Source organism: Macrobrachium nipponense, chromosome 36 (assembly GCF_015104395.2).
Source record: "Macrobrachium nipponense isolate FS-2020 chromosome 36, ASM1510439v2, whole genome shotgun sequence".
Lineage (NCBI taxonomy): Eukaryota > Metazoa > Arthropoda > Malacostraca > Decapoda > Palaemonidae > Macrobrachium > Macrobrachium nipponense.
Genome location: NC_087220.1, coordinates 57,069,230 through 57,141,318, shown reverse-complemented (window position 1 = coordinate 57,141,318; position 72,089 = coordinate 57,069,230). Strand labels below are relative to the sequence as shown.

Here is a 72,089-nt window from a genome sequence, read left to right as displayed (position 1 = left end):
CTCCTCCTCTCTCTCGCTCTCTATCTCTCTCTCTCTCTCTCTCTCTCTCTCTCTCTCTCTCGCACACACACTCATAAAATGATACCAACACTAGCATCCTTCACCTCTCTCTCTCTTTCTCTCTTACACACACACACACACAACCACAACACAAAACACAACTCAAAATGGATACCAACCAGCATCCTTCCCCTTCTCTCTCTCTCACCACACAACACCCACACACACACACACACAAAATGATACCAACACTAGCATCCTTCACCTCTCTCTCTCTCTCTCCTCTCTCTCTCTCTCACACACCACACACACACACACCACACACACACACAAAATGATACCACACTACATCATACACCAACTAGCACCATCCTTCAACTCTCTTCTCCTCTCTCCACACACACAACCCCACACACACACACACACAAAATGATACCAACACTAGCATCCTTCACGAACATGATTAACTTTATCATAAGTATTTTGCCAATTTACCAGGCTAGGTTAGATTAGGTTTATCTCATTTACCAGTCCCCTAGGTAGTTAAACGTAATTACCACGGCTTAAGCTTGATTACCAGGTAATCACCTTCATCGGTACATATACACAATATTAAACGAGCCACCTAAACTCTGATTAAACAGGAATACAGACGTTGGGGTTCAAAAACTTCGTAACTTCATCCCAGCATCAACTGACATTTATTTAAACATTTCTACACCCATATTGCTTTATATGTTTTCCCCTGACATTTGTTGGAGAGGTAAAAGCTCATTCATGGGTCACGGAGGAAAAAAAACTGTGCTTGCAACAAATAGGAAAAAAAAGGCAAATCCGAGAAAAGAAAGATTTCTTATAATGTCACGGTTGGTGAAAGTTCGGGAAAAAAGATATGTCTGGCAACACGATAGGTGATCATTGCCAGATATTCTTTTTCCACTCATTATATAACTTTCGCATTACAGAAAATTATCGGTTTGAATGCATTCAAAGACGAGGGCTATTTCCTTGTGAATATAGGAATTGTAATTTTGGTGTGCTCCATTTTATACGTCAAAATAGATGAATAAAAAAATACCTCTTTGGCAACTGCCCAGTGCTCGTTGCCAGATACTCCTTTTCCCAATGAATGTCATCGTTTGCCAGCAGAAAATCAAACTCATTTCATTAAATAACAGTTCATGAGTGGGATATCTGAGCAAAATGGCCAATGACTGCTCTGCAATAAGAAAACAAATCGTTCCGCCGAGGCTAACTAATCACAATGCGCATAACTTTGCATATGCAGCAAGATCGAATGCTCGTGTCTGTCTTCCTTCCAAGCCACCAGCCATCACAATGAGGCCTTTGGCAGAATATTCACTATCCTTTTAGTCCCATATAACAGCACCTAATGTTAAGGTCATAAGAGATTCAGTTGTAAACGGTTACAGAACGGAATTGCTAGACACGTCTAGTGCAAGTATCAAGGCTTGATGCTTAACTTCTTGAATGGTTAAGTTCTTTTCAGTTAATATCGAAGGAATCCCAGCAAATTGTTTGTTTCTTATGAATGCTTGAACAATAAGAATAAAAATAAGGTAGCCATTGCCTTAAAAAACATTCCATATGGAAATTATCAAAGACGAACCTTGTAAATCCCATCTCTAATCATCCGACTTTTAACCCAAATAACTGCAACCCAGAGATTTATTGGTTCTCAACTCACCTTTTAAACGCATGTGTCATCCCATAATTACCCTGATCAGGTACCTGCTACCTGCCCTGGACACTCATAATCATCTGGGTTTAGAACGGTTTTAATCGCACGGAACGCACCTGGCCGAAATGTCGAGGTCGGAAACGGGTTTCCGTAGCAGCGAACTCCACTGGTAAACAGGTGTCACGTGACCTTGAGTTGCCATTCACTCGTTTTTTGGAGTGTATATAAAAGGGGTTACATTCGCAAGAAGTGCATACATTCGTCCTCACAATCTCGCAAAATGAAGACTGTGAGTTGATGGAGAATATGAAAGACTTTCTTGTGGTTTTATAAGTCATGTTTTAAACATAGTTGAGTTGATAATATTGATAGAATTATCCCTAATATATTAATATATCATTTACGACTTCCTCAGGCTGTTCTTTTCGCCATCTTGGCTGTGGCCCTAGCTGCCCCTGCCCCTGAGAAACCAGCAGCAGAAGCAGGAGGGGCTGCCCCTCTGCCCATCGCCATCATGAGACAGGTCCAGGTCAACCCTGATGCCCTCGGCGCCCACAGCTCCGACTTTGAAGCCGAGAACGGAATCGTCTTCCAGTTCTCTGGATCCGAGGGAGTCCTCGGCGGAGCCAACATGATCGGATCCTGGAGGTAAACAATACCTCTGCGTTCTCTCTCTCTCTCTCTCTCTCTCTCTCTCTCTCTCTCTCTCTCTCTCTCTCTCTCTATCTTTCAGTAAACTGATGCTCTATAGAGGTAAAATCTTTATAGTTTCTTAAAGAAAACTAAGACATTAAAATAACCTCTTCCCGTTTTCTTCCAGCTACCCACAAGCCGACGGAACCTTGGCAGAGGTCACCTTCGTGGCCGACGAGAACGGATTCCAGCCCCAGTCCTCGTTGTTGCCAGTGGCTCCTGCCTTCCCCCACCCCATCCCACAGTTCGTTCTCGACCAGATCGAGTTCGCCCGTCTCGAGGACGAGAGGAGGGCCAAAGAAGGAGTTTCCAAGGCTGAAGAATAGCTTACGAAGCAGGAATTAAGTCTAAAAAAAGTCTTCGTGTGCGTTACATAATCGTCTCTCCGAATGTTTATTTAATTGTTTAATCGCTTTACGAATATTAATGTAATAAAGTTATTGATTCAAAGACTCTATTTTTAACCCTGGCAATGTTGAAATAGTAGGTAGTTATTGAACTATCAATACAAAACGCAAAGACTATTTGTCAATCTTCACCAGATTAAAATAGTCCAGTTTAACGTCTTTGAATAATTGTCCCTGAAAAAATACTATTTTGATTCCTGCCCATGTTAAGAAAGTAAATAGTAAACGAACTATCACAACAAAACGCAAAGACTATTTCATAATAACGTCAGAATTAAATAGTCTTGTTCAACCTCTGCCCTTTGAATAATTGTCTCTCAAAAAAAACTTTGTTTGATTCCTGCCCATATCACAATAGTAGTGATTAATGAACTATCAGATATAAGACCACAAAAACTACTGACGATTTACCCCACAGTTAAGTAGCCCAGTTTAACCCACGACCTTTGAGTGATTAATATCAGTTACAGCATCTCATTAATGAGTTAATTGGCTGTCAATGAACTGAATGAGTGACAACCACATTAGAAGATAACTTGATTCTGAGCAATGAGTTTATATATGATAATTGGGAAGAATTAGCTTCATTAAGAGAAAGGGAGAGAGAGAGAGATAGACTTTCTACCTATTAGAACTATGATAAGCTTTTCAGACAACTTTAATACCTTTAGTTGATTTGCTAAATTTGCAACTAATTTGTTCTGTCGACTCCAAGATTTACAATAGATTTACACCATTGCTCTTTGTTTTGCAACCAATCTGCAACACAGTATTTGGATGGATAGCCAATTTACATCACTGTGGCCGGATTTACATGCAATTTACACCACTTTAGCAGAAATCATGACTAATTTATAACAGCCTACTCGAATTTGCAACCAATTTACAAAATCTCCCTCGAATTCACAACCATCTATCACCAACTGCCATGGATTCACAACTAATTTACACAATCATCCTCGAATTTACAACCAATTTACACAGCCCTCCTTGAATTTACAATCAATTTACTCCAACCCTCTCAAATTCACAACCGATTTATACTAACGTCCTCGGATTCACAACCAATTGACACAATCCCGAATTTACGACCAATTTACACACTTTACTTCAAATTCACATCCAATTCATTGACAACTTTCTCTGATTTACAATATTACACTACTGGACCCGAATTTACAACCATTTTACTACACCGTCCTCGTATTTGCAACCAATTTACAAAATCGTCCTCGAATTAGCAACCATTTACACCAACTCCCACGGATCTACAACCAATTTACACCAACTTCAACGCATTCACAACCAATTTACATCCTCGTCCTCGAATTTACAGCCAATTTACAAAATCTCCTTCTAATTTGCCACCAATTTACAAAATCTCCCTCGAATTCACAACCATTTACACCGATTTCCGGATTCACAACCAATTTACATCATCCTCCTTGAATTTTCAGCCAATTTACACACGGCCCCTCGAATTCGTAAACCAGAGATTCCGGAATTTCTTCCAGGTTCACGAAACCTGGAATTCCAGATTCCACATTTACTTTACCGCAGCTCCGCCAGTAGATGGTCATTGGGAGAATTCGGGTGGGCCAACTTGAGCCCCTCCTGAGAAATAGCGCTCAGTTGACGGCGGGTGGCTGGATGAGTTCATAAGTGTTATTATATCTTTGTTGTTGTCATGTGCTTGCGACTGTTTTGATATGTTTATTTTTTGTGGTTTTATTAAGTTTTTATTGTGTTTAAGGTGTCTGTGGCTATTGTTTTGTTACGGTTTTCATGTATCTTTTGTTTTTAAGTTTTTGTGGGTTGCGTATGTTTGTTTTTTAAGAATGTGTATTTCATCTTTTGTGTACTCTGTATTTAAACTGTGGTTGGTTTGTTAGTCTTGCTGTGGGTCTGAGCAGTGAATTTAATTTTTTTTTTTTTTTTTTCTTAAAGATAGATTGTGGAATTCGTGTACTTGTCTGTACGAAGTGTCTGTGGTTGGTACTGTTTGTTTGTTTTACCTGTGGTTTAAATGTTATCGAAATCTGTTAAATTTACTATATGTGCAACAGTATTATATGTGCGTTTTAAGTGTTTGTGGTGAACTGTTTTTTGGTGGTTTGTCATTTACTTGTATGTAATTTGTGTTAGTTGTGCATCTGGTTGGTTTATAATTTTTCTATTGGTTTTATCGTGATCTGTTAAAGGTTTTGTCTTAAGTGTTAGATGTTTGTGTTTGATGAAGTTCAGGCTGTTTTTTGTGTGGTTTTATGAATATATTAATTTACCAATATGTACGAAGTGCTTAGTTATGTATGCGGTTGGTTTTATTCCTGCTATAGGTTTTAAATGTGGTTCAACTTTCATAGTATCCTATTAAAAGATTTTCATTGTTTGAGATCAAATTAGTTTTTAGTGTTTTAAGATAATGTGTTATTCATACTTGTTTGTACTTGTTTACATATGTAGCTTTTCTTCATGTTTGTATGTAGCAGTTTTTTTTCTTCAAGTTTTAGCTGTGGTTCAATTTAGTTTAGCATAACATTTATCAATGTGTTGGGGGACTCATTTTAGGTAATGAAGTGATTACGAGAAATTCTTATGGATTAAAGCTTATTTAGCTTTTGTTAAATATTGGTTGAAACTGTTTTGTGTAATTTTATCGGTTAAAAGTTATTTCAAGCAGATTTTGCAGTTATTCAAAGATTGTTGGGTTAGTTTAGTGGACTTGGGTTTTTCTATTTGTTTTTTATAAGCAGCAATGTATGTATGTTGCTTTTTAGTCTCATTTTTATGATTTAAATGGAAGATCTTTATATGCAGTGACAACTCGGAAATGGGTGTAATGCAAATTAGCCTTGAAAATTATTTTTTTTTTTTTTACACAGAACTTTGGTTTTACTTTGGTTTTACCTAACTTTTTTTCTTTACACGCCTAACTATTTTTTTTTTTTTAATTTTAAACTGAATTAAAGTGGAAGAAATCGGTTGGTTTGTATGAGCAAGCATAATGCTTGATAAAATTTTTTATATTCAACATTGGACTTTTGAGATTCTTAATTATTCAATGTCATGATGCATTAGTTTTACTATATTTAAATATTGTGGCATTCAACTCTAAAGCATAATTCTTTAAACTTCAGCATTATTCTTTAAATTTTAGCATAATTCTTTAAACTTCAGCATAATTCTTTAAAACTTCAGCATAATTCTTGAAAACTTTAGCACATTTTGAGCTTTTGTTTAAGATTAATTTCTATTACTACTTGGCATTGGATCTAACAGCATTTAATCTTTCCACGATGTTAAGGGAGACTACGAGTGTACATCTTTTGATATATGTTAATGGGGGGATTCCCCCCCATTATTCATAAGGTAAGCGTGAGACACGAGCGGAAGGCAAACCAACACACCGCATTACTCACAGCCTTTCTCTCTCTCTCTCTCTCTCTCTCTCTCTCTCTCGGCAATCCCTCTCTCTCTCTCTCTCTCTCTCTCTATCTCTCTCTCTTCCCTCTCTCTCCTCTCTCTCCACTCCGCCCTCTCTTTCTCTCCATTCTAACAGGTAATGAAAATGAGAGAGTTGCGTCATAACATTAACGTTTATTAACAACGAATAAATAAATCAATCAATCAAGTAATCCAGTCTTACAGACTAACCCAAAAAACCCCGAAACAGTACATTGTCTAGTCACCAAAAAAAGTCTACACCCCTCTGGGAATTCTTTGTCCCCCCCGCATTCCAGAATCGTCTGTTTCAAAGATAGAGAACACATCCCGGTAAGTACACACACAAGTTTAACAGACAGAGGTTAAATATTGGATGTCATCACAAAAATGTCAAACAGATAATAAGCCACTCTTTGGCTAAAGTAACTCAACACTCACCCAAACAGCCGGACACTTAAACACTATGTCACAAAAACTCCCCCGGCGAACGCCACGGCATCTTTGCCTGTGACTTGAAGACCCTCTGTCAAAATCTCCCATAGGCTTGGGTATGACACTCTTTTAACAGAAAGAGGCGCACACGCACATACGAACACACAGTTCGATAGCGCCTCGCGGTTCTAGCTGCATCCAGTTTCACAAAGACACTTTGAGAAGAGTTCATAAACTGTCGTGCATTGACTTGTCTAACTAATCATTTTTATCTCACGCCATCCCTAGAAACTCATTGTTCAGCTACTCTCGAGTTGTTACCTCTACACTGTTCTCCACATTCCACAGGTCAAAGGGAACACATGGACAATACATTATTAATCAAAAACCCTAGGCCTTACAGATGCTCGGCCACCCCATATGCTAGCCCCCGCCTAGCAAAATAGCTCATAACACAAAACACTGGCCGGCTTAAAATAGAATATACAAAATAACTGCACGTCTCTGGCATTATAAAATAAAGTCTGTTACTCTTATATCTCCAAATAACACTAGGCGCATTTTCTCTCATTTTTTCTGCATTTCTTGAATATCCCTCTTTGCTTTTCTGCAAGTAGCTGCTCCTGTAGCAGACTGTAGCAGCTGTAGGAAGACGGAATGTCTCCCTCATTGTAGAAGACTTCTCACGGCTTCTGCAGATCCCCAAAAAACACGCTGTAGAATTCTCTTGATCACCATCATGGAAATTCTTGTAATCACCAAAAACGGCAGCATCCTCACGGCTGGTGGACGTCTTGCTGGCGTCGGGAAATGACTTTTTGGTGTTAGTATGTCATTCAAGTCTTTGGTCAATCTAAGAAAATTAACCCAGACATACTACTTCTATCAAACAATGATCTCAAAAAGTCAGAAATACTAACCGAACGTCTCCCAATTAACTCCCTTTAACACGACTACTAAATCATAAGTCATCATCATAACTCTCTAAGAAAAAAAATCATCAAGTTCTCCAACTCAGTTCTCCAAACTCACACATCAGCACACACACAACTCAGAAATCACAGCAACTCCACGGACTTCTGTACTCACATTTCAAACTCGAATGTGCTCACAAGAAAAAAAAGAAAAAAAAAATCGTAATGAGCCCAAGGAAAAAAAAAGAATCACGTAACACACCCAGACCCAAAAAAATGTTCTCTCAAGCTCTGATATCTGAACAACCCACAAAATCAGTAAAAAAATCTCCAATGTTTAACAGCAAAAACCCCTTTACTGCTCAATAATTAATCACAATGAGACTTAATGTCAAACTCCCTTTTACGTAAGTAACAACCCGCGAAAAATTACATCTCCCGGTAAAATCAAATCTCCCGTCCAAAAAAGAAATGCTACTTAAGCTCAATCCCCCCAATTACATCTCTCATAGGAAAAAGAAGAAAAAAATAAAAGATAATCACAAGTAGATTTCCCCCAATCACAAAATACATAATACATGTATAATATGCATAACTCCCCACGTTTTTCCCCAAGAAATGCTCCATGTAAAGCCCTGGAATTTGCCAGAAAGCAAACTCTTACCCATTCGCTTTCGTGAAATGCTATTGTCAACATTTCCAGATATTGCGAAAAATTCTGATCTATCATCATCAGAGGAAAAAAGTCAGCACACGGCTCATCATATCGCTTGTCAGCAGAAAAATCACCTGCGGACGCATGCTCAAACAACAGCACAAAAATTGTTTAGTCAGACACATAAGTTTGGAAACTCATGATTCTCTAGAAAAACGTCTAACAGACACATTTCACAGAATTAACTCCAGGATATGACTAATGTGTCCAAACATTTGTCTCAAAGACTTATTCTCTCAACATGACTTTGCCCAAATTATATTTCTCCAAGAATAACACACTTGTGAACATAAAAAATGCACACATCTCCAAATGACTCGTAATGCAGTAATGCCACTCGCCTCTAAATAGTCACGAAACCAAAAAAGAGAACCACAGAAATCTTCTCTTGTCTCGAAAGAAAAACTCCCATAACCACAAAAAAAAGGGTCACCCGCCCAAGATTAATTCCAACTCCATATATTTCACCATATTAATAATAACACCACTCCGGTTATAAAAATATTTCCTCCATTTGGTTAATAACCAACCCCCTTATGTTTCTCTCTTATTTCTCCAATAGCCACATGTCAGTAAAAAAAACACCACTCCAAGAATAGAGAATAATCACCTCTATTTCGGCAAATACAAAATATTTACCTCTATTTCCCCAATACTCCATGTGGAACAAAACAAGGCTCCAAATAATATATCTCCAAAAAGGAATATCAAAAAATGAAATCCTAACTCCAAAAAAATGTGCTGAGCCCGTAAAATTATGGCCGCTCTGTCTCTAAGCCAAGTAAGCTTATCTAAGCACAGTTCACATGCAAAAAACACATCTCTATACACTCTTATGTGTTTAAAACAAAGACGAATACGTCTATTATAAACACGTGCAAATAAAGAAAACACATCACTATGGGGCAAAGACAAGAAAAATTGTTGACCTCTTGAGCCAATCCCATAACCCTGAAATATTTAAACAAAAACCCTCTCCCTTTGATAAACAATAGTTTTAACACTCACCACTCCATAATGGGAACAACAAGAACTCAAAATTCTCGCAAAACGCGGTACTAAACACAACACCCGCACTGCCATCTCGGAATACACTCGTCATCACACACAGAAGTCATACTGAGAGCGCCCACTGCTTCTAGGCTGACTGCCTGGGAAAAATGCTGAGTCCAACAAAATCCTTCCCTCCCTTTAGCACAGTTAACAGATAGATATTTTCTCATTTTTTTCTCACTAAGTAACTGAAAACTAACAGTTTAACGATTTTCCACAATCCCACAAAGGCTTTGTTGTTCGAAAACTATCGCTAAGTCATAACCCCTAACTGGTCACCCATCTCTACATTGGCATTCCTAGGCATAAAAAAGAAAAAAAAAAAACTTTTATACCCCCTCTTAACCGCCTGCCACCACTGTTAATGGGGGGATTCCCCCCCATTATTCATAAGGTAAGCGTGAGACACGAGTGTAAGGCAAACCAACACACCGCATTACTCACAGCCTTTCTCTCTCTCTCTCTCTCTCTCTCTCTCTCTCTCTCTCTCTCTCTCTCTCTCTCTCTCTCTCTCCACCTCTTTCTCTCCATTCTAACAGGTAATGAAAATGAGAGAGTTGCGTCATAACATTAACGTTTATTAACAACGCATAAATAAATCAATCAATCAAGTAATCCAGTCTTACAGACTAACCCAAAAAACCCCGAAACAGTACATTGTCTAGTCACCAAAAAAAGTCTACACCCCTCTGGGAATTCTTTGTCCCCCCCGCATTCCAGAATCGTCTGTTTCAAAGATAGAGAACACATCCCGGTAAGTACACACACAAGTTTAACAGACAGAGGTTAAATATTGGATGTCATCACAAAAATGTCAAACAGATAATAAGCCACTCTTTGGCTAAAGTAACTCAACACTCACCCAAACAGCCGGACACTTAAACACTATGTCACAAAAACTCCCCCGGCGAACGCCACGGCATCTTTGCCTGTGACTTGAAGACCCTCTGTCAAAATCTCCCATAGGCTTGGGTATGACACTCTTTTAACAGAAAGAGGCGCACACGCACATACGAACACACAGTTTGATAGCGCCTCACGGTTCTAGCTGCATCCAGTTTCACAAAGGCACTTTGAGAAGAGTTCATAAGCTGTCGTGCATTGAATTGTCTAACTAATCATTTTTATCTCACGCCATCCCTAGAAACTCATTGTTCAGCTACTCTCGAGTCGTTACCTCTACACTGTTCTCCACATTCCACAGGTCAAAGGGAACACATGGACAATACATTATTAATCAAAAACCCTAGGCCTTACATATACTTGGTTAATCTGTATCTTCTGATTAAGCACCAACGTAACTCAGAAGAATGCTTTGACTCTGGTCCTGAATTCATATCTGCCAATGTAAGTGATTGTTCAGTTTTTTTAGGCAAGTGGATGAAAGTGCATGCTTGAAAGTGGATTCTTGAGGTTAAAGGTGCTAATAAATGTGCTTCTTGTAAAGTGTTCAGTGCCTGGTGATTGTCAAGTGGCTAGAATTCAGGTTTGTATTTGTTGATGGTTAGTGCCTTGCAGTTTTAAGTTTTAACTTAAGTGGCTAAGATTTCTCTTGTTTAGTGCCTTAAGGTTTTGTTAAGTGGACAGGATTTTTAAGTGTTCGATGGCAGGTATTTTGGTTATATAAAGGGGCTAGAATTGTAATGGTTTGATGGCTAGTATATTGGTTAGCAAATTTTTTTATGATGGCTAAGATTGTGTGCGGTGGCTAGTGTTTTGGGTAGCAATTTTTGGTATTTACTACCTTGTAATGTTGCTAAATAGCTAGGATTTTAGTATTGGATGGCTAGTATTTTGGTTAGCAACAAGTTTAATGGTTAGTATTTCTTAGTCAATTATGCTGAGAGTTAGAACCTTAATCTTGTTAAGTTTCAGTCTAGAGTTTTTAAAACTTTTTCAGATTTTGCGATGAGGGAATTAGCCTTAAATTTGGTTCAAATTTATTAAAATTCCTTTTAAAAGGTAAGAATAGTTTTAGGTGTCAGTGTCTTGAAGTTAGTGTGAATGAGATTGTAATTTTGAAAAATATGTTTGGAGTGAATTTTTTCATCAAACGAAATAAAATTATAGTGAATTGATTGAAGTAACTAGTTACGAATTAATGTTACCCTAGTAATTTTACAAAGTTTATATTGTATAGTTGATTTTAAGACCTTATTGGGATATTAAGTTTTAAGTACAATTAAGTCCTCCCTTTGGTTTTAATTTAAATTTACTGTAACTTAATGTAATTGTCAGTTTTAACAGTAAATTTAACAGTAAATTTGTGCAGAGTTAACTTAAAATAGTCGCCATGAAATTCTATATTCTATTTAAAATTTTGTCCAAACAAACTTAAGCTTCCAAAAAGTCCACCTTTGCCGGGTGGCTTAAAAAAAAGAATTAATAAAATTACCTTTCAGATGTGTGATCAGTATTGTGTGATCAATACTGTGCGCTTGTGTGAGGTATAAAGTTTTGGTACGACTGAATCGATTGATTTGCTGGATTCATATGAGGTATCCTGCTGCTCATCATGTTTGTGGGACTTAAGATGGTTTGGAAGCCTAGCGTTGGGTTGTATTGAATCTGAAGTTCTTACCTGATGAAGATTACTCGGAATGGATTGGTGAATGACTTTCGTATTTGGGTGACCCCATACTCTTAAGTAAGGACAGTTTCTGGAGAACCTCTGCTCTGGAGAACCTCTGTAGAAGATAGTGCTCTGATTTGACTGGTACAAGGCATTCACACTTTAAAATACATTTGTACTGGTAAAGATTTGTGCTAAGAGCTGATTGGACTGGTACGAAGCATTGTCAAACTACAGTAAAACCCATTGGTACAGGTTAAGAAAGATCTGTGCTTAGGCCTCTTTTCTGAATTCATCGTTGACTGAAGTTTTATTAGCTGACTTTGTACTGTTCTGGTCTATTCTGCTCACGACGTATCTGCCCATTTTAGAATGTCTATATAGCTTTTACTACATTAATAACTAAACTTCAAGGAGAGAAAAAGAAAATGAAGTTTTTGTTCATTTGACCTTTAAAAATACTTCAAATAAAATTAATTAGGTTAAAATAAAATTATTTTACTGTAGTTTTGGTCTATAATTGAAGTGGATTTGAAACTGGTCATTATCAGTACTCTGCACAATTTTCCCAAAGATTCTAGTGTTGCAAGAGCAATGGTAGTACAAAAAATGGATGCACTTTTTATTAAAGGTAATTAAGTTTCATTAGTGCTGAAATACTTGAGCAATGGCATGTGCACTGAAGAGGTGCATTGGTATTGATAACTAATGGTCTCTCGAAACTACAGGGTCTTCTGCAGTATATGTATCTGATGTATTGGGTTAATTAATACATCAAAGCCATAGAGAAGCTGTGGATGCTTCACTTTTGAAAGACTTGTAAAGACCGAAGGCAATAAGTTACCTTCAACGACTTCTTACCATTTGGCATCAATGACTTCATACCCTTTGGCAGATGTTGTACAGTGGAAGGGTAAACAGCAAGTTCACTAGTACAAAAATACGGGTGCACTTTTGAAATTCAAAGGTAAATAGGTTACAAGAGTAAGTAACAAGTGCTGAAAATTTTCAACAAAAGTATGCTGTACACTTAAGAGGTGCTTTAGTATTGAGGTAACTATCTTTTGAATAAACTGCAGTGTATTATTTATATCATGCAGATGTTACCTTCGATGTCTTATTACCTTGCAGATGCATAGTCGAGGGGTAAACTGTATACACAATACCTCAATGTTCAGAGTAAGTTCTTGATCAAAATGAGAACTTTAAATCTTGTAAGCTCTTAAGAAGTTGCAGGAGAAAAAAATATTTGAACTACTTAACTATTAAGCCTTGAAGCATTAATACTGCCGACAAGATCCCAGAAACGTTTGGGTGATAGGCTTAGTTAGTGGTGGAACTATTTCTAGAGTTTTTTAAGGCAGTTTTCATGGTATGGGTAATACAGGCAAGACTGCTAACCAGTTCTTGACATGAAAGCATTCACAGCAGTTACTGTGGCTTATGGCAACACTGCTATAGAAGAGCACTTATTGCTGATGTATTTTTTGTTGACCTAAGCTCTGCAGACGTTAGGGTTACTTCAGTTGGTATATAATTCAAACATAGTCCTCTGAACGAGAGTAGTAAGACACTTCTTGTTTCTGATGTAAGAAAGCTATGAAGGCTTTGGCTTCATATTTCAAGCTCACGGTACGTTAAGGCCTGTCCACACAAGCGGGCCTGATTGGCATGCTCCGGGGTTGACTGGCAAATTGTGGCGGGCTTAAGGCTTGTCCACACGAGCAGGCTTGATCGGTGTGCTCCGGGGTTGACGGGCAAATTGTGGGGGGCTTAAGGCCTGTCCACACGAACGGGCCTGATCGGCATGCTCCGGGGTTTACAGGCAAATACTGGCGGGCTTTACCCATGAATGTTGTCCACATGGGTGAGGCGATGGAGAGGTGGGCATGCCCAACGATGCCAGTAGTGTGTCCAGTGCGGTACAACAAACATGGTGCCTACCTCAAAGAAGATATTGTGTGGCACGATAATTGCTTTGTGTGTGAAGAGAATATGGTGCAAAGAATGGCTCGGTAAAAGAAATATATTTGGTTAACTTAAGCCTGCCAGGGTCGAAGCTCAAGCCATCGGGCACTACCATGGTGATTTTGCTACAGGACCCATCGGGCAATTTGACAGTTTGCCCGTCAAGTGTGCCCGTTAGAGGGAAGGTCCGCCGATCAGGCCCGGTCGTGTGGACAAGCTTTTAAAGTGTAAAAATGGTAGCTTTTCCGTTACTGCCATCGTATGGAAGTTAACGAGGTTTAGTAAAGTAGTTCCTGAGACATGTTCTAACTCTTGAAGGAAGCTGGGTAGTCAACCCAAACCATCTGAACTATTTTGCACGGAAAGTTTATACGAATCTATGTATTATCTTAACAAAAGAAGGAAGGTTCTATAGGTATATGGAGCAGTACTATGGTCATTTTAACAGCTTTAATGAAATAATACAGGATTCATACACACCACTTCGTTTGATACGTCCAGCGAATCAGTCATTTACGTCGAAACAAAGCTACCAAAGACGAGGTAAACATGACAATAACAGATCCACAGCTTATGGAAGGTTATTCGGGGCTGAGTTGGGTACATAGACCCAATCCACTGTCAATTTAACGGCACTTGACAATCTTAGAAATCTTAAGCGCTGGTAGCACCTTCTTGAGCCGCCCTCTCGTCCTCAAGCCTGGCGAACTCGATCTGGTCGAGGACGAACTGTGGGATGGGGTGGGGGAAGGCGGGAGCCACTGGCAACAACGAGGACTGGGGCTGGAATCCGTTCTCGTCGGCCACGAAGGTGACCTCAGCCAAGGTTCCGTCGGCTTGTGGGTAGCTGGAAGAAAACGGGAAGAGGTTACTTTAATGTCTTCGTTTTCTCTAAGAAATAATGAAGATTATAGCTCTCTATGATGTCAGTTTAGAGAGAGAGAGCGAGCCATTGTTTACCTCCAAGATCCAATCATATTGGCTCCACCGAGGACTCCCTCAGATCCAGAGAACTGGAAGACGATGCCGTTCTCGGCTTCGAAGTCGGAGCTGTGGGCACCGAGGGCATCTGGGTTGACCTGGGTCTGTCTGATGATGGCAACTAGAGGAGGGGGAGCCCCACCTGCTACTGCTGCTGTTGATTCTGCTGCCCCTGCTTCTTCTGCTTCTGCTAATTTCTCAGGAGCAGGAGCTGCTGAGGCCAAGGCCAGTAGAACGAAGATGACTGCCTGTTGATTAGGGGAGTTCAATTAACTCATTGAGATGGTGGGATTGTTTAGGTCAAATCTGTTTGTTGTGCAGAGTCCAGGAGGTCTACATCAGGCGTCTAAAATAGTCTCAACCCTCTGAGCCCCCTGTAACGTCCGGGATTGTCTAAACTATTCCAGTACCTTACAATCTTCTGGATTGTCTAGACCATTCCGGTATTTTACAATACTCTGGATTGTCTCGACCATTCCAGTACCTTACAATACACTGGATTATCTAAGCTTTTCCATTACTTTACAACCTCTCTGGGATTTTTCCATATGAATAGGGTTCATACAATAAAAATCCACAAGTATAGAGCAAACTGTATTACTAAGTAAAACGTAATCAGTATAATACATTTTGCTATATAATTGTGGCTGTTTATTACAGAGACTGATTTCTTACAAGATGGTGAATTTCTAAGCAAAAGAGTCCATCTCCTGAATGATAATAATGATGACAATAATGCCAAACTTACGGTCTGCATCGTCGAAGATCGTCGCAAATTTCGTCTTTACTCGAAGACTGTCGGGGACTCGTTTGTGATGACCAGTTGGTCACCTGGTCATTTATATACCTGGGGAAGATCGGGTGACGGAAGGTCACTCCTACTCCTTCTTCTTCTTCTTCTTCTTCTTCTTCTTCTTGAAGTTCACCTGTCTAGGGACGTCGCAACCGTAACCGGTCTCCTGGTTGACCTCGGCTGACCTGCTTTTAATCTCCTGGTCGGTGTTCGTTTATACATATCGGTTTTATTGTGGTATTTTTTTTATTTTTTATTTAGACTTAATCTATGAGGTGATCATATTAAGGAGAAAGGGGAATTGTATCTTGTTCGTGATACAGTTTATAACAGTCAGAAATGTTAGTGGAAATATTATTATTATTATTATTATTATTATTTTTTTTTTTTTTTTTTTTTTTTTTGCTCTATCACAGTCCTCCAATTCGACTGGGTGGTATTTATAGTGTGGGGTTCCGGGTTGCATCCTGCCTCCTTAGGAGTCCATCACTTTTCTTACTATGTGTGCCGTTTCTAATAGGATCACACTCTTCTGCATGAGGCCCGGAGCTACTTCAGCCTCTAGTTTTTTCAGATTCCTTTTCAAGGATCTTGGGATCGTGCCTAGTGCTCCTATGATTATGGGTACGATTTCCACTGGCATATCCCATATCCTTCTTATTTCTATTTTCAGATCTTGATACTTATCCATTTTTTCCCTCTCTTTCTCTTCAACTCTGGTGTCTCATGGTATTGCGACATCAATAAGTGATACTTTCTTCTTGACTTTGTCAATCAACGTCACGTCTGGTCTGTTTGCACGTATCACCCTATCCGTTCTGATACATAGTCCCAGAGGGATCTTTGCCTGATCGTTTTCCCCTTATTTTAACTCATCACTCCTTCAGGTTGGTGCTCGTACCACTTATTACTGCAAGGTAGCTGATGTTTCTTGCACAGGCTCCAGTGGAGGGCTTTTGCCACTGAATCATGCCTCTTTTTGTACTGGTTATTATTATTATTATTATTATTATTATTATTATTATTATTATTTTATTATTATTATTATTATTATTGCTATTGCTATTGCTATTGCTATTGTTTTATTGTTATTGTTATTTTATTTTTATTATTTTTATTATTTTTATTATTTTATTATTATTATTATTGTCGTAGTCAGATTCTGATCCGGATCAGATTCTAACTACGACAGACTACACCAAAGCTACGAACCTTAGACTATTATTATTATTATTATTATTATTATTATTATTATTATTATTATTATTATTATTATTATTATTATTATTATTATTATTATTATTGGAAATAATGGCTATTCTTCTTACTACTGACTTTTCCTCTGTACTCAAGTTAGCTATTAAAACGCCAAATGGGGGATTCGTGTCAAAAACGTGGTATTTGGCAAATTGAATATACTATACAGGGTGTCCATAAAGTCCCAGTACTATTACAAGTATTTATTGCTCAGAAACCATGTAACAGAGTAATGCAGTATTTTGTAGAATGAAGTGCTCTGAATGTACACTTGAAGAAATGTAGGACATTCTACAAAAAAAACTACATTACTCTATGTTATATGGTTTCTGAGCAATAAATACTTGTAATGGTACTGGGACTTTAGGGACACAATGTATAACAGAGAAAATTCTATACAAAATAAACGCGGCAGATATAGCCATTATTTTTCAAAAAGACCTGTATTATTGAAGGTCTTCAACCTACATATATTATTATTATTATTATTATTATTATTATTATTTTTTTTTTTTTTTTTTTTTTTTTTTTTTTTTTTTTTTTTTTTTTTTTTTTTTTTTTTTTTTTGGTGGTGGTTTGGTTTATTACCGTCCTCCAATTCGACTGGGTGGTATTTATAGTGTGGGGTTCCAGGTTGCATCCTGCCTCTTAGGAGTCCATCTCTTTTTCTTACTATGGTCGTCGTTTCTAGGATCACACTCTTCCGCATGAGTCCTGGAGCTACTTCAGCCTCTAGTTTTTCCAGATTCCTTTTCAGGGATCTTGGGGTCGTGCCTAATGTTCCTATGATTATGGGTACAATTTTCACTGGCATATCCCCTATCCTTCTTATTTCTATTTTCAGATCTTGATACTTATCCATCCCTTTCTTTCTCTTCAACTCTGGTGTCTCATGGTATTGCGACATTAATGAGTGATACTTTCTTCTCGATTTTGTCAATCAACGTCACGTCTGGTCTATTTGCACGTATCACCCTATCTGTTCTGATACCATAGTCCCAGATGATCTTTGCCTGATCGTTTTCTATCACTCCCTCAGGTTGGTGCTCGTACCTCTTATTACTGCAAGGTAGCTGATGTTTCTTGCACAGGCTCCAGTGGAGGGCTTTTGCCACTGAATCATACCTCTTTTTGGACTGGTTCTGTGCAAGTGCCGGGCATTAGCTTGCTATGTGATGAATGGTTTATGGTTTCATTTATTTATATTATTATTATTATTATTATATTATTATATTATTATTATTATTTTATTATTATTCAGCTTCAGGTAAAAGATCTTTTTACGCTCGGCTGATCTCACCTCAGACAGGCGATTCTGTTTCAGCCATTTTTGTTTGAGGGGGAAATTTTTTTTTTTAATTGGCCTCTATTAATCCTCACCTGTTTCCGGTTTGGGATGGTTTAGAAGTGTTGGTGTAATGTGGGTGTTTCCAGGCTGTTTTGGTGCGCTCTCTCTCTCTCTCCTCTCTCTCTCTCTTCTCTCTCTTCCATCTCTCTCTCATTCTCTATTCTCTCTCCTCTCTCTCTCTCTCTATCTCATTCTTCTTTTCTTCTTTGACTTTTCTTCTCTAATTTTCAATGACCAATGGCCTCTCCAGGATCCAGTTAACCAAAACTGGTCATCAAACTCAATTTTCCACCCTCCCCCTCCTCTCTTCTTATTCCCTCCTCCCCCAACCCCAACCCCCTCCTACCCCTCCCTCTCCCCATCCTGACAACAACATACCCTGAGGACATCCAACAAACTAATGATAACAGAAATCAGTACCTATATTACTGATCCTTTTGATAATGTCTGATAATCATTGCTTGGTGATCTGTTCGCTGATCCTCTTCATAACTCCTGATAATCATTGCTTGGTGATCTGTTAACTAATCCTTTTTGTATCTCCTGATAATCATTTTCTGAAGGGCAAACTGGCAACTGGGTATTAATACCTTTACAAAATGCCCTTGGATACCTTGTTGATTATAAGGCGGGCACCGTCATTTTCAAATAGAATGAATGAGGGTATGAGCTGGGTACTATGCTTTGGGGTCCTCTTGTTGCCAAGGTAGACTACAGGTGAGTAGAAGGTATATTGATGACTTCTTACCTGGATGTGGTCAGTGGGTAGTATATCATTGTAAGGGAGATTAGTTCTGAGTTTGTGCATATAATAATAATAATAATAATAATAATAATAATAATAATAATAATAATAATAATAATAATAATCAAGAAGGAAACTGAAGGAATGATAACAGCGGCACAAGATCAGGCCCTAAGAACCAAATATGTTCAAAGAACGATAGACGGAAATAACATCTCTCCCATATGTAGGAAGTGCAATACGAAAAATGAAACCATAAACCACATAGCAAGCGAATGTCCGGCACTTGCACAGAACCAGTACAAAAAGAGGCATGATTCAGTAGCAAGTGCCCTCCCCTGGAGCCTGTGCAAGAAACACCAGCTACCTTGCAGTAATAAGTGGTACGAGCACCAACCTGAGGGAGTGATAGAAAACGATCAGGCAAAGATCCTCTGGGACTATGGTATCAGAACAGATAGGGTGATACGTGCAAATAGACCAGACGAGACGTTGATTGACAAAATCAAGAAGAAAGTATCACTCATTGATGTCGCAATATCATGGAACACCAGAGTTGAAGAGAAAGAAAGGGAAAAAATGGATAAGTATCAAGACCTGAAAATAGAAATAAAAAGGATATGGGATATGCCAATGGAAATCGTACCCATAATCATAGGAGCACTAGGCACGATCCCAAGATCCCTGAAAAGGAACCTGCAAAAACTAGAGGCTGAAGTAGCTCCAGGACTCATGCAGAAGAGTGTGATCCTCGAAACGGCGCACATAGTAAGAAAAGTGATGGACTCCTAAGGAGGCAGGATGCAACCCGGAACCCCCCAACACTATAAATACCACCCAGTCGAATTAAAGGACTGTGATAGAGCCAAAAAAAAAATAATAATAATGATAATAATAATAATAATAATAATCTTACTGAAATGGGCGTTATGTCTGTCCATCCGTCTGTCATTCAATCACTGCCAAACGGCTGGTCCGATGGGCATGAAACTTGGCAGGGATATAGTGGGGACCCCAAAGATGGTTTATAATGGGGTTTCATCCTACCTCTACCACCCCCCTCGGAAGGGGGTTGGGATAAGAAGGGAAACGAGGCTGGTTACGCCCGTAGACTTAGTTGCTATACGAATTTTCATACATAATTTCTGTATACATATGTTTGCTAGTAATAATAATAATAATGATAATAGCTTCATCAGTTGCATTTAGTTTTCATATGATTTTCTCTGTCTTCCTAATAGTTACAAATATCAGAAATATAGAACAAAATCTATATAGAATGAATGCAGGTATCACTTTCGCAAAACACTACCTGTTTAAAAGGTCTTCTTCACAAAAATGTAATTATTATCATTACCATAATAAGCACAATTTAGTTGACAATTTTCGGAAAATAAATAACACTGTTTTTGTTGAAATAGCACCTACAACTCTCTCTTGGATCTTATGACAGTTTGACAGTTTCCAAAGACCTTTCTTTATGATACAGTTCCTACATCATCTTCTTGAAGGGTTTGATAAGTATCTAGACTTCTCCCCATTTCCCAGTAGTCAATAAAAGATGAGACTGAAACTAAGAAATCTTTTCGTATAATTTATTCAAAACAGCATCACGCAACTAAGAGTCGTCCAGCGGATCTCGAAAGTCAAAACATTTTACAAAAGACATTCATTCTTCTTCTACTACATCTTCTCAGTTTCTCTAAGCCTGAGTGGCCTCTTCTTTGACCCTCCTCTCGTCCTCGAGACGGGCGAACTCGATCTGGTCGAGGACGAACTGGGGGATGGGGTGGGGGAAGGCGGGAGCCACTGGCAACAACGAGGACTGGGGCTGGAATCCGTTCTCGTCGGCCACGAAGGTGACCTCAGCTAAGGTTCCGTCGGCTTGTGGGTAGCTGGAAGAAAACGGGAAGAGGTTATTTTAATGTCTTCGTTTTCTCAAAGAAATGATAAAGATTATAACTCTATGATATCAGTTTACTGAGAGAGAGAGAGAGAGAGAGAGAGAGAGAGAGAGAGAGAGAGAGAGAGAGAGAGAGAGAGAGAGAGAGAGAGAGCTATTGTTTACCTCCAGGATCCGATCATGTTGGCTCCGCCGAGGGCTCCCTCGGATCCGGAAAACTGGAAGACGATGCCGTTCTCGGCTTCGAAGTCGGAGCTGTGGGCACCGAGGGCATCTGGGTTGACCTGGACCTGTCTTACGATGGCGATGGGTAGTGGGGCAGCCCCTCCTACTTCTGCTTCTGCTGCTAATTTCTCAGGGGCAGGGGCGGCTGAGGCCAAAGCCAACAGGGCGAAAATGATGGCCTGAAGATTTGGGAATTTTTATAAGATTAAAAGACCAATAAAGACCTCATTTATATCATTATTATGTCAAATATGCATATCATATTCTTATGATATGAATAATACTTGAGGATTATTATTTTCCAAAGATTATTTTCACTTTTGAGATCCTGGATGCAGGCGAAAATCTATCTTTTATATGTTAAAAAAAAATATTTGTTAATGAATAATAAATCCAACTTAATGAGAAAAATCCCTCTAGAGGAACCTCCTGCCCAGTAAATCCTTCTTTATTATCAGACTTTAAAATCTCCTCTGTACGTTAAATGTATTCACCAAAATACAATTAATCCATTGTAAATTGTATATAAAAATCTCCATTGAGAAATCCCATCCCACGTAAGTCCTTCTTTGTTACTAGACATTTTTAAATCTCCTCTACACGTTAAGATTATTCATTATCAGATTTTAAATTCCATTCCAAAATATTAAAGTCCCTCACGAGAATCATATTTCAAGTTAAATACGAAAATCACCAAGATTAATCCCATTGAAAATTAAATTAAAAAATCCAGCAAGAGAAAGTTTGTTGCAGATTAAGTATGAAAAATCGCCAAAATTAATCCCTTTGCAAATGAGATATAATAATCCCCCTATACTAAACCCAATTGCAAATTAAGTATAAAAATCCAACAGGAGAAATAAAAAAGAATAAATCCCACTGAAAATTGATAATAAAAAATCCCCAGTCGATATAAAACAAATAAATCCCACAGGAAATTAAACACGAAAAATCCTAAGGATAAATCCCAAATGCCATTAAATCCTTCCCATCAGAACTCACGGTCTTCATGATGTCGTTGTGTTTGTCGAGATTCGTCTGTGTGAAGCAACTGCCCCAGACTTCTTTATATATACGCCAAGAAGGGGTGGTAATGATAATGATGCCCTTTGACACAAGGTCACCTTTGAGAGAACGTGCCCACTTTACCCATCTCCCTTTTGCATAGGGCAGTCGTCTTGTGACCTCGTTTCTGGATGACGTTGGTTGGTCAAGTCTTAATTTTTGTCTTTTTTTATTTATGAGTTTTTTTTTTTTTGGGGGGTGGCTTTAAGTGAAAGGGATGTGGGCTTCTTAATGTAGGATGATAGGCAGATGGTCTGTCCATCGTTTCTCTCTCTCTCTCTCTCTCTCTCTCTCTCTCTCTCTCTCTCTCTCTCTCTCTGTCGTGTCTATTTTCTCATCATCCCAACCTGTGCTGAATTACTTGCTTGAGCAGACTTATACGCGTATCTGGAACTATACTATTATTATTATTATTATTGCTCCTTTTGTTGTTGTAATAAACGTTGTTTTTGCCTCTGCTGCTGCTCTTCTGATGCCCAAATAATCACGAACAAATTTCGTATTTTCCCAAAAAAACAGAGTGTCATTCAGCTCTGAGTAATGACATGACGTAACAAATACTAGTCACCAGTCGACTATAATCTTGTGGGACATCTTCAGTTACGCTTCAGTAAACATGAGCATCTCCTCCTCCTCCTCCTCCTACTCCTCCTCCTACTCCACCTCCTCTTCTTCTTCTTACTCGCCTCAGGAAGCAAGATCATAACATGAACCTCACTTCTCTAGGATGGCTCAGATGTCAAACATTTTGTGCTTTAGTTGGCCTTGTCTCCTCCTCCTCCTCCTCCTCCTCTCCTCCTCTTCTTCTTCTTCTTCTTCTTCTTCTTCTTCTTCTTCTTCTTCTTCTTCTTCTTCTTCTTCTCGCCTCAGGAAGCAAGATCACAACATGAACCTCACTTCTCTAGGATGGCTCAGATGTCAAACATTTTGTACTTTAGTTGGCCTTGTCTCCTCCTCCTCCTCCTCCTCCTCCTCCTCCTCCTATTTTTCTTCTTCTTCTTCTTCTTCTTCTTCTTCTTCTTCTTCTTCTTACTCGCCTCAGGAAGCAAGATCATAACATGAACCTCACTTCTTTAGGATGGCTCAAATGTCAAACATTTTGTGCTTCAGTTGGCCTTGTTTTTTGGGGGGAAAGGCGGTGATATTGAAATTCTGGGGTCTATCTGTCAATCTGTCTCTCCTTTACTGTTATTCTATCATACATTTTGGAGCATTAACCTACTCTCTGCCTTGCATGAGCCCAAGGGAAGCTAGGAAACTTAGACAGTTCTCACTGGATTCCAAGGAAACTTTAGATAATATTATGAACTCTTAGAACTTTGGTAACTTTCCTGTCAGTGTTGGGAATCATGATGTTTTCAAGGGAGTCCTGGGAATTGGATAAGCTTCCTGTGAGTCTTAGGAATTTTTAGCAATTCCCATGCGATTCTTAGGAATTGCATCAGTTCCTGTCAGTCTTAAGAATGCTGTTCATTCCCTGAGCTTCCTACGAGCCTTAGAAATTTTAGCAAATCCCAGGAGATTCTTAGGAATTCAATCAGTTCCTGTGAGTCTTAAAAATGCTTTCAATTCCCTTGTAATCTTAGGATTATTGTCAGCTTCCTATGATTGTTAGGAATTTTAGCAATTTCCAGGAAATTCTTAGGAATTTAATAAGTTCCTGTGAGTCTTAAGAATGCTGTCAATTCCCTGTGAGTCTTAGGAATCTTGTCAGCTTCCTAAGGAATTTTAGCAGTTCCCAGGAGATTCTTAGGAATTTTAGCAATTCCTGGTAGATTCTTAGGAATTTTAGCAATTACCAGGAGATTCTTAGTTATTGAATCAGTTCCTGTGAGTCTTTAGAATGCTGTCAATTCATTGTGAATCTTAGGAATATTGTCAGCTTTCTGTGTCTTAAGAATTTTGTCAATTTTCCAAGAGTCCTGGGACTTTTGTCATTTTCCTAGGAGCCTTAGGAATTTAATCAGTGCTTACCGGTCTTAGGAATTTTGTCAATTTCATGGAGAGTCTTAGATCGTTTGGCATTGCCCTTCGAGTCTTAGAACTTTGGCCAATTCCGAGGGAGTCGTGGGACTTCAGCTAGTCCCAATGGAGTTTTAGACATTCTTGCGTTCCTAAGGAGTCTTGGTACTTTAACCAGTTCCCAGCAAGTCTTGGTAATGTTTTCAGTTCTCAGAGACTCCTTAAATTCCAGTCAATTCCAGATAATCATGAAAAATTGACTATCTACCTCACACTAAGAAAGAATCATTGACCTCTTGAGTAAGAGGCACTACCATCCTCAGTACAAAGGTCATCAAAGATTTTGGGACCTATGTAATTAACCCGTGGAGTTACCTGAGCCACTGCAACCCATCAGGTAACCCGGGTTCGATCTCGATGTGAAGTGGGCGTTCATTTTAGATATTGTCTGTTGCTGTGTGTATTTCCATCGCAATCACTTACTTGGTCAATAAAACTAAATGCTTTACCCAGTCCCTGGTTGGTGGCACTCTGGACTTCTACCTGAGATGTGCTAGCTTCGATTCTATGAGAGGTTCAAACTGATTCCCAATTTCAGGAATTTTCAGCACCCAGTTAGTCGAAGGATTCATTCCAGTTCACAGGAAATTACCCAGTTTTTATAGTGGATTACCAAATCACTCAGTTCCAAAGGACACTTAAGAATTTTCTCATGTCCGTGATAAATTTAGGACCTGGGTCAGCTCCCTGGTTGTCCCAGGAGTTTGTTCTCATTCTTGGGAGGCTGAATCATCATTCTAATTCCCAAGAAGCTTATAAGAATGCTGTAGAATCCCTGAAGAGTCTCAGTCATCAGAGATATTGACAGTTTTTGTCAGTATCCAGGAAGGCTCAGAAATCTAGCCACTTACCAAGTAAGGCTTAAGAATCTTCACCAGTCCCCACTGTGTTCCCAGGAAGTCTTAGGTACTTGGGAACTTACGGATCTTGGTCACTTTCCAGGTTTTGGAATATCCTCACATCCCAGGGAAGAGTAGTCACTTAATCAGGTCTTAGAAAGCTTTAAATTCGCCACCCAGGTTCAGGAATTAAGTCAGGTCTCACAGAGACATAGTAATTTATAGAGATTCTGGAATGTAAGAAGTTCCGGGTATATTCGGGAATTTAGTGAATTCTCAATTAAGCAGGAATTCATGCTTACATGTTCTCGTCAGTTCCAGGAGAACTAGTGGAATTAATTCCTAGTCAGTCATTGTATATCACCTCTTTATCAACTTCACTGAATATTTGGCTATGTTCATCATGTACATTATAATCAACATATTTCTGAATATTTTAGCCTAATTTTTAAGTTGTATGTGTATCAGCATATATGAAGTAAGGTTCCTTAACACTTCTTTTTGGGTCACGGAACAGAAACGCATTACTACATTCCTCTTTATATCTCTCAACTGAATCATTTACTTTTTATTATTAATTATTATATTCCATTGTTCATTACTAAATTTATATGTTCATTTTATTGTTCATTACATTGTATAATATAATTTCATTATCACTCTACTCACTTTCTCTTAGTATACTCAAAAATCAGTTTGTTGTGATATGTCCAAACTCATCCTGGGTTAATTACTCAGATTTCCAGTTATCCTAACATTCTTATATATATATATTGGCAATTCGTATTGTAAGATTTAATTCAATCTTCCTTCTCTTTTATTTAACTTTCATATGTTGTTTTTGTTAATAGTTATTGCTGTTATTGTTTTTATAAGAAAATATTCTTGTTTTTTGAGCTACTGAATCGACTTTCTCGTTGATTTTTCATTACAAATTCTACACTTTCCTGTCTTTAGTTTGGTTGTCATTCTCAAGAACTGTAATAAGAGTCATTGATATAATTCTTCTTGAAAGTCAAATCCAAACACAGAAATCTTACTTTCATTTATTAAAGATAAAAAAAAAGAGAAGTGAATCACATCACTTACATCTGGAGTCCATCAGAAGCAACGAGGTGATGAAACTTAAACACGTCATTTTTACAATAACAAAAACACATCTTAAACTTAAAAGCACATTTTCGTAGACCTGAAGGTCTTAGGCTTTTTCTAGGCCTTATTTGCCTCTTCCCTCGCCAGCCTCTCGTCTTCGAGACGGGCGAACTCGATCTGGTCGAGAACGAACTGGGGGATGGGGTGGGGGAAGGCTGGAGCCACTGGCAACAACGAGGACTGGGGCTGGAATCCGTTCTCGTCGGCCACGAAGGTGACCTCAGCTAAGGTTCCGTCGGCTTGAGGGTAGCTGGAAGGAAACGAGATGAAGTTATTTTAATGTCTTCGTTTTCTCTAAGAAATGGTCAGGATTATAGCTCTTTGGAGCATCAGTTAACTGAGAGAGAGAGAGAGAGAGAGAGAGAGAGAGAGAGAGAGAGAGACAGAGAGAGAGAGGAGAGAGCTATTGTTTACCTCCAGGATCCGATCATGTTGGCTCCGCCGAGAGCTCCCTCAGATCCAGAAAACTGGAAGACGATGCCGTTCTCGGCTTCGAAGTCGGAGCTGTGGGCACCGAGGGCGTCTGGGTTGACCTGGACCTGTCTCATGATGGCGATGGGTAGTGGGGCAGCCCCTCCTGCTTCGGGTAGCTTTTCGGGGGCCGGGGCGGCTGCAGCCACGCCCAGGAGAACGAAGAACAGTGCCTGGAGAGAATAATATTTAGAGTTTGGCGTTATTAAGAGAAAAAGGTTGTTTAGTCTTACAGTCTAATGTTTCCAGGTTTAAAAATCTCTTGGGGCTTCTTATACTCATTTTAGTTCAAGTTAGCCTTATGCCAGCGAGGGCTCTCGCTCTAGGACAGCCGGAAAGAGGTAGCAACTAACGGTGTTCATGTCGGAGTCGGTTTTTCGAGTCGGAATGTGAGGACTGCATCTGGACGGTGGTCTTTTATACGAAAAAGAAAGGGGTGAGCGGCGGCCGGCGCCCCTCAAGGTCGCTATTATAGTCGACCCTACCACCAGGTTTAATACGATCTCCTCCAAAGCAAAACTGGCTTCAACCCTCGACCTTTTCCAACAAAACCGGTGAAACTTATATACACTACACTTCTTTTGCACCTCTCCTGACTTCAGGAAAGAAAAAAAAAAGAAGTAAGCTTCTTTAGCATGCGCGAAAGGTCAGTTGGACCCCGCCCGAGATAAGTGGCTCAGTAACTAAGTGATTGACTGATTACTCTGTTTTGTCATTTTACTCTCAAAATCTCCCTTTTTCGAAGACCTGGCTTCCTTCTCACGTGACCGGGAGGAAGAAGAGTTTGTTAACATTCACGCAGAGTCTGTTCGAAGTTGTCTAAGCTAAGATACGAACTATTACGATTGCCTTTTGAGTGTCCAGATGGTTCAAGACTTTTTTTTTTTTTTAAGAATGATAGAGATCGAGTCGGCGTTGCGTTGCACTAGTTTTAAACGAGGTGGACGTTACGTCTTTTGTCAGAGTTGGTCCAAAAAAAAATAGGACCATGAGTCTAGGGATTTGCTTTCGTTACCGGTTTCTGTCTCTATATCTTTCTTTTTGACTGTTTTTTATTGTGGTGTTTCGTTTTCTCACAGTTTATCTGTAATTTGCATATCTCTGTTGGGTTGTCGTTCATTTTATCTTGTTTTTCTTATAGAAAAACCTTCGTTTTGCTGTTGTTTCAACGACTATTTCTTAAAGTCATGATTAAAGAACGCCTGTTCGTACTTTTTTAAACTTCATGAACGCACACCTTAGCTCTTTACCTTCTCACACAATAACGCCCCCTTATTCTCTTTCTAAAGAACACGTCCTCTATACTCGTCCGCCCTCTTGAACACGCCCTCTTATTCATGAACCTTTCTGAACGCGTCCTGTCACGTACTACCATCATTCCGGAGAAACGCTAATATTCTCTTATCAATGAAATCTTTTCGTTGATTTGCCTTCTGGAACGTGACCCGTTAATGCTTTGCTGTCCAAAAGGCGCCTTTTCATCGCATGACCACTTGAACACGCCCGTTAGTTTTGCTATTTTTAAGAGGTTCGTTCTATACCCAGTTTGAACTAGTCCTATAGGTATATGGTTTTCGAGACGTTATGTTATTTTAAGACGCATCATGAGCCTTGCTACGTTGTTGAACGAGTCTGATAGATTCCCTGCAATTAGATATGTTTTTTGTTACTTACCGCCTTCATGAACGCTCCCTAATATCATTAATTGTAAGTAGAGCGTTGTCTTAACGCTCGTGAACGTGGCTGATCATTCTCCGTCCTCCTGAACGCGCCAGTCTTCTTCGTGAACGCACCATATTCTAGACCAATGTTCTAGAAGACGTTCAAAATAAAAACAGAAACAGTGGTATTATCTGGAAAAGTGACTCCCATGGCCAACTAAGTTCATTCATTCTCGTCGCAATTGTCTCAAAGACACAAAAACACACAAAAAGAGCAAAGAAAAACATCTAATGTTTTTTGCTCTCAGTTCAACTCCACCCCCTCCCGCGTCGCCTTGGGCTGAGAGAAGACTCGTCTCTTATTTATGCGTCTATTTCTTCATCCTCCTCCTCCTCTTCTTCTTCTTCTTCTTCTTCTTCTTCTTCTTCTTCTCATTTTTCTTTGTCACGCCTCAGTAATCCCTTGCTGTTCTTCTTCCTTCCGGTGTCTTCAGTATCTAGGCGAGAGAGAGAGAGAGAGAGAGAGAGAGAGAGAGAGAGAGAGAGAGAGAGAGAGAGAGAGAGAGAGAGACTTGTTAACCAAGATGGCTCCAACTTAATGTGGTCGTCATACAGAAAAGATTACTTCTCGTAAAGATCCTGAGGATTACCTCGTCGAGGGGGACCTTAGGATTCCTCGTAGAGGTCCTAAGGATTACCTCGTAGAGTCCCAAGAGTTCCTAATTTACTGCTGAGGTCAACAAAAGTATAGAACTGGCATAGGCCTAACCTTTCCTATATGGTTCGGTGATCGAACGTGGGTTTACTTGCTTGTGAGACGAAGATCAGATTGAATCACAGACAGACAGACAGAGACAGAAACAGAGAAGAGAGAGAGAGTGTTCTTAGTCTCATCGGAACGGTTTCCGGAGGACCGATTAAGACCTCTTATTCATGTTGGTGCAGAAGAAGTATTCTAACATCTTGAGAATAAACCTCTCTCTCTCTCTCTCTCTCTCTCTCTCTCTCTCTCTCTCTCTCTCTCAATGGTGGTGGATGGCATTATGCAACACTATCGCCCTCTCTTCACGCACGTGGCTCTACCAAACTAGACCTATGATCCAGTTAACTGTAGTTGGTACGAATTAGACCATCCCTAAGGAGAATGGCCTCTTCTTCTAAAGGTCACAGTAGATCCTCTGGGTCATCCCTGCTGTCGAAATCGGGGGCAAAAATGTAAAAAGGGAAGGGGGAAGCTCTTGCTTGCTTCTACTGCTGCCGCTGAAGTATACTCCAAGGTTGACCCTAGTTGATTTCATTCTTTGGTGTTATCTGGGCATGTAATCCGCCTTTTGACGTGGGTAGCTTTTGGTTGTTTCGTCCCCTGCGAACTACTGGTCTAGTTTGGTTAGCTTTTTTCGTTTATTATTCGTAAAATAAAAGTTGTATGACCCTCATCTCTGTCTATGAGGCTAAGCCTCACTTCTGTCGTGATTGGCATCATCTCTTCCACAGGTGGGCTACATATATTTCGCCTTTTGTGGTGGTCAGCTTTTGGCTATTGCGTTCCCTTTGACTTAAGGCTTTAATTTCGTCAGTTTTTTTATCATTATTATTCATAAAATTAAAGTGATATAACCCTCAACTTTGTCTATGAGGCTAAGAATCACGACTATCGTGATTGGTACTACCTCTTCCTGAGGTAGGTTATTTATATTTCGCCTTTTATGGTGGGAAGCCTTTAGCAATCTAGTTCCCCTGGGAAATGGAGTCTTAGTTACGTTAGTTTTTTGCTTTTTATTCGTAAAATTAAAGTTATATAACCCTTCATTTTTTTGTCTATGAGACTAAGAATCACCTCTGTCGCAAGTGACACCTCAAAGTGTATTTATTTATTTTTTTATTTATTTATTTATTTATTCTTTTTAAAAAGTGAAGGGTCGATAATTAATCCAAGGACATTGACGAATGTTTATGGGAGGCGTTCTCTCCGTCCCAACCTGCCTCTCTCTCTCTCTCTCTCTCTCTCTCTCGACCTTTTCACTTGCTGGTTGTAAGGGAAACAAGTAGTAGTAGATCGAGGCCAGGACGACCGGTTGACCATATGCTTTCGTAGAAAAAAGTTAGAAGAAGAAGAAAATCTAGATTTTAACGAAGATGAATATTGGCGCCAGCGAACAGCTGTTGCTGCTAACGAGATCGACCGAGAAGATTTTGAATGTTGGAACGTCTTGAATTTCGACATTTCTGTTCTTGTACTTTTAAAAATAGCTGGGTTTGAGCGAGTTCTATTTTGAAATATATAAAGAAAATAGTATGTAGTATGATATATTATATATATATATATATATATATATATATATATATATATATATATAGATAGTATGATAGATAGTATAGATATATAGATATCTATATATATAGATATATATATATATATATATATATATATAGATATATATAGCTATATATACATATATCTAGATATATGATATCTATATATAGATCTATATATATAAATTATATCATATATATATATATATATATATATATATATATATATATATCTAATAAAAGGAGCCCATAAAAACACCAAAAGGTAGAGAGAAAAGTACTATATTTCAGAGACTGCTGTCTCTCTCTTCAGGTATATGAATGAGAAAAGTTTACAGAAAAGGTGGTATTTATACCAAGAGATTCGTCCACAAGTAAGCCAATTTAGGTCACCCCCGCTGGTAATCTTCCTTTAATCTTCTTAAGCGTTGGTTGAATGAACACTGCGTCGACGATGTCCGATGTCCAATTCCCTTTTGAGATGTTCATTACCTGCTTCTCTTTTATTAAGGCCGATTCCATCATTTGACTCTTGTACCGGCAGTTGCTGCTATAAATTACACGTGACATATTCCAGTTTATTCTATGGTTATGTTCATTTATATGGTTGAAAATAGCCGAGTTCTGTTGTCCATACCTAACTGACCGTTTGTGTTGTATTAATCTCTGGGGAAGTGATTTACCTGTAAATCCGATGTAAGATTGGTCACAGTCCTGGCATGGGATCTCATATACCCCAGAGTCTTTGGGCGATGTCTTTTGTTGGACGTTAATCAGGGATTTGGCTAAGGTATTTGGGTAGGTAGGTAAATGCAAAAGGGTTGGATTTCCCAAGGGTGTGAGTTACTCTCTTAATCGTCTCCAGGTGGGGAATTTTTATTTTATTGTTGGGTGTGTCTCTGGTCTTGTCTTTAGGGGGTCGGTAGAAAATTACGTTTGCTTTTTGAATTGCTTTCTCAATTATATGGTCAGGATACTTTAAAGATGAAAGTTGCTTGCGAATTAGTTCAAATTCTTTTTCCAGAAATCTGGGGAACAAATTCGTAAGGCTCTTAAGAATAGGTTGCTAGCTAGACCTATCTTGATAGTATTGTCATGATAGCTAAAGTAGTGAATATATGAAAGTGAGAACGTTGGTTTTCTGTATATGGTAAATTTGTATTCTGTCGTGTCTCTGATTATTAAAACATCAAGAAAGGGAATTTTGTTGTCTGTTTCCCATTCAACTTTAAATTTGATGCTGGGCACTAATGCGTTTAATTTTGAGAGGAATTCATTAAAATTACCCTACTTATTATCCCAAAATGATAGTATGTCATCCACGTATCTCATCCACAGCATTTTTTGGGTTTTATTGCATTTATTACTGTAGTTTCAAAGTATTCCATGTACAGATTGGCTAACAAAATAGGACTTAAAGGACTACCATACTACAACCCGAATTTTTGCTTGTAGAATGATTCCCCGAATGAAAATACGTTATTAGATGCACATAATTCAACTAACTTTATTATTTTGTCAAGTGCCAAAGGGAAATGATCTGAATAGGGGGATAATTTTTCCCTTAAAAACTGAAGAACGTCCTGTACTGGTACTTTTGTGAATAGGGAGTCTACGTCAAGGCTTAAAAGTTTTATGTTGTGAAGTAGGTATATGCTTCTCTGAATTTGTGACAAAAGTCTTCCGAATGTTGATGTGACTGGGAGAAAAAGTGCCTAAAAAAGGAGAAGGAGGCCAGCTAACCATTTAGAAATTTTGTAATTGAAAGCTCCGGCGCATGAAACGATGGGTCTGAATGGAAGATTGTCTTTGTGAGTTTTTGGGAAGACCATAAAAGTAGGGTATTTAGGATTAATTACTTTAAATTTCTCTAATAGTTCAATACTCTTTTTGTCTTGGCCAGTTAATCTTACTTTCCGAGAAAATTCTGTGGGAACGTTCTGGAGGGGATTTTTCGTCAGTTTTTCGTAAGTATTTGTGTCGCTAAGGAGCTGGTTGATTTTGTCGAGGTAGAAGTCTTTGTCCATTATTACAATTTTGCCGTCTTTGTCGGATCTACTTATTATAACATCTAACTTTTTTAGCGAGTGGATGGCTATCATGAATCTGCGGGGAACAGGATATTTCTTATGAAGGTCAGTTAAAGCATTTAGTAACACTCCTTTTAAACATATCTCTTCACGGCTGTAGTTTTTGTCAGATATGAATATATCAAAGCCACTATGAAGTCTAGGTTGTTTTTGCGGTCTGGCATAAGGGCAAAGGATAAGCCTAAATTTAAAACATAAATGTTGATTTACAGTAAGGGAAGGGGGGTGTTGGATAAGTTTAAAACTTTGTCTTGTTGTTCAAGATTATTCCATGCGCTATTATCTATTAGGTATTTAACTTGCGTAAAAGTCTGTTGGAATGAGTCACGCTATTATAGGCAGCAATGTCGGAACAGAAATGAAATCAGATACCTGTATACGTGGTCCGTAGTGAGGAGGCGAAGATTAGATTGAGTTCCATATATCACTCTGCGTAGCACGAAGATGTCGTTTCTCGTATGGGTGATTCTTTCTTCCAGGAAAATCTTGTGTGATAGAGGGAAGGGGTTTGATTGCAGAGTCCATCTCCCGAATTCCGTCACATTTTTGGAAGTACTTGTTCTTGAGGCATTCTTCCAAAAAGGGTTGTGTTTTGGTTTTTCAGCCGGTGTTTAGTCTGTTTCAGTTCTTTTTCAAACTTGCGGAAACTGGCTTGACTTCTGGAAGTGAGTGAAGAATCGTGGAAATTCAGAGAAGCACATATACCACTTCACAACATAAAACTTTTAAGCCTTGACGTAGACTCCCTATTCACAAAAGTACCAGTACAGGACGTTCTTCAGTTTTTAAGGGAAAAATTATCCCCCTATTCAGATCATTTCCCTTTGGCACTTGACAAAATAATAAAGTTAGTTGAATTATGTGCATCTAATAACGTATTTTCATTCGGGGAATCATTCTACATGCAAAAATTCGGGTGTGACGTATGGGTAGTCCTTTAAGTCCTATTTTAGCCAATCTGGACATGGAATACTTTGAAACTACAGTAATAAATGCAATAAAAACCCAAAAACATGCTGTGGATGAGATACGTGGATGACATACTAACATTTTGGGATAATAAGTGGGGTAATTTTAATGAATTCCTCTCAAAATTAAACGCATTAGTGCCCAGCATCAAATTTAAAATTGAATGGGAAACAGACAACAAAATTCCTTTTCTTGATGTTTTAATAATCAGAGACACGACAGAATACAAATTTTACCATATACAGAAAACCAACGTTCTCACTTTCATATATTTCACTACTTTAGCTATCATGACAATACTATCAAGATAGGTCTAGCTAGCAACCTATTCTTAAGAGCCTTACGAATTTGTTCCCCAGATTTCCTGGAAAAAGAATTTGAACTAATTCGCAAGCAACTTTCATCTTTAAAGTATCCTGACCATATAATTGAGAAAGCAATTCAAAAAGCAAACGTAATTTTCTACCGACCCCCTAAAGACAAGACCAGAGACACACCCAACAATAAAATAAAAATTCCCCACCTGGAGACGATTAAGAGAGTAACTCACACCCTTGGGAAATCCAACCCTTTTGCATTTACCTACCCAAATACCTTAGCCAAAATCCCTGATTAACGTCCAACAAAAGACATCGCCCAAAGACTCTGGGGTATATGAGATCCCATGCCAGGACTGTGACCAATCTTACATCGGATTTACAGGTAAATCACTTCCCCAGAGATTAATACAACACAAACGGTCAGTTAGGTATGGACAACAGAACTCGGCTATTTTCAACCATATAAATGAACATAACCATAGAATAAACTGGAATATGTCACGTGTAATTTATAGCAGCAACTGCCGGTACAAGAGTCAAATGATGGAATCGGCCTTAATAAAAGAGAAGCAGGTAATGAACATCTCAAAAGGGAATTGGACATCGGACATCGTCGACGCAGTGTTCATTCAACCAACGCTTAAGAAGATTAAAGGAAGATTACCAGCGGGGGTGACCTAAATTGGTCTTACTTGTGGACGAATCTCTTGGTATAAATACCACATTTTCTGTAAACTTTTCTCATTCATATACCTGAAAGAGAGAGACAGCAGTCTCTGAAATATAGTACTTTTCTCTCTACATTTTTGGTGTTTTTATGGGCTCCTTTTATTAGATGGAATTCTGTTGTTACAGAACACTTTTACCAGTCATATATATATATATATATATCTATATATATATATATATATATATATATATATATATATATATATATAGATATATATCTATATATAGATATATATCTCATATATATATATATCTATATCTATATATATAGATATAGATATATATATAATATATATATCTATATATAGATATAGATATCTATATATATGTATATATATATATATATATATATATATACATATATATATACTAATGAGTTTATTTTATAATATTTTGCCAGGAATGTCTTGAATTTTGACGTTTCTATCTTGGTCTTTGAAAAAAATTAGATTTGGACGAGTTGTGTTTTGAAATATTATAGAAATATTATGTGTCCATGTATATATATATATATATATATATATATATATGTGTATATATATATATATATATATATATATATATATATATATATATACCTAATGGGTATTTTGATAATATTTTACAAGGATTCCTGAAAAGTTAAATAAGTTTGTTATTATTATCTTATGAGTAATTTTAGCTTCCATTTTCATTATCTAAAGTTTCTGTCTCGTAATTTTAAAAATCATATTTTTAGATGGTGTAGAAATAATGAGTTATATATCTATATATTCCAGAAGTACCTGGGATTTTCCTGAGCTTATACAATTATTCCTGAATACAATTAAATCCGTTTTTATTTTCGTTTTCATGAACTATAAATAATAATTATTTCATCCTTTGTTGCCATTAAGTTATCAAAAGCCTTGGGGCAGATACGTCATGAGTACGAGTTGGTTTTCTAATAATTCAGGGTTTAAATACATGTTTTTAAGCCTTAGAAGCTCTCTCTCTCTCTCTCTCTCTCTCTCTCTCTCTCTCTCTCTCTCTCGTAACAGTTGACTTTATATACACCAAAAGTATTCCATTTTCATGCCGTATTTTTCTTAAACTTTGTTTTACTTTCTAATCTGTATATAACACGTGTAATTTCTCTCTCTCTCTCTCTCTCTCTCTCTCTCTCTCTCTCTCTCTCTCTCTCTCTCTCTCTCTCTCTCTCTCTCTCGTAACAGCTGACTTTATATAGACCAGAACTATTCCATTTTCATGCCGTATTTTTCTTAAACTTTATATTTTACTTTGTAAACTATATATAACATGTGTAATTTCCCTCTCTCTCTCTCTCTCTCTCTCTCTCTCTCTCTCTTCTCTCTCTCTCGTAACAGCTGACTATATAAACCAAAAGTATTCCATTTTTATGCCATATTTTTCTTTAACTTTATAATTTACTTTTTGATCTATATATAACATGTGTACTTTCTCTCTCTCTCTCTCTCTCTCTCTCTCTCTCTCTCTCTCTCTCTCTCGTAACAGCTGACTTTTATAGACCAAAAGTATTCCATTTTCATGCCGTATTTTTCTTAAACTTTTTATTTTATTTTTAAACTATATATAACATGTGTATTCTCTCTCTCTCTCTCTCTCTCTCTCTCTCTCTCTCTCTCTCTCTCTCTCTCTCTCTCTCTCTCTCTCTCTCTCTCTCTCTCTCTCATGATTTTCATGAGAACTTCATTACTACCATTTTCAACATTTCTGTCTTACTATAATACAATATTACCAGAAATGTTGTTTATTTTAGATCTATCTTTTCCTCTGTAAGGTTTAACAAAAAAAAAAAAAAAGCTTTTAAAGAAGTTTTATTTGTGTTTAAGGAAGTGTTATTCCTGTTGTGACAGACCACGGAACTATCTTACAGCTGTGGTTAAACCATTTTAACTTCTGGAGTTCAATTCTTGGGAAAAGTTTTTATTCATTATATTCTTTTTTCTTCTTTTTTTTGATGACACGTGATTCCCACTTCCTTGTGATATGGCTTATTTTGTTTTTTTTTTTATTACCTATTTATTTCTCTGCCATATTTTCAGTTCCTCGCCGGACGAGTGGTTTTCGCGCTCGGCTGCCAATCCGGTGGTCCGAAATTCGAATCCCGGTTCGGCCAACGCGGAATCAGAGAAATTTATTTCTGGTGATAGAAATTCATTTCTCGATATAATGTGGTTCGGATCCCACAATAAGCTGTAGGTCCTAGCCACGTAAAAATATCTAATCCTTCGGGTCAGCCGTAGGAGAGCTGTTCATCAGCTCAGTGGTCTGGTAAAACTAAGATATACTTTTTTCTGCTATATTTTATTCTTGACTTCTCAATATCCTGTTCTGTTCAGGGATCTTCAAGGGTTTATAGACACTTTTTTCCAAATAGAGTTGCAGTTTGGTTTGTAATAATCTTCTTCTTCTTCCCAGCTTGTTCCCATTTTTATATGGGGTCGCCATTTCGGATGAGCCGTTTCCATCTATTTCTATCTTGTGCTTCTGCCTCATCAATTCCCTTCTCATTTAAGTCTCCTCTCACACAGTCCTTCCATCTCTTTCTTGGTCTCCCTCTTTTTCTTCTTCCTTGCACCTCCACCCCCATAGTATGTCTCCCAGCGTGGTCCTCATCTCTCCTCAACAGGTGTCCATACCAGGAGGGGAGGCTGAGATGGTATGGACACCTGTTGAGGAGAGATGAGGACCACGCTGGGAGACAAACTTAAATGAGAAGGGAATTGATGAGGCAGAAGCACAAGATAGAAATAGATGGAAACGGCTCATCCGAAACGGCGACCCCATATAAAAATGGGAACAAGCTGGGAAGAAGAAGAAGATTATTACAAACCAAACTGCAACTCTATTTGGAAAAAAGTGTCTATAAACCCTTGAAGATCCCTGAACAGAACAGGATATTGAGAAGTCAAGAATAAAATATAGCAGAAAAAAGTATATCTTAGTTTTACCAGACCACTGAGCTGATGAACAGCTCTCCTACGGCTGGACCGAAGGATTAGATATTTTTACGTGGCTAGGAACCAATTGGTCACTCTCTGACTGCACGACTTGACTTCTCAGACACAAATAAACCAATTAATTCTCTCAAAGATCCATGGAATTCTCCCCAAGCCCACATCCAAAATCCATGAACACATTTGCAACAACAACAAAAATTAGCAAAAAACACGGAATTAAAAAATCTTAAAAATTAAGAAAAAAAGACTCCCATTGAATATAGGAGAGTTTATTACACACTCTAAAGACTCCAAACTTGAGTCTATGAGACTCAATTTGGCGCCCCCATCCCCACCCCCCCAAAAAAAATACAAGAAACGCGACGAAAATTTTGATCCTCTGTGATCTCCCAAAATTGCATCTCAGACGAGTCTATTTGCTTAATCGTGCGAGATTATTAAGCAGTTCTATTTCAGCTATGGTAAATTTTAAAAACCTGTAAAGGAATATAAACAGTTTTTTGAATAGATTTTAAAGCCTAAATCGCAGTCAGATATTTTCCAACCTTTGTATATTCAATGGCAAAGGGGTAAAGGAATTCAAATAGATTCATTTCTTCACCATATTTTGGACAAAACAGTGTACTCTTCATGTACGTCTGAGTGGCACCTTACTACCAAGCTTTTCATGAACTAAAGCTTATAATTAATAACCGTATTCTTGGTTTGTGTTATCACAGACACACTATAGATACATTCATTTCAACTCTCGATCTGAAGGCAAACATGTGTGTTCTGTCACTTCTTACCTTCAAAACTGGTCACACCTATGCCACTACAACTTAAGAAAGTCCAGTACTTTCTAACAGTAAGCTTTCTAATATCACCAAAAGTTAATTAATTCATACAGTCTTAGTTTTTTCCGTCGAAACTCACCAGATGACGTTGGCTGATAACCATCTCAGACCTGAATTGGAACATGTTTGATATCTGCCTGTAAATTAAAACAAACCTTCAGACATAATTTTCCTAAGTGAGAAGTCTTTTAATTAATTCATTACCATGGATTTATTCACTGAGTTTGATGTTAACAAGTCTAATGGTTCCAGTTTCTCATTAGGGCTGCCTGGCAAAGTTTGCATAATATGTTCAGAGGCCAATTTTACTGAAGGTTTTGAATCGAGCAATTCAGTATATATGATTTCTCTGGTAAATTCATGAACTAATGTGCTATTATCACATTTTTTTTAGTTTGAAATAACTAATTCCGTCTCTTGTTCTTTGTGTTTTGGCAAGAAAAAAAAAGTTTAATATACTCAAGGTCTGGGACGAGAAGATTGTATATGACAGAAACTTTTGTTGGCGAGTGTACCTTGAATACTCAATACACAGAGCTGCTGGATACAAAGCCTCAGTGAATCTAATGCTATATCATCCAGTTACTGAATAGCATTACAGTATTACACTTGAAATCCAAGAATGACATAATTACATATTTGTTTTAAACAATCGCTTGCCAACGTTGGTCCAGTATTCAAACCCTGCTTTTCTGTGGTTATATAACTGTAAAAATAGTTCCTTTGGCTACAGAACTTCTAGCTGTGGCTTCGACCAAGATCAGTCAGTGTTCTTGACTCTCGTTCAGAAGATGGTCCAGGTCAAAGCAGTTTGTTTAGACACCAGGTCTTTCTATCCTTCCTAAGTGTTTAGGGCCTACGCAGGATATTGCAGTAGGATTCTCAAATGTAGTCATCTGTACCAGTCAAACTAAATAGTCCTACCAAATTGAGTGCAGAATAATGCTGTCTGTGTGTGTGTGTGAATGAGAGAGAGAGAGAGAGAGAGAGAGAGAGAGAGTCCTTAAGAAATTAGAGGTTATCTGGATAATTATCCTAATTTTGGAGTATGCCTGTGTGTGTATGAGAGAGAGAGAGAGAGAGAGAGTTTCCTCAAGAAATTGGAGGTTATATGGATAATTATCTTGATTTTAGAGTATCCCTGTGAATTTGTGTATACGAGAGAGAGAGAGAGAGAGAGAGAGAGAGAGAGAGAGAGAGAGAGAGAGAGAGAGAGAGAGAGAGAGAGAGAGAAATAGTTTCCTTAAGAAATTGGAGGTTATGTGGATAATTATCCTAATTTTGGAGTATCCCTGTGTGTGTGTGTGTGTGTGAGAGAGAGAGAGAGAGAGAGAGAGTTTCTTTGAAGAACTAGATATCATCATTATTTAGGAGTATCCCTGTGTATCTGTGCCTGATTATAAGAGACAGATAGACAGACGGACAGACAAAAACAAAGAGAGAGAGAGAGAGAGAGAGAGAGAGAGAGAGAGAGAGAGAGAGAGAGAGAGACTAGATGTAAAAAGAACGAAAAACAATGTTAAATATCAGTTTCAAAATACGATTACTTCCCTTTTATTGTAGGAGATAAGCAAAATAAATTTTACCCGAGAATTAAGACACATCAAGGACAGAATAAACAAATCAGAAATGTTGTTAAAAACTGAATGAAATCTTTTGAGAGAATTCCGGAACTGAAACAAAATTAAAAAGGCCAGATTATTTATCACAGATTTACCTGTCTCGAACTCGGATGTAGTAAGTGGAAGAGTGTACTGAAATTGTACAAAAATTTAAGATAAAAGTGTACACATACTTTTCTATTATTTTTAGTAATATTACCAAAATGTATTTTACGATAAAAATAAAATAAAGCAGTTAGGAATTACTAAAATTAGATTTATCATAACGTACCACAAAATATCTCATCTCGAACCAGACGCAAAGAAAAACTATACTAATCTATTTTAAAACTCCCTGTGAATACTTAGATTTTTTTTAATATAAATAAAAACTATATTAACCTATTTTAAAACTTGCTGTGAATACTTAGTTTTTTTTAAATGTAAATGAAAAACTATAGTAATCTATTTTAAAACTTGCTGTGAATGCTTAGTATTTTAAACATAAATAAAAAAACTATATTAATCTATTTTAAAACTTGATGTGAATACTTAGGTATTTTAAACATAAATAAAAAAACTATATTAATCTATTCTAAAACTTACTATGAATACTTAGTTTTTTTAAATATAAAGAAAAACTATACTAATCTATTTTAAAACTTGTTGTGAATATTTAGTTTTTAAATATAAATAAAAACTATATATATTAATCTATTTTAATACTTTCTGTGAATACTCAGCTATTTTAAAATATAAATAAAACATTCTCCAATAAAAATAATCCCACTTGTTCACGACAACACAGCTTTAACTTAAAAAAAACACGATTTAAAGAATTAAATTCTTCGAAGAATTATATGACATTCTATACGAAAAATTCACTTATTCCTTTTTTTAAAAATCATGTTACGAATACATCCCCAAAGAAAAGAAATCCCACAACAATAATATATCAATTTTAATAATATTAAAAAGGAAAACTCTTCTTCGAATATGTGGTCAAGTCATATGAAAAATTCGCTAAAATATTTAAACAAAAAAACTGCTAGGTATGCAAACATTCCCTTTTATCGTAAAATAAAAAAAAATATTTTCTTCAAATAATCCCATTTGATCACGATAATAAAATTTTAGTAAAAAAAACATTAAAGATAAAAATAGTACTATGAATATTTTCCCTTTCATTTTAAATAAAAAAAAAATCTTAAAAAAACATCGCATCTGGCCACTACAGTAAAATTTCAATTAAAAAAAAATTACTCTCAGAAAAATTATGTGGTCAGTCCATACCAAAATAAATTCACGAATTTATATTAAAAATTTATGCGAATACATTCCTTTTCATTTTAAAAGAATTTATTTTAAAAAAAAAAAAAAAAAGCATTCCCCGAGAAAAACATCCCATCTGGTCACGACAATAAAATTCCAGTTAAAAAAAATTATTTTTCGAAGAATTATCTGGTCAGTGGAAGTCGCCAAGAGATCTGACCTTCTCGCTGCGTATCTGGGAGAGAGAGAGGAGAGAGAGAGAGAGAGAGAGAGAGAGAGAGAGAGACTCACCTGGACCCTGATACCCTTTACTGGTTAATTGGTGCCCAGGGCGAGACCGGTTTGCAAGTAAAGGGGGATGGGGAAGGTAGGGGTATCTGAGTACTGGACACCGGCTTCTACAGCCTCCTGCTATTCTTACCCCCAACCATAGTTATGACCCGTGTTGCCAAATGCCCTGCCTGGGTATGGGCATGGAAGAGAATGAGAAGAGAGAGAGAGAGAGAGAGAGAGAGAGAGAGAGAGAGAGAGAGAGAGAGAGAGAGAGAGAAAATTGATGCATGCTTTAAGCAAACTATTTTATCAAAAACAATTTTCTCCTCAAAATATTACAAATATTTGAACTGATGACAGAGAGAGACACAGACAGACAGACTCTTTCCTCTCTCTCTCTCTCTCTCTCGTTCGTTTTGACATACGATGACTTTCTCGTTGGACCAGGTATACAATGACTCTCTCTCTCTCTCTCTCTCTCTCTCTCTCTCTCTCTCTCTCTCTCTCTCTCTCTCTCTCATAAAAAAGTCATAAGCACAGGGTAAATAGCCCCATCCATGAACTAATCAATGCTAGCTGGGACCCACACATACGGCTAACCACCAGGTACATCACGCAACCCCACATTAGCATATCTAATTACCAACCTTAAATTTTTCAAGGTTACGTACAAAGCCAAGGTTATTTTTCGTATGTATGTGTGTGCGTAGTTTTAAGGGGGGTTGGGGGGTTGGGGTGGGGGGGGGGGCGGTGTTAAAACAGGTTAGGTCACCCATCGAGGTCACGTCCTGTAAAGGTGTGTCATACAAAAAGTAACTGTCCAGTGGTACTCTCTGCACAGCTGGGCACTGGGCACTGGGCACTGGGCATGAATTTTTTTTTTTTCACGAGAAATATCAATTTTATCAGAACAACTGTAGAAGTGTTTGAGGAAAACTGTTGAAAACTATACTTCTGTTTCCTATGAAATGAGAAACACTACATCATGTCTTCAGTGTTTTTTTAAGAAAAAATTCATAATTTTTAATCTTTCGTTTTGAATAACAAAATATCATTTTTTTATAATATAATTTTAGACTTGAGTAAAGTGTTCGAGAACCATTACTTCAGTTTTCTAGAACATGAGAAGCACTACATCATGTTCTCAGTGTGTGTTTTTTTCAATAAAACATATTTTGAATTTTAAATTTTGTATTTTGAATAACAAAATATATGTTTTTTATTATGTAATCTTGAAAGTTCTTGAATAAATTGTTCGAGAACCATTACTTCAGGTTTCCGGAATATGAGAAACACTACATCATGTCCTCGGTGTATTGTTCAAATTTAAGATTTTTGAGAAATATTTGGTCATTCTGAGCAGTAATAAAATAGACATGACGATAAAATATTACTCTTTATCATTAAAATTGTACATGTCTTTGAAAAACATTAAGTCAAAATTGCCTCGTCCAAATGTTATTATAACATTTTTAACATTACGAAACTGTAGAAATGTTTGAGTAAACCATCTGAGAATCATTACGTCTACTTTCTGAGAAACGGCTCAGGTTTGTTTTGTTAAAATCTAATTTCTCGTTTATTTTTTTTTTTTTTTTTTTTTTTTTTGTCATCTCGAATAATACCAATAATAACAACAATTATAATAAATGATTATCATCTCATTAATTACAAATCACAGAAATTATCACAAAACCGCCATAAATATCAGTAGCATAAATCAATAAAAATATATATAATCGAGTACTGCTACGACAACTTCGGCGCAGTCGAGTTTTCTGTACAGCGTGTAATCAAGGCCACAGAAAATAGATCTATCTTTAGGTGGTCTCGGTATGATGCTGCACGAGCCGCGGCTCATGAAACTTGAATAACCACAGCCAGGTGGTGACCTAGCCTATATCGTTGCCAGATGCACGATTATGGTTAACTTTAACCTTAAATGAAAATAAAACGAGTGAGGTCAGAGGGCTGCAATTTGGTATGTTTGATGATTGGAGGGTGGATGAGCAACATACCAATTTGCAGCCCTCTAGCCTCAGTAGTTTTTTATCAACCACGGCCCGGTGGTGGCCTGACCTATATCGTTGCCAGACGCACGATTATGGCTAAACTTTAACCTTAAATAAAATACAAACTGCTAAGCCTAGAGGGCTGCAATTTGGTATGTTTGATGATTGGAGGGTGGATGATCAACATACCTATTTGCAGCCGTCTTGCCTCATTAGTGTTTAAGATCTGAGGACGGACAGAAAAAAGTACGGACGGACACAGCCATCTCAATAGCTTTGCTTTTACAGAAAACTGAAACAATAAAAATTATCACAATTTTATTTCTAAAAAATAAAAAAATAAAATGTCACGATTGGCCAATTAAATCAAAACCAACTCAGCCATAAAATATTTGCATATTGACCAGACCAGGACTTCAAATATTAACTCATAAAACTCATATATTCAATCATTAATTACCAACAGGTGTTTTTCCGTGTCAAATATGACATTAGGTGCATATGACGTCATTTTCGAACTTTTTTTTTTTCTTTTTTTTTTTATAAATTAACCTAACCTTGCCTTCCTCCGTCGTTTCCTCCCACCCCTTTCCGTTATACACAATGTATACGTATACCCCAGCTCCTTCCCCCCCCCCCAACAAATTCCGTTTCCCATAACAACACTACAGAAAAAAATTAACGATTCTGTATTTCAAAGTGTAAAACACTTTTTATTCAACTTCCTGGTTTTTTTTGTGTGTGTAATTATCCTTTTGGGCAGATTTTCACTTTTGTTTGGTATGGACCCCTAAACTCGGCCATACCAACCGATAATGGGGCCCAAAACCTCATCTTATAAATGCAAATCAATTCTCAGTATCTTGCAACCTCTTGCCACTGATTATGGGTCACAATATGGCACGAGAAGACGGAAAGACAAAGCCTGAATTAACCCATGTCCCACACACACACAAAAAAAGGCTAAATTCAATTCTCAGCATTCTGCAATTTTCTATAAATGATAATGGCTTGGTATATGGCTTGATAATGTGTCGCAATATAGCTCTCGAATCGATCAAAAAAAAACTACCCACCCTAAAAAAAAGACTAAAAAAATCGAAGGACTTGACTGAAAAGGGAGAAAGCCATAAACATAACCCGTATCTAAGAACCTGAGAGAACCTGGCAGGAGGTTCAATAAAACCGTGTTGCACAGTAGATAACTTGTGTCTCGTTAGACCAGATTGGAGAGAAGGAGAGAAGAGAAGCGCTGTTTGATTTACGATCTCGTAGAGAGAGAGAGAGAGAGAGAGAGAGAGAGATTAATCTTACGTAAAAAATGAGAGAAGAGAATGGCTGTTTGATTTACGAACTCGTTTAGAGAAAGGGTAAAGAGCAGAAAGAGAGAGAGAGTTACGAGGAGTTACAGGGATTAGGATGTCTCGAAGTCTTATTAGTCCATCCGAGAGAGACAGACAGACAGACAGAGTGCTGAGAGAGAGAGAGAGAGAGAGAGAGAGAGAGAGAGAGAGAGAGAGATGAAAGTAGAGTCAAAATTAAGGGTAATCGTAGAAGGCAGGAGAAGAAAACTCAGAGAGAGAGAGAGAGAGAACCAATAACAGCTCCTAACCCTACCCTTGTGGAACGCCCTCAGAACTAACCTAAGGTCACCTCACTCCTGTGGAAGGAGGTCTCCCAGTAGCCTGGAATGTTCCAGGCCCCCTGCTCTAAAGGTCAGGTTCTGATATACGGTGACAGCCCCGACTATACGCGACGCCAGGGAAAGGTACTGAGATGAAAAAAAGGGAAAATGAAGATGATTATTTATAAAGGGGCTATGAGGTATTTAATCTTATCGATTTTGTTTTAGGGAATTGATTTAATGATAAAATATCATTATATTTTAGGGAATTAAATTAAAGAGAAATTATTAATTTTGTTTTAGGGAATTAATTTAAAGATAAGATATCATTTCATTTTAGGGAATTAAATTAAAAAGAAATTATTGATTTTATTTTAGGGACTTAAGCCAAAGAGAAAGTACTGATTTTGTTTTAGGGAATTAATTTAAAGACGAAATGTTTATCTATGTTAGGGAATTAAAGAGAAAGTATTAACTTTGTTTTAGGGAAATTATTTAAAGATAAAAAATTATTTTATTTTAGGTAATTAAGTAAAAGAGAAAGTATTAATTTTGTTTTAAGGAATTAATTTAAAGATAAAATATCATCATATTTTAGGGAATTAATTAAAGAGAAAATATCAATTTTATTCTAGGGAATTGTATCAAAGAAATATATTAATTTCATTATAAGGAACTGATTTAAAGAGAAATATTAATTTTAATTTAAGGAATTAAATTAAATAGAAAGTATTAATTTTGTTTGGGGGATTAATCTAAAGAGAAAATATTAATCTCTGTTAAGGAATTAAAGAGAAAATATTAACTTTTGTTTTAGAGAATTAATCTAAATATAAAATATTAATTTTATTTTAGAGTATTAATTTAAAGAGGAAATATTAATCTCTGTTAAGGAATTAAAGAGAAAATATTAACTTTTGTTTTAGAGAATTAATCTAAATATAAAATATTAATTTTATTTTAGAGTATTAATTTAAAGAGGAAATGGATTTTATTTGTTCTTAAATCATACAATGCCCAATTTTTTTATATGACAAAATAATATTCCAATGCTACAATAAACGAAATAAACAGTTCTAAGAAGTAATGAATTTTGTAAGATATAATATACCTCAGTGAACGGTCTCAATTTTATAAATAAAATATTTAAGGATAAAATACGGGATTTACAAAGCTTCTACATAAAAAAAGCATCAATCTTTTATTAAATAAAATTGACTTTACGTTTTCCAAGTAAGCTTGAAGATTAATTTTTTACAGAATAAATTTTGAAAGAAACTATTTATCTTGACGTTATACTGAAGTCCAAGAAATATTTATTTGTATGGAATAAATATTAAACGTACTTTACTTTAATGCACCAAGATAAACTTCGCATATATTACTCTCTGTCATTATACATTACACTTTACATTTATTAGTTTATGTAAAAGGTCAAATAATGAGATAAAAAAAACTAGATATAAAAATGGAAGAGAGAAATATAATGAGAGTAGAGAAAAATGAAATCTAAAAGAATTGATACTGAAGATTCGAAAAGAAGAAAAATTCAGATAGTTTTGATACACGTGTTGCAAAATAAATACGAGAATGAAAAGGAAATCTGTTTTTTGCGGTTAAACAAAATCCAGATGAATTACAAAAACGAAAGGAATCGAAATTGCACACAAAGAAAAGGCGAGAGAAAGTGAAGGAGTCACAGAGTACGTGATTAGAAAAAGGGGTTTAGATAAACTCAAATCCCCCCAAAAAAGTGCCAAAGGAAAAAAAATGCGCCAAGAAAGGAGATAAAATGAAATGGCACAGAAAAACCTAAACAAAAAGCGATAAACAAGTAAGGGAGTCAATGAGTACAAGATAAAAAAAAATTTGGGGGGAGATAGATAAATTTACTCTCCCGTTACCAACAGGAACCTGCCCTCTGGCTCGTTTTAGAAGGGCAAGTTCACAGAACTACGACTCTCTCTCTCTCTCTCTCTCTCTCTCTCTCTCTCTCTCTCTCTCTCTCTCTCTCTCTCTCTCAGAATTTACCTTAATTTGTCAGAATTATACTTAATTTTTCAGATTTATTTTTTATTTTAATTTGTCATAATATACAATATATGTAACTTTTAAGAATTTACGTTGATTTGTCAGTGAAGAATTTACCTTAATTCGTCAGAATTATACTTAATTTGTCATAATTAAACTTAATTTCTCAGAATTTATCTCAATTTGTCCAAATTCATTTCAATATGTGAAACCTGTGAGGAATTAAGCTTGACTTGTCAGAGAAGAATTTACCTTAATATGTCATAATTAACCTTATAATGTTGGAATTTACTTTGATTTGTTAGACCTTACCTTACTTTTTCCTTTAACTACTGTAGAATCTAGGTCATTTCGTACTAAGAATTAGTCTGTTCACTTGAGACCTAAAAAAATAAAATTCATATATATATATAACAAACTTATATATAATATAATATATAATATATATATATATACGATTATATATATATATATAATATTAATAATACTATATATATATGATATATATATATATATATATATATATGTATATATATACAATATATATACATATATTTATATTAATATAATATATATATATAATATTAATTATATATATATATTATATATATCTATAATACATTCAGAAGTACCTACTACAGACAGACAGTCGCAAAAAGAAGCTAAACCAATCAATGAATAGATAATTGAAAGCCAAGGCAAGGTGGGGGGACCATAGGACTCCACCAAAAGGATTCCTCTACCCTGACCTCCTCCAACGTCCTAAAACCTTGGAAGGACTCCCCCCAAGGAGAGCATCCTACGAAAATATCCTTCACTCTGTAGCTGACCAAATATCATCACCACGCCCTTCCAGTTCAAAAGGTACTTTCATTTGAGAGGCTGGGAAATTTTTTGGGATAGTGAGGGTGGTATAGTGACGATTGGTGACAGTGAGGGATATTATGGTAGTGGTAGATAGTGGTAGATAGTGGTAAGATGTTTACATAAATAAAAGCTGAGGAATTTGAGTAAAATGATTTTTGAGATGGTGAGGGAGGCTATGGCCTTTAAATCATAATGAACAGGTGACGATAATAGGGATTTTCATTGTTGCAATGAGGATAGTGAAGATGATGAAGGTATAATGAAGATAGAGATCATTTAATAATACTAATGATAATAATAAGTAGAGAGGTCTCAACATTATTTAATTATATATATATATATCATAATGAAACGGTTATGATAATAGTGATTTTTATTGTTGCAATGATGATAGTAATGATGATAAAGGTATAATGAAAATAGCGAGACCTCATTTAATAATGCTAATAATGATAATGATAAGTACAGAGGTCTCAACATTATTTAACTGATATATAAAAAAAGATTATCATCATTTTGATTATTTTGAACGTTGACTCTCTCTCTCTCTCTCTCTCTCTCTCTCTCTCTCTCTCTCTCTCTCTCATACCTTTTAATTTTACAACCAGGGGATCCTCTACAGGACATATTCTAGACGCAGCTTCGACAAGGCTCCGGGCGACATTCTTAATGCATCTATGCCCCCTTTCTAACTACCTTTGTGATCCGAGAGACACATTCTCGAGGTGTATTCTTGAGGCCTATATTCGAGGCGTATTCTTGGGGCATCCATACTCCCTTCCTCCTCTATCTAGGAGCTTCAAAAAACTTATAAGATACAGGAGACACGGACACATTTCAGAAGCATCTCATGCAAAGTTTCTTTGCTTTTTTCTTTAAAGATTCAGCTGGAAAACTCTTCTGGATAGAGCCTGCAGACTTGGATAAAACCAAGATGGCTCCAAGAGGGAAGTCAGTCTTGAGAGAGAGAGAGAGAGAGAGAGAGAGAGAGAGAGAGAGAGAGAGAGAGATTATGGGAAAAGGTGATAGATACATAAATAAATATGTAGAAATAGGAAATATAACCCATCTACCTTAAATTTAGTAGACATTAGCAGAAGCAGAGATCAGGAATGACTTTATTCTACGCTTAAACATTTGGAGATCAGTGGACTCCACAAATGCACTAGGCCTGCTGTTCCACATTCCAGTTTGGCCCAAGTTAAAACTGCAAAAATTAGTCGTATTAAACTTTGATAGACTGGCAAATATGAGAAAATAGAAAATAAAACCCATACACCTGAAATTTAGGAGACATTAGCAGAAGCAGAGATCAGGAATGACTTTGTTGTACGCTTAAACATTTGTGGGTCAGCAGACTCCACAACTGCACTAGGCCTATTGTTTCGCATTTTAGTTGTAGCCTAGATAAAACCTACTAGAAAAGTGAGTTGTATGAAACCTGATGCTAGAGAACTACACACTGTTTGCAGCCTGCATGTTGCATGTTGCATGTTGCAGGTTCAAGGTCCAAGATGCGTTCTCCATGCATCGTTTCACAGAGTTCCAGAAGGCATTTAAAACGTAACTTTTTGTCCTAAGTTTTAAGCAACTTTGAGAGACTCTGCTTTGCTGAGAGTTTCAGCTGTTTTTACTCTTTACTTTGCAGCTTTCTTTCCTTTTAGAAGCTATGTTGGTATTCGCTTCAGGCTAATATGTTCTTTTGAGATTGCCGAAGAACCACCGTATCTTTACAAGTTCTCTTATAACTTTCAAAGGCTTCTGGAGCAGTATTAGGCCTATGACCAAGATGATTTCTTTAGTATCTTTTATTTCTTAGGCTTTTCAACTCTGTGAAGTGTACTTTCTTATTTTATTGATGAAGTAACATTTCCTTAAATTGTTGTTTAGCTGTATAAGAGTGTTAAGGATATGTGGTTGATTTCAAAATTGCAAAATGTTCAGCAGTCGCAATATTGACAGTTCTGCGTTTGCCACCATTACTGGAGAGATTTCACCATTATTATTATTATTATTATTATTATTATTATTATTATTATTATTATTATTATTATTATTATTATTATCTATCACAACCATAACCAACCATTAATTCGGAACCACAAAATTATGATCCATAACTTCTCCAAGTCAGCCTTTCATCGAGACCTAACCTCCCTATTTACCTTTCCCTTACGAGGAAGAAAGGTGGGTAGGGTGGGGGGGGGGGGAAGGTAAGCGTTAAATTGAGGGTAAGGGCGTGGGGAGGAAGTGGCGGGTCACGCCAAAGGGCGTGGTTCGTCTCCTGCAGCCTGCGGAGAGAGAGAGGGGTGGATGATATCCTTTTGGGCAGGGGCCCTCCTGCGGATAATCCTGCAATATGTTTGAAGAGTGATGCATGCTCCTTGTATTGATTCTAGTTGTATAGGTTCATTTATATGTTCTCCATTAACTACCTATTTGATTTATATATATATATATATATATATATATATATAATATATATATATATATAACGGTATAAGCCACGAAGGACGTGAAACACTGGGAGGCTGCAAGATCTTTCGACTCAACGTCCTTTACTTTAGCAGACAGACTGCTAAGTAAAAGGACGTTGAGTCGAAAGTTTTTGAAGCTACTCCAGTGTTTCACTTTCCTTCTTGGCTTATACCTTTTATTTATGCATTTATCACGTTCCAAACTTTCGTGATTCACTTATACATATATATATAATATATATATTTATATATATATATATATTATATATATATATATATATATATATATATATATATATATATATATAATCACCATTTTAAGCTACATTTCATTTCCACATATTTTTAAAAGACTTTATTTTTTTCCGAGTAGTCCCAACTCGCCCCATTTCCTCGAAGGGTAAGACAAATGGAGCCTCTGAAAAGAGCTAATGTAGATATCACCATCATCGTCGTCCTCCCCTTTCCAAATGTAAACAAAAGGACTGCAGTGACATCTGGTGACGAGTCTGAATCGCGTGTTGTTGGAGGTCTTCTGTTATTAAGTTCTTAGCAGAGGGCGTGACGGTTATTCATGTTTTTTCTCCAACAGATGTCTCTACACTAGGAGGAAGGTCTGTTGTCTGTGTTTTTCATTAAGAGGAGCTATACATCTTTTCCCTTCTGTCAGAAGGATGAGAAACTTCCTAAGGAAGTCGTGCAATTAGAACTCCTTCAGAAGTTCAAGCGAAGTTGCAATGCATAACTACCCTTATACTATTCTCCAATTTTCAATACATTTTTATCTCTTTGTTAATTTATTCATTCATTTTTTTTCTTTTTTTTAATATGTGGGGTCTCTTCTTTCTGTATTTCCCTTTATCTCGTCTCACTTCTTCCTAATGAACGCCATAATAATCTTTGGAAGTTTGGATTTCAAGTCAATCGTCCCTGATGGATTCTTCCATATGAATAGGTTTCATCCTCTGAATAATAATAACAACAATAATAATAAGGCTCGAAATATGACATATTATCTCTGGAATCCTGCTTACTACCTACATAACTTATGACAAAGGTCACAGAACCATAATTAACACCTATTCTACAGATGTTTCTTTGGCTATTGCTTCATACGGACTTCTAGCTTGAATAGCAGCTTCTATCAATAGTAATAGTCAGGGTTTGGCTCTGTAACGGCTCACCATCAGAGATCGGTAAATAGCATCAGTTCTACAGATATTTATTTGGCTGTTGCTTCATATGGGCTTCTTGATTGCAAGCCTCATGGTTTTAGTAGTAATGGTAAGGATTTGCCTTTATAGCAGCTCACCTCTTCCCATTTTCTGTGCTTTCCAGTGTCTTTATTCCGTGATTCAACCAACCAGCCTCCTTCCAAGATGGTGGATTTATATTTAAGACAATTTCTGTCGTCTGATCAAAAGATTTTTTTTGTTTTTTCAGGAAAACTTGTGAATTCCACGCATGAATTCTCTGTGCCCAACTGGGGCCTTACAGAGTGTTCATTTTTCCAGTATGACGTAATCTTGACATCGTTAATATTTGGTGTATTTCTCTTATAATTTTTTCATTAGTGTGTCTTTGGCCTTAAGACATTATTGTACCTGTTTCTTGGAATCATATATTACTTCTTTTAAGATTTATTGTTTCTTTTTTTTTTTTTTTTTTGGTCTAGAGGTTGAAAAGCATCTGAACGATCTAAAGGTTAACAGGGATTTTCTGAGAAGAATCAGTAGTTTATTTTTCATGTCAATTAAATGTTTATCAAGAGGGACAAGTATTTCTACCTCATATATATCACAGCCAGATATTTTTGCCTCATAAATATATTAGAGCCAAATATTGTTGCCTCATAAATATATTAGAGCCAAATATTTTTCCTTCATGAATATATTAGAGCAAAATATTTTTGCCTAATAAATATATTAGAGCCAAATATTTTTCCCTCATAAATATATTAGAGCCAAATATTTTTGCCTCATGAATATATTGGAGCCAAATATTTTTCCCTCGTGAATATATTAGAGCAAAATATTTCTACTTCATGAATATATTATACACAAATATTTCTACCTCATAAATATATTGCAGATGAATATTTCTGCCTCATAAATATATCAGCGCTGAAAATTTTCACCTCACGAATATATTCTACACAAATATTTTTACCTCATATATATATTGCAGATGATATTTCTGCCTCATAGATATATTAGACATACTAACACTTTAACCTCCAAAATACATCACAGACAACTCATATTTCTTCAAAATATACTTTCCACCAACTTTTCTTTCTGTTTAGCATTGAGAAGAATTCAAAATAATTACTTGATCTTCATTAAATCACAAAAATTGAAAACATTTCAAATCGTGTTATGTGCCATTTCTTTATATTCATATCTCTTACATAAGCAATTTTGTGAAAGTATTAATTCCAATTTTTCTATTCCATTTATTTTTTTCGAAGACCTTTTTGTTTACCACGGGAAAAGATGGAAAATTTTAAATTTGGGATATTTGAACGTTTTTGGTTCGACGCCAAATTCAGAAATGAAGAGGAAATTGGATGATTGGAAATGAAAGAAAAATTTTCTAGAGTTTTATTGTGAAAGAAATATTCAGATATTTTCATTTTCATTTAATATATGTATGTTATGATGTATTAGTATAGATATATATATATATATATATATATATATATAATATATATATATATATATATATATATATATATATATTTATATATATATATATAAGGAGAAATATGTCAAGTCTCCAGAAACAAGTTGTATAGAAAAAAACAATTTGTAATATATATATATATATATATATATATATATATAGATATATATATATATATATATATTATATATATATATATATATAATAAGGAGAAATATGTCAAAAGTCTCAGAAAACAAGTTTATAGAAAAACAATTTTGTTAAAATCAAGAGAGAGAGAGAGAGAGAATATGACAGACTGACAGACAGACATACGAGATTCTTTTGCAATACCAAATTACATTTTATCAGCTAGAGAGAGAGAGAGAGAGAGAGAGATGAGAGAGAGAGAGAGAGAGAGAGAGTCAAAGGTGCCCGACTCCACCTCACCGGAAGTGACCCACTGCCCAAGATGAAAAAAAAATTAAACTCTTCCATTATCCTCTGCACGTCAATGTTGGTTACCGGTGCTGGGCAGCCATGCCCAGCGGTGGGTATGTGGGTATAGGGTGATAAAAAGCTGTAGAAAACGTTAAAAAAGTGTGGAACGGTTAAGTGAAAGCTTTATGGAATGAATGACCTTAGATTACTGAGGGGAGAGAGAGAGAGAGAGAGAGAGATAGAGAGAGAGAGAGAGAGAATTAGTATTAATATGACTGTGTTTTGGGAATAAACAAAAATCTGGGATTTATTTGACCTTAAACTGAGAGAGAGAGAGAGAGAGAGAGAGAGAGAGAGAGAGAGAGAGAGAATAAAAGTTTTTTAAAAAACGAGATAAAATCGAAAAATTGAGATATTTCTCAACATAACCTCAAGACATCCAAGTCACGTGACACTGACTAAGCCATCCACTTACCTGATCCCCCTACCCAATCCCCCATCCACTCCCCCTTTCCATAAATCTCCCCGCCCCCCCCCTCCCCCTCCCCCCCCCCCACACCCTGCCCACCTTTGAAACGAATCAAAAACACTACCTCTTCAGGAGGTGAAACTGAAATGAAGTATACTATTCAGGTATGGAATTTGGTGAAGGGGGTGGAGGGAGGAGGCTTATTTTGGGGGGGCGGGGGGGTCGGGTGAGGGTCGGGTGAGGGGTGGGTTTATAAATTGCAACCGAAATTGGAAGGCAGGGGGGCGGAAAATTGCCGAAATTGGTCCGGAGTGTGGAGGCTGGTTGGGTAAATACGGTGAAATTGGTCTGAAATGTAGATAGAAAATGTGAGAATTTTTTTTTTGTTGTTTACAAGTTCTCATTTTCTTTCACACAGAAAGAGAGTTAGAGAGAGAGAGAGAGGGGGGGGAAAATCAAAAGTAAGAGAGACGCAGATAGGCAGAAGAGAGAGAGAGAGAGAGAGAGAGAGAGAGAGAGAGACCGAAGGACATAAATAGGTAGGAGAGAGAGAGAAACGAAAATCGATAGTGAGAGAGACGCAGATGGGCAGAAATAGATAGGAGAGAGAAATTGAAAGTAAGAGAGACGCAGATAGATAAAAATTGAGAGAGAGAGAGAGAGAGAGAGAGAGAGAGAGAGAGAGAGAGAGAGAGGGAGGAAAATCGAAAGTGAGAGAGATACACAGAAATAGGTAGGGGAGAGAGAGAGAGAGAGAGAGGAAAATAGAAAGTAAGACAGACGCAGATAGACAGAAATAGGTAGGAGAGAGAGAGAGACCGGAAGACAGGCAGGTAGTCAGCCACCCAGCTTGCCCACAGGGTATTGACTTAAAAAGATACACTACAGGGAGGGGTATCTTTTGGCAGAACCACAAGGGCACTGGCCCCATCTGTAGGGTGAAAGGAGCGATACCCTTACCCGCTCGTCTATAAATAAAAAGTCGAACCTTGGTCCTATATAAACCAGTGGCCTGGGCATTTGGGGCATCATACCCTATCCGACGACCGACGACATGAAGGCGGTGAGTGTGAAGTATAGTCTCTGGGTATCTAAAGAAATTCTACTTTTGATTTTTGGTCTGAAACTGGTCTTTGGGTCTTCAGATATTCTGAATACCATTCAAATGAGTATATTTTTATGTTTCTTCTTGCCTGTATTGTATAAAATTATCATAATGTCAAGTAAATTCAAGAGAGGTCCAAAATAAGGGAGCTTTTTCTTTCTGCCTTGGTCTGACTTATGTTAAACAATTAGCCAAGCTTCAAAAACTTTAGAAATTCACCCAGGACCAAGTTCAACATTCATAATTCATTCAACGAAACACATAAAAAATTTTGGGAAATGTTCCAGGAAAGTAGATTAATTTGTCCAAATACATGTCCCCAATTTAATTCACGGGGCTGGACCTGCATACGGAGGCATAATTACCTAAGGTTTGCTTGCTAGGGAAACATGGGCTTAAGTACATATAGAGGCACAAGCCACAGTGAATCTTCCCAGGGAAACATTGGATGCACAAGCCACAGGGAAACCAGGACCTGTGTCCAGTTGTATAGAAGTAAATGGTCACAATTTGACCTTTTTGAGCCTCTGTAGCCACCTTCATGGTGCCCCAGACTCCAGACAAACCAGCCTTTCCATAACCTAGGTCACCCAAACTGGAATCCTCTCCCCAGATCGCCCTCGCATTGCTGGTAGCTGTGGCCACAGCAGCAAAACTCCCACAGGAGGCAGCGCCTGTGGAAGAGGCCCCCGTAGAAGAGGACCCCGTGGAAGCAGCGCCTGTTGCTGCCCTGACCCCAGCACTCTTGCCCGTGGCCATCCTCCGAAGCAACCAGGTCAACCCCGACGAGTTCGGAGCCCACAGCTCCGACTTCGAAGCCGAAAACGGCATCGTCTTCCAGTTCTCCGGGTCCGAGGGAGCCCTCGGCGGAGCCAACATGATCGGATCCTGGAGGTAAAAGAGTTACACTTGTTGAAAATAAACAAAAAAGTACTCATTTCAAACCAAACTATTTGATTTTTAAACTCAAGTTAACTTCATAATCTAAGAAGCAGGGTAGGTTTCACTGAGAACCAATACAAATTACAAATGGTTAACGAAACACATTGAAAACAATTAAACTGAGAAACATTAACCAATCCATATTCTTTCCAGCTACCCCCTGGAAGACGGCTCCATAGCCTCAGTCTCCTTCGTGGCCGACGAGAACGGATTCCAGCCCCAGTCCTCGTTGTTGCCCGTGGCTCCCGCCTTCCCCCACCCCATCCCACAGTTCGTCCTCGACCAGATCGAGTTCGCCAGGCTCGAGGACGAGCGCAGGGCCCAAGAAGAGGCTGCTGCTGGCTCAGCAAACGAGGAATAAGGAAAGACCTCTTGGAATTCTTTTCTGTTTCCTACCTCTTTTGTTGCTCTGTTTTTACGATGAGATTTATTTATGCAAAGCTGCTTGTTTGCTCAATGTCTACCCCTTGAAATAAACCGAATGTCATAACTGGTTTTGTTTGTCTTTGGTCCATGTTTCTACAGCCTTGATTTCAGTCAGATATTTGGCAGGGGTTATATATTAACCTTTGTCCTATGAGATTCCAAGAAAGATCTAAGGTATAGGCTCTATTCCACAAGGCCTGACCTGACTTACAAAGGCAACAGAAATCATATGACATTTCTTCTCCTTCTTAGACTAGTCAAAGCCATGGTGTCTATTCTTGCAGTCTGGGGAGATTAAGCCAGATTTTCATCTTAATGAGAACACCCACTGTTTTTTGGAGGAGGAATTATAATCCTGTTTGTAAAGCATCCTTATTGTCTTGTGAATCACTTTGCTTGAATTTTTCTCCTTTTCGTGGCATGTGGTTTTATGATAATTTAATTTCAGTGTTTACTGAACATTTAGGCTAAGAAACCAAAACTGATCGAAGATTTGTTTAACAGAGAATACTTTCATTTTTATATGAAATTATACAAGACGATTAGTAAACTCCTGGAGATATTCATATCACTGGAATTCTGCCTTTGTCAGAAAATAAGTAAGAGAGACTACTCACCTTCAACTTTCTTACCCAAAAACCAGGGATGGTCTCTTAATTCAGCAAAGTTAGAAACTTTTAAGATTAATGTTTGTCAAATAATATTCAAAGTGACTCACATGGGCTTGGAAATATAAACCAATAAGGTTTTAAGATGTTGTCACTTATGTAGAGAGTTGAGTCAGATTCGGGAGTTTTACCCAAATTGGCAGGTTTTTGTTGCAAATAACTTAATTTGGCTTTTACAATAATCATTCACAAAGGTTTGACTTTCTCTCCGAGTATCCCATTCTGGAGGTTCTTAAGCCGACACTTATGATAGAAATCAATTAAGGTTCAAGTTGTCAAAAAGCTGTCTGCACATTTGACAGTAATTCTAATGACTGAAGGGCCTGAACAGGATGCTCTTTCTGGCAGCTGTTAATACCACAATTTGGTTACATTCTCTTTAATAAAGGGAGACGTTCATAACTGCTGCAGATGTCACAAGAGTAGGATACAGATTTGGGTTTAAGACCATATATTCCGTAGCCTTCTGGGTACATTTACTTCATTTGGGAGATGACTCCAGGTATGGCGTATCGAGCTCTTATTAAAAATAGTTCTTTAGAAGTAGTTTCTGTGGCCAGCTCCTGATGTCTTATGTGCATAGAGTCCAGATGCCACAGATTTTTCTGCTACTTCATCCACGGGCACTTTTCGGACTTATTTCTTCAGGTATTTCCTGGAGTGCGTCTAGGTTCTCATGTCTAGATCCGCGTTCGAGGGAGGTCTTGTTTCTTAAGGGATATTTTTTCTGTGTGGAGACTCTGTGGATATTTCTTAATAGATTTTTTTTCCTCTAGTGTAACTGCATCTGCAGGTGTTTTTCATTAAGCAATTTGTTACATACAATTAATTTTTTTTAATTACTCCTCCTTAAGGCATTCCCTCATTAAGAAAGACCTGCATCGTCCTACAGGATATACATCACATACAGGAGACAATGCTCATAGAGACGTTTCCCCCTCGAGCTACTGTATCTGTAAGGACTTCCACAAACAATGCAGATCTTTCAGGAGGTCATCTGAGAATGACTCTGTAGAAGGTCCCATTGGTAGTGTTTACCAAGAGGTCCTCCCACTGGACGATGTTTTTCCTGGTTGGTCTTGCAAGAGGAATTAAAATCCTTTAGCTGTGGTCTATGACTCTGAAACCCTTTGCAGGATCGGAACGAAAATACTCATAAAAGAATTTGGTTTAAATTAAGTACACCAGAGTCTCAATAGAACTTAGAAATGTCTACTAATAATCTCCATTTCGCATTTCTTATTCTCTAAGAAGAATTATTTAGCTATGGCTAGACTTCGAGCATAGAATTAGAATAATCTCCTAATGTCCATTATTTCTTATTCTCCAGAGGAGTTATTTAGCTATGGTCTACGACTCTGAAGCAGAGAGCTTAGAAATACCTGCTAATAATCTCCAGTTCGCATTTCTTATTCTCCAAGAGGAATTATTTAGCTATGGTCTACGACTCTGAAACCCTTTGCAGATTCAGAACGAAAATACTCATAAAGGAATTTGGTTTATGTCAAGGGCACCAAAGCCTCAATGGAACTTAGTAAATTTACTAATAATCTCCATTTCGCATTTCTCATTCTCCAACTATCTTAGCTTTTCTCCTCGTTTCCCAAGAGTCCTAGGCTACGCAAGGACTCCAATTCGCCCTCTCCACAGACCAGCTGACGAAGGAGACCTACACGCGACCGGGCATTCCTCCTCCAGACCAAACCAAACCGGGTATATAATCATGTAGGTCGCTCGTTTTGACCAACCCGATCAAGGTCGCTTCGACCAACTTTTTCGTCCTTTCACCTCCTGTTCTTCGACGGGACCAGGTGTCACCTGGTTCATTAACGTTGGTTAGTCCCGACAGGTGTGCTTCAGGTAATGCCTGGTCATTATGTTGTCAGAAGGAGGTGGTTGGCTAATGGTTGCATTGCAGAAGGGTAAGAACAAAAATTGCTGTCAAGGGTACTTTAGTTCCTCTCCGCATCTCCTCTCTCTACTCCCGATCTGCTCTCTCCTCCTCGTCCCTCTCCTCCTCATCGTCCTCCTCTCTTCTCTCTCTCTCTCCTTCTTTGTGGTGTGTGCAAAATCATTAAGAAACACTATTAGTAATTTATACCATGAAAGCAAAAACGGTGTTAAGAAGAGGCTAGAGCGAGAGAGAGAGAGAGAGAGAAGAGAGAGCTTGCCCCCATAATCCTTTCGCTTCTCTATCTCTCTCTCTCGTCGCCTCTTCCTACCTCCGCTCTCTCTCATCTCTCTCTCTTCTCTCTCGCTCTTCTTCAATTATTAATAACTCTATTGGTAACTTTATAACCATGAAACAAAAGGTTAGAGAGATAGCGAGAGAGAGCAGGAGAGAGAGAGAGGAGACAACCTTCCCCACCCTAATCCTCTTACGCTCTCTCTTCCTCAATTCATTCAATAACTCTATTAGCAATTTTATACCAATGAAAAAGGTTGGTTAGAGATAGGAGAAAGAAAGAGAGAGGAGAGAGAGAGAGAGAGAGCAGACCTTTCCCACCCCATAATCCCGTCCTCCGACTTCCCCTAATACTTTGACATTTTATCATTTATAGCTCCAAACCCAACCCAATGAAAGTAACATAAAACTCTTGGATCCCTAAATCTATAAATTGGCTATGGCATTTCCAAACCCAGTCGTCATGTTTAGGATCTGGTCTCTCAGATAAAGAAAACGGCAGAAGAATATTATATATATATATATTAATAATAATATATTATTATTAATTAAATATATATATATTATATATATAATATAATGGTATATAATATATATATATATATATTACATATATAATATTAATAGTAAATAACCTACATCTAGAAGATATTATTAGCCGTTGCACATTTATCCTTCTGAAGTTAAGACATCTGTATTATTAACCTTCTCCTGTCTCACTTAACAAAGTAATGATTAAGGAACAGTCCAGGTTAACCTATCTAAATTCAAAATGGGATCGTTTCTATAGTCTTTTAAAACAACCTTTGATGAAAATCGAAAGTCTGTCCTGCTTTAGATAATTACTCCCCTCAACGCCATATTTGTTTACTCATTTGCCACTTGGGTCCCATGGCCAGAGCTGAGGTCTGATGCCAGTACCTCTCACTCTCAGTCACTCTCTTCTTTCTGTCTCTCTCTCAATACAAAAACACGATTGCGTTTTTTAATAGGTGTATGTGTCTGGGTTTGTATGGGTATTATGTTTGATTTGTGTGTTGATGTGGGGAGAGAGAGAGGATGAGTAAGGGGGGCATTTCATTTCTTTTCAACCCTTCCCTTGGAAATATGTAAAGGGTCAGGGGGAAATCGTCTGTTTTGATGAAGTACAGAGAGAGAAGGAGAGACAGAGAGAGATTAATCTGTATAAATAACCGACTCCTTAAAAATATGGAAAGAAAGAGAAAATAGTTCTGTTCAAATGGAGAGAGAGAGAGAGAGAGAGAGAGAGAGAAGAGAGAAGAGAGAGAAAGAAAGAATAGGAAGAGAGAATCCTTCTAACCAACTCTCTATAATCATTAGGAATGATGAGAAAAAAAAAGTCTGTTCAAGAGAGAGAGAGAGAGAGAGAGAGAGGAGAGAGGTCTGATCATTTCTCTAGTTTTATTCGAATCTCTGTACTGGTATGATTTACTGACGTCCTAACGGTTGCAGGGATTCGCCCACGCTGAATACCGAGAGGATCTATTATTCATCAATCTTGGGTCACCGACCTCTTTTGATGGATGACAATATTGGGGCCCAAGTTCTCGTTTTGTTTTTAAAAGTTCCTAGTTGTCAGGAGAATTTTCATTTTATTTATTTATTTTAACCCGTAATTTTTTGTTTTCATAGTTGGCCCAACCAATTTCCTTAAAGCGGATTATCTGTAGTTTATGGTTACGTTTATTTATTTATATATCATATATATATTTAGAATGTGTTGTGTGTGGTATGGTATGTAAGGTATAAATGTATATATATCCATATATATATAACTATTATATATAGTATATATATATATATTAAAGTTATATAGAACATTATATTCTTATAAACATAATTAAATAATGAACGTACACAAACACTAATTTTGTTTTTACCATCCTAATTGCCTTCACCCACCAAATTTTAAAAGCAGAAAAATCCTAAATCACCCAACAAGAATTTTGGACAAACACTCCCAACCACTTCAAACCTTACTCCAGCACTCCGCTCCAACGACATCCCATTCATAAATCATAACTCGTCATCGTGACCTGGACCGTAGGTAGTATCCGTGACGTCCACGGCCGCCCATTTCAGTTTTTAATAGTAAATCTGGACCACTTATGAATCACGGTCATTTCGTCTTTCTCCTTCCGGGTTTACCAGTACGTGAGTTAAGGATTTGGCCCTTTTAGAAGTCTCATAGGATTGCAAAGAAAAAAAGGGACTAATGATCTCCATTGTAGGATGCTGGGATGATTAATAGGAATGATTTGATTTTGACGATTGGGTCCCCGTTGGGACTATAGTTTCAAAAAGAAAGGGGTTTAACGCCCCCTATTGGAGGGTTGAGAATTTTATTGTAAGTTGAAAGAAGATGGTTATAGACGTAACGAACATTGATTTTTAATTTTATCTCTCTCTTTTCCTTCTCGTTCCTCTCTCTCTCTCTCGTCTCTCTCTTCGTCTTTTCTCTCTCTCTCTCGTTGTTAATGACTTTTGTGGGTAGCGGTGTTAGGGAATGGGAAAGAAAGAGAGAGAAGAGAAGGAAAGGAAAGCTAAAAAGAAAAAGAAGAGAGAGAGGAGAGAGAGGTAAATGAGCAAAACCGTGGGATAGAAAGAATGGAATGAACAGAAAGACCAGACAGAAGAAACGGAACTAGAAACAGAGTGAGCTATGGATGTATGAAACCGATTGGACCAGAACGAATGAGAGAGATAGAGAGAGAGGAGAGAGAGGAGAGAGAGAGAGAGAGAGAGAGAAGAGCGTAAACGTAAATAGAAAGAAAGGAATTGGACAAGACCGACAGACAGACAGACCGATGTTAGACAACGGGAGGGAATAAATGGAATCGAGAGAAAGAAAGAAGAGACTCCTTACCCTTACAGACCTTACATCTTGTTATTCTTTATTGCCCCAGGGTCCCCTCAGTGTGGAGGCACCTCTAATGTTCCTAACCAGAGAGTTTGCTAGTACCAATCGTTCCCCGGTATATTTTGCATCTTCCCAATCTTGGATGGTCTGGGATGCAGTTTAGATATTTGTCGAGCTTATTCTTAAACACATCTACGCCTCACTTTCCTGACTGAATATTCCTCAGATGAGCTGGCAACGCATTGAATAGTACGCTGCAATTATTTCGATGCTGGTGCGTAAGTGGAGTTAATGTCCTGTGGTGCGTTTCCCCTTATGTTTTCCTGGTATATTTTTTTTGGGCACTATTAATCTACTAACCTCTGCTTGCTCTTTCTGATATTTTTTAGTTCCCATGATTATTTTTTCTGCTATTCCTTCTATCTGTTTCCATGCCCTGAACTTTATCATTAGTACGTTCGTTTCTTCCTTCCTTTCCAGACATATAATTTTAAAGAAAATTGTAGTCTTTCCCCAGTAGTCTAAAGGTTCCATTACTTCTTCTCTATTTCTTACTAGCTGTAAACACGGACCTTTGTACACATCTCTATTTTGTGCAATAAGTCCTTTTGATAAGTGTGGGTACCATATCATATTGCAACATAATTTCAACGTGGACTATACGAACATTATTGTTTTTAATAAAGCATAATCATGTGTTTCAGCTTTTCCTTGTTTTTTTGAAGTGGCCGTAACAACATTTCCCATTTTTGGCATTTACAACATTTTGCCCAACAGAGTTTGCGATTTGATCATTTGCATAACATGTTTCCTATTCATCATCACAAAACCAAAGGTCATTTAAACTTGCTTCCTTTATTTGGTTGAATGGGTCCTCATTATTAGGTCCCTTATTATATACATGATAGCTTTCTTTCTTTTCCGTGTCTCCAATAATTTATTTGATTGTTCTAAGATTTATTCAAGTTAGCAAATACCATCCTATTTACCTGCTGCCCAATCCCAATCATAAATACTTTGTTTTTTTTAAAGGTCTCTTTGTAGAGGCGTTCCTATCTTCAATGCAACAAGTTAATTTCCTCGACTTAATTCCTTGTGTCAATCTGCGACAAACTACTCAACTACCAGAATCCTTCAAGCATTTATTGTCTTTATGTCTTGCAATCATAAATTAACCAAACAGTTATTGGTCAGCTAAAACACCGGTAATCCTTGCGGCACACCGGATATTACCTTGGCTTCATCCGATTTCTCGTCGTTTGCAATAACTATCTGTTTTCTGTTGTGTAAAAATTCTTTTAACCATTCTCCTATTTATCCACGATATGGTTTTCTAATTTTCTTCGCTAATATATTATGGTCTACTTTATCAAAAGCTTTTGCAAAGTCTAAATAAACCACATCTGTTTCATTTCCGCTTTTCATATTTTGAATATGTTTTCACGGTGGACTAACAGTTTGGGTTTGTGTACTTTTTCCGGGTACGAAACCATGTTGTCCTTTATTAAACAAATTATTTTTTTATTAAATGTTTCATAATATTTTTCTTCATTACCCTTTCATACACTTTCATTATATGTTGATGTTAGACTCCACAGGCCTATAATTAACTTGCCTCTAGTCTTGATCCACTTTTTGAAAGTAGGTAATATACGCCTAATTTGTGCTCATCATATATCTTGACCTGTATCACACTTTCTCCTTAATAATATTGCAAGTGGCTTTGCGATAGAATGAACTACTTTCTTTAACAAAATAGCAGGAATTCCATCAGGCCCTGCAGCAGCTCCATTTTTAAAATTTCATTAATAGCCTGCACATATCAGCTTCATTATATCTATGTCAGCTAATATTCACTATTTTCATCCCTTACTTCTATATCATTATCTTCATTATCTATTATAGGGGGTGCATTCTCTTATTATATCGTTCTGCCAGTATGTTGCAATTTCCTTTTTTTTCATTCGTTAATCTCCCTTCAACATTCAGAGGGCCTATTTCTATTCTTCTTTTATTCATCTTCTTCGCATATGAGTATAATAGTTGGGTTTTTGCTTGATATTTAATAGGGTTTTTTCTTCCAAGTCCCGTTTTTCATTTTCTTTTGATTGTATAATCTTTTTTTCTGCATTTTCTATCTTACTTTTTAGTTCTATAACTTCCATGCATTTTTTTCTTTGCAAGACCTTTTTCCAACTTTCTGATTTTCTCGGAACAAGATTCTTCTGTCTCTTGGTATGCATGAATGATGTTTACTTCTTCTTCGGTATATATTTTTCCACTATTATCTCCAATATTTTATATAATATCTCCGTATTTACCCTTATGTCATCACTTACCCGAAAATGTTTATCCCAATCTTTGTTTAATTCTTCATTAATTTCTGACCCATATTTTTAACTGTAGAAGTTTGTATTTTCCATATCCTTCCCACTTTTTCATTTCTTGCTTATCTCTATTCACACTTGCTTTGGAATGAAACTGTTAATTCTATGACATTATGGTCTGAAATACTCGCATTATAAACTAGTATTTCTTAACATAACATTCATCTCGTTCACAAATACTAGGTCTAAAGTATTTCCTTTCTTGTTGGCAGGTGATTTATTGTTGAATGTTGTATTCTAGTAGCATATCTAATAGCTTTTCAAATTGCCTCTTATCTTCTGCACTACTATTACTCTCTTTTTTATAATGTATAAGTAGCAACCACAATCTCCTATTCGTTCTTTCCATTCTACGAAAGGAAAGTTAAGTCACCCAGATAGGAGAATAGTCCAGTCCTTGTGATTTCTACTATACATCCATTTTTCAATTATTAAGTCAAACTCTTTAGTATTAGGAGGTCTATATATTACTATGTTCATCAATTTTTCAGATTCAAATTCTACCGCTATTAGTTCACTTCTGAGTTACTATAATTCTCATATATTTTTCCTTGTTTTTTGTCTTTCCCTATATATTGCGGTTCCCCTTGATTCCTATTTTTTCTATCTGATCTATAAGTTTGGAAACCCTTTTATTTTGATCATCATTCCCAGTCTCTTGGGAATACCAGGTTTCACTTATATTCATTATATCTATTTTCTTTTCATTTTGGGTTAGTTCTTCTAAGTACCTCTATTTTTCTTTTTTGAGTTACTCGTAACTAAACCCTGCGCATTCATCACTATGATGGTTTGCGTCTCCTTCATTTAATACTGATAGTAATAAGGAATTTTCCCCATGTCTCTTTCCTGTTCTGGTATGTTGTTCTTTTTTTTTCATTTCCAGAAATTCTGACATTAAAAAATCCAACTTTCCATAATATTTGATCTTCCTTCATCATAATTATTCATTTTGTGTCTGAAATCTGCAATTTTCTCCGTTTCTTTCTGCAATATCCTCTTGCATAATAAATACAGTATTATCTCTTGAGTAGAATTTCGGAGCTGAGCTTTGAAATTCTTTGCTGACACCTCTGCATATCTCATTGGTGGTTTGCTTTTCTCTTTACCTGATATTCTTGATTTCTCTCATTTATTTGTTTCTTTCTATTATTTTGGGATTTTTTTTATTACTTGGTTGGTTATTTATTGATTATGATTCATGGCTACGGGTGCATATATTTGCATTTTTTGTCGAACTTACATCCTTTTCCTTCTTTTAGGTTTTTACATATTTTTTGGATGCAGATCTCTGCAATCATCCCCATATCCATCTAAGTATGCACATTTACCATATATTTCATAGTTTTGACATATCTTAGGATGTTTGTAGTACATCTTTCTCCAAATCTGCAATTCCCTCTTTTCAAAAGGTTGCAGATTTTGTCTTTCTTGTCTATTTTTTCTCTTTCCCGTCATTGTATAGATCTGGGTAGAGCCTCTTCGGGATTTGCTTTTCTGTTGTCATATCGTAATTTATTTCTTCGTAGGTATGCTGCTTTATTGCCTCATATGTAGTATCAATGAGTATCTCTGCATCCATACTTTTATCTTGTTCTTTGTTTTTCCTTATTTTTTTCTGTCATTTATTTCATTTTTGTTTACTTCTCTTCCGTTTTCCTCTTCTTCTTCTTTCTTCTTCTTCTCTCGCTTCTTCTTCATCCTCAAACTATTTGTACATTCAATCTTGATTTAATAACATTGTCTATCCATGATAGACCATGTTGAACAAAAAATTCTTGTATCTTTTCTCAAATCTTGTATTACCTCAGCACACTGTGGATGGGTCGGAATGTTGCATGCAGCCACATTTTCTGATTAGGTTTTGTGGATTGACTATGCTATACCAAACCTTACACAGTTTGCATGCTTTGGCATTCTTTTTCCTAATGCATCAATTAGGATATTCACAAGATTCACCTTATTCATTTTCTTTGTCGGAATATGTTGGTTTATGTATACTTTTCTTTATGAGTCTCTTGACCACTTGGATTTTATTTGGAACTTCTTCAATTATTTTCAAGATGTTTTCATTAGAATTTGTTCCAGTTTGAAGGATTATATCCTTCTAATATATCTATGAATGCTTTTGTATCTTTTTTGGTTAGGACTGTTGCTGATTTCATAGATGAGAAATGCAGTTCCCTTCCTGCTACCTCATCGTATTGCGAATCTGCTAGACACGCCAAATTACGCCACCTTTTCCCGCAGTTGGAACTTACTGCCATCTTGTTCTGATTTATAGTATACACTTGATAAAACTAACTTAGAAGACGCTTTATCCTACTATTTCACACTAATCTTATCACCGATAGTTCAGACGACACTTCTAGATATTTCTCAAATTCTAGTCGTATGTTTAAACTTGTGATATCTGTTGATTATTGTGACTTCACGTGGGTACGTCTCACCAAGCAAGATGGCTACTACGAGAGAGAGAGAGGGAGAGAGAGAGAGAACCACAAATGAAAAACCCGTAATTACAATGACGTAAAAAAAAAAGGGAGCAAAGGACTAACCGTCATTAATTTAATCCTCAAAAAAAAAAATTAGAATAACAATTAAACCCGAAGCTCAAAGGATTAAACCCGGCTTCGAATTAGCCTTCTGTAGGACGCTGAGGGAAGGGAACGCGAAAATGCTTTGTTTTACACAATTTCCTTAAAAGTGGGACATAACCGCTGGTCTCGACATTTCTCAGTGGGAATTTGGGAGGCAAAGGGAAAGTGCTATTTGTATATGGTATACTGCCTGTCTGTATATATATATATATTATATATATATATATATATATATATATATATATATATAATATATAATATATATATATAAATATATAATATATATATATATATATATGCATATTTATTTATATATATATATATATATATATATATATATATATATATATATATATATAAAGTATATATATACATATATATATATTATATATATATATATATAATATATATATATATATATATATATATATATATATTAGATTGTAGATGATACTGCATGCATATACAGGGTGTCCATAAAGTCCCAGCGCCATTACAAGTATTCTTTATCGTAATGGTACTGGGACTTTATGGACACCCTGTATTCTATACATGTATATATATAACTACAATATACGTAAGTATTAAACTTAAGAATCACATGCACAATGGTTCTGCCCATTCATACAAAGACTAACAGGACCTCGGTGAAACAGAATGTCATCCAACAGAGATTTTATTATTAAAGATATATATATAATTTTAGAGGGCAAACTGGCCCCATCATGCGGTATACGATTTGAGACAGATTAGTTCTTAGAAGCTAGTAAGGTTTTGTGAATAAAATCTGTATTAGATACCATCTTGTTTAGATTCACATTTATATATATATATATATATATATATATATATACATATATGTGTGTGTGTGTGTGTGTGTGTGTATCTGCAGTCTTAGTACTAACATGGAGATGAATGGTGCAGTGTCTATGAGAGGGCTTGACAAGCTACAGGTGAGCTTCTTGCGGTATATCAATATACAATACGGTTGTGCGTAGCCTCCATCTACTCCATCACAGTACTTTTAAATGGTCACCCACTCGAGCACTGATCACAACCAAAATAATTTTAAATTTTGTCTCAATGTTATATAATTAAACAAATCTTTTGCACTGTTCAGTGATGCCCTGATAAAAGACAAGGTCAGGGTGTACGGTCAACGGTCAAACTTTGTATATAGATGCCATAATGACACCCTCCTTCTCTATTAGCCCACGGGTCACATTGTGACCCTCTTACAATAAGCACCGACCTTACAACAAATCTCTCATTTTATGAATAAACGTATACGTCACTCTAGCTCCTCGTAAATTGTACACTACCCCATTCATAAGATTAGATGGAGACTCCGTTCATTCATAAAATCTCGGTTTTTACGATTTCTGACCCCACAAATATAATCATCTTGGTACCTCTCGCCTGCAATATTCACCCGTATATTCACCCGTAAATCATTCGGGTGACGGGTGATATACGTAATTGTAGTGACCTGGCTGTTTCATCAATTAGGTTTGAGATATATGGGACATTTACTTATATGGGTGAAATTATGTGGATGAAAGTACGAGGGTGATTTGTTTGGGTGAATTGTGTGTGTGTGTGTGGGGGGGGGGGGGGGGGAGGGGGTGGCGTTTTATGGGTGTGGTTGGTATGAAGTCCAGTCTCCAGGACTTAGGGAACTAAGAATAAATGTGGAATTAGTTAGAACGAATTATTATGTTGATGAAAATAATTATTATGAGAGTAATTCTGTCTGGGAATTATAGAACAACTGACATTTCAACAAAGACGTGAAGATAATTGGGATAATTAGGGAAATATTGTTCCTTGCGGTGACAATTACGTTCACTGAGAATGGAAATAATGGATTTGAAGAAGGAAAATTAATTTCAAATGAAGGAGATGTGATTCATTCCCTCTGATTTCAGGAAATGAAATCATTGCTTCTTAAAGTGCATATATTGAAGGTTGCAATTAATTAGAGAGAGAGAGAGAGAGAGAGAGAGAGAGAGAGAGAGAGAGAGAGAGAGAGAGAGAGAGAATTTGAAGGTGACTGAACCACCAGAAAATGCTAAAATATTCAAGTTTCAGGAACTGCTTTTATTTACTTAGGAAATTGATAGATTTAAAATTGCAATTACTGAGAGAGAGAGAGAGAGAGAGAGAGAGAGAGAGAGAGAGAGAGAGAGAGAGAGAGAGAGAGAGAGAGAGTCTTAGGTATCAAGTCCTCCAAAAAATAATAAGATATTCAGACTTCAAGAAATAAATATATTTGTTTAGGAAATTGATAGATTTACATTTGCAGGTAATGAGAGAGAGAGAGAGAGAGAGAGAGAGAGAGAGAGAGAGAGAGAGAGAGAGAGAGAGAGAGAGAGAGAGAGAGAGAGAGAATCTAAGGTATCAAGTCCCCCAAAAAATAATAAGATATTCAGATTTCAAGAAATGAATATATATGTTTATGAAATTGATAGATTTAAATTTGCAGTTACTGAGAGAGCGAGAGAGAGAGAGAGAGAGAGAGAGAGAGAGAGAGAGAGAGAGAGAGAGAAATACTATAAGCCATCCAAACCTGCAAATAATACTGTAATGAGACAAACAAACAGAAAACTGAGACATAAAAGGGCAGACAAACAGAGGACTGAACCAAACAGGATAGGAGCCAGTGAAAGGGTATGAAAAACTCCCACAAGAGATAAACAAGTTTAAAAAAAATCATCTCAGGCGACCTTGGTCCGGATGCTGGTCTCGATGTTGACCTCAGGAAGGGCGCGACGCCGTTTGGTGGCTATATATACAGTGGTCAGGATGCCCATAGACACAAACACAATCCGAACACACATCTCGAACAGTCTAGTCCTGCCCTGTCTCGACACAGCTCTCAAGATGAAGATGGTGAGTTGGTTTAGACCCTTTGGATGCTGTGGGTTAGATCTCTGGGATGTAGATTCATCTCCTGTTTGAAGAATGAAGGGAAATCTTTGTCCAGGAGTTTTGGTTTCTTTCGATGCTAGGGGCACAAAGTGACAATAATAGAAAGAAAAATCTTCATGAAGACTAAAAGTCGCGCTCTCTCATCTTAGTATCTCAACGTCTTGCAAAAGCAACAAGCAAACGAAAGCACAGACTTGTTGCAAAAGCAACAAGCAAACGAAAGCACAGACTTTCGAGTGGTTCCATTGATCTATTGTGTTTTTTCGAGTTGTCTTACTAGTATTCATTATATATTCATTGTATCTTTATTCTTCTGCTTCACTATTTGCATAAATACTGCAGCATCTTTTTCTTGTATTGTTGATGACGTGAACACCTGTGAGACATTTATCAAATCTCCTGTAGTTACGTATTATTAGAGGGACCTTTTCTTAGTAATATTCATGCCCAAACTACTTGACTGACATTATTTTAATATCCTGTAACTGCATATAATTATAAAATGGTACCATGAACATCAACAGATCTGAATTCAAGTCAGTTTGACAGAATTCTTATCCAAAATATATGAAAACCTCCAACCAGGATTCATCTCTATCTCGTTCTCCCCTGTCGCAGATCATCGTCGCAATGTTGGTGGCCGTCGCCTTGGCCGACAAACCTCTGGAAGACGCCCCAGTGCCAGTGCCCGTGGCTATTCTGAGAAGTGCCCAGGTCAACCCCGACGAGAACGGCGCCCACAGCTCCGACTTCGAGTCCGAGAACGGCATCAAGTTCGAGTTCTCCGGATCTGAAGGCGCAGAAGGAGGTGCCAACATGATCGGCTCTTGGAGGTGAGGGGGGGAAGGGGCACTGGCACTGTGCCAAGGATAATGTTTATTGTTATTGTTAATGTTATTATTTGGCATCATTTCGTTATTGTCTGGTTGATGTTAATTCTTTTTAAGTTTCTTTATTCATTAATACGATTTAATACTTAGATGAACAAAAGGCCATTTCTCTTTTGAAGCTTAAAAAACCTCTCCGTTTCCGTTTACTGTCGTATAACTCTTTTCCCTCCCGTTTTCTTTACTGCAACCCTCTGACTTCACGTTTTCTTTTCCAGCTACCCCCTGGAAGACGGCTCCGTGGCTTCAGTCTCCTTCGTCGCCAACGAAAACGGATTCCAGCCCCAGTCCTCGTTGTTGCCAGTGGCTCCTGAATTCCCCCACCCCATCCCCCAGTTCGTCCTCGACCAGATCGAGTTCGCCAGACTCGAGGACGAGCGCAGGGCTCAAGAGGAGACCGAAGAGTGAAAGACTGAACTCGACCTGACTTTGATCTTGTTCTTCTTCAAGTGCAAATTTATTTATTGAAACGATTTATATTTATCAGGGAATAAACGACCTATTGATGTGATGTTGTTGCTTCTTTGCTTTGTCCTGGTGGTTATGAATCGGTTGGTTGATCTGATTCTGTATGTTGGCGTTGCATAGAACGGTGGTCACTGACACAGAAAGCTAGAAGAGGGGATTCTTCTCAGAAGTATTTTTTCTATTCATAACCCAAAACCTACGTGATTACTATGTTCTGAGGGTTCCCCCCTACTATCTCTCTCTCTCTCTCTCTCTCTCTCTCTCTCTCTCTCTATATATATATATATATATATATA

At 37.1% G+C, this 72,089-nt stretch overlaps 6 protein-coding genes across 6 annotated transcripts; 3 read left to right on the top strand and 3 right to left on the bottom strand.

Annotated features, from left to right (window-relative positions):
* The first annotated feature begins 1,868 nt into the window (after positions 1 to 1,868).
* Positions 1,869 to 2,845, top strand: LOC135203342 (cuticle protein AMP4-like). Its single transcript, XM_064233081.1, has 3 exons — positions 1,869 to 1,991; positions 2,118 to 2,350; positions 2,523 to 2,845. Exons 1-3 carry the CDS (start codon positions 1,983 to 1,985, stop codon positions 2,719 to 2,721), a joined length of 441 nt encoding a protein of 146 aa, XP_064089151.1. The 5' UTR covers positions 1,869 to 1,982; the 3' UTR covers positions 2,722 to 2,845.
* An 11,490-nt stretch (positions 2,846 to 14,335) lies between these two features.
* On the bottom strand, positions 14,336 to 15,743 carry LOC135203340 (cuticle protein AMP4-like). Its single transcript, XM_064233080.1, has 3 exons — positions 15,630 to 15,743; positions 14,861 to 15,129; positions 14,336 to 14,747 (listed from the first exon to the last, which is right to left on the bottom strand). The coding sequence occupies exons 1-3, from the start codon at positions 15,636 to 15,638 to the stop codon at positions 14,555 to 14,557; spliced, it is 471 nt and encodes a 156-aa protein (XP_064089150.1). The 5' UTR covers positions 15,639 to 15,743; the 3' UTR covers positions 14,336 to 14,554.
* Positions 15,744 to 20,605: 4,862 nt separating this feature from the next.
* Positions 20,606 to 22,258, bottom strand: LOC135203339 (cuticle protein AMP4-like). The gene is made up of 3 exons (XM_064233079.1): positions 22,155 to 22,258; positions 21,093 to 21,331; positions 20,606 to 20,919 (listed from the first exon to the last, which is right to left on the bottom strand). The coding sequence occupies exons 1-3, from the start codon at positions 22,161 to 22,163 to the stop codon at positions 20,727 to 20,729; spliced, it is 441 nt and encodes a 146-aa protein (XP_064089149.1). The 5' UTR covers positions 22,164 to 22,258; the 3' UTR covers positions 20,606 to 20,726.
* Positions 22,259 to 26,112: 3,854 nt separating this feature from the next.
* LOC135203703 (cuticle protein AMP4-like) lies at positions 26,113 to 27,210 on the bottom strand. Its single transcript, XM_064233605.1, has 3 exons — positions 27,055 to 27,210; positions 26,645 to 26,874; positions 26,113 to 26,480 (listed from the first exon to the last, which is right to left on the bottom strand). Exons 1-3 carry the CDS (start codon positions 27,061 to 27,063, stop codon positions 26,288 to 26,290), a joined length of 432 nt encoding a protein of 143 aa, XP_064089675.1. The 5' UTR covers positions 27,064 to 27,210; the 3' UTR covers positions 26,113 to 26,287.
* A 28,124-nt stretch (positions 27,211 to 55,334) lies between these two features.
* LOC135203702 (cuticle protein AMP4-like) lies at positions 55,335 to 56,832 on the top strand. Its single transcript, XM_064233604.1, has 3 exons — positions 55,335 to 55,376; positions 56,032 to 56,312; positions 56,514 to 56,832. Exons 1-3 carry the CDS (start codon positions 55,368 to 55,370, stop codon positions 56,719 to 56,721), a joined length of 498 nt encoding a protein of 165 aa, XP_064089674.1. The 5' UTR covers positions 55,335 to 55,367; the 3' UTR covers positions 56,722 to 56,832.
* A 13,491-nt stretch (positions 56,833 to 70,323) lies between these two features.
* LOC135203338 (cuticle protein AMP4-like) lies at positions 70,324 to 71,836 on the top strand. The gene is made up of 3 exons (XM_064233078.1): positions 70,324 to 70,399; positions 71,057 to 71,271; positions 71,544 to 71,836. The coding sequence occupies exons 1-3, from the start codon at positions 70,391 to 70,393 to the stop codon at positions 71,731 to 71,733; spliced, it is 414 nt and encodes a 137-aa protein (XP_064089148.1). The 5' UTR covers positions 70,324 to 70,390; the 3' UTR covers positions 71,734 to 71,836.
* Positions 71,837 to 72,089: the final 253 nt, after the last annotated feature.

Bases quoted from the DNA above. Each gene is read 5' to 3' on its own strand.
- LOC135203342 (XM_064233081.1), top strand. The intron at 2,351-2,522 runs GTAAACAATACC...GTTTTCTTCCAG, and splicing joins AACATGATCGGATCCTGGAG to CTACCCACAAGCCGACGGAA.
- LOC135203340 (XM_064233080.1), bottom strand. The intron at 14,748-14,860 runs GTAAACAATGGC...GTTTTCTTCCAG, and splicing joins AATATGATTGGATCTTGGAG to CTACCCACAAGCCGACGGAA.
- LOC135203339 (XM_064233079.1), bottom strand. The intron at 20,920-21,092 runs GTAAACAATAGC...GTTTTCTTCCAG, and splicing joins AACATGATCGGATCCTGGAG to CTACCCACAAGCCGACGGAA.
- LOC135203703 (XM_064233605.1), bottom strand. The intron at 26,481-26,644 runs GTAAACAATAGC...GTTTCCTTCCAG, and splicing joins AACATGATCGGATCCTGGAG to CTACCCTCAAGCCGACGGAA.
- LOC135203702 (XM_064233604.1), top strand. The intron at 56,313-56,513 runs GTAAAAGAGTTA...TATTCTTTCCAG, and splicing joins AACATGATCGGATCCTGGAG to CTACCCCCTGGAAGACGGCT.
- LOC135203338 (XM_064233078.1), top strand. The intron at 71,272-71,543 runs GTGAGGGGGGGA...TTTCTTTTCCAG, and splicing joins AACATGATCGGCTCTTGGAG to CTACCCCCTGGAAGACGGCT.